Raw genomic sequence first — 72,089 nt, forward strand, 5'->3', positions numbered from 1 at the left:
GTCCGAAAAAAAAAATTTGAGTCTGACACGTGTCGAACACGCGCCAGGCACGTGTCTCGGTCGGTCGACGATGCTGGATCGGGGCTAGACCGGGATCCGAGCCCAGCCCAGACCCGGCTTCTCGAATTTTTGAGAAATCGGTGCACCCCCCTTTTTAAAGGGTTCGGGTGTCTCGGGCGAGGGCATTTTCCCTCGCTTGATTCTCTCTCTCTCTCTCTCTCTCTCTCTCTCTCTCTCTCTCTCTCTCTCTCTCTCTCTCTCTCTCTCTCTCTCTCTCTCTCTCTCTCTGCCCTTCTCCGGCGTCGTCGCTTCTACCAGCCGACCGGCGACCGTACGAACGGCCTTCCGGCGACCACCTTGGTAGCAGTCGACTCCCCTCCTCCGTTCTTGCATCGGAGCCGCACCGTCTCCACCTCCTTCTCCGGCGTCCCGCCACTGGTTACCGCAGGTAGGTGCCCTCCCCTCTCCTCCCGGAGCTCGGTTTGTCAGCAGGAGGCCTGGCCCCCTGTCGCCGTCAGTGTGTCGACAGGGGGGTTTAGCCCCCTGTCACCTGCGGTTCGTCAGCAGGGGGCCTGGCCCCCTGTCGCCGTCGGTGTGTCGGCAGGGGGCTTGGCCCCTTGTCATCGACGGAGTTGTCGACAGGGGGTTTAGCTCACTGTCGTCGGCAGTTCGTCGGCAGGGGGCTTGGCACCCTATCGTCGTCGGTGTGTCGGCAGGGGGCTTGGCCCCCTGTCACCGATGGAGTGTCGGTAGGGGGTTTGGCCCCCCTGTCGCCGATGGTTCGTCGGCAGGGGGTTTGGCCCCCTGTCGCCATCGGTTTGTCGGCAGGGGGCTTGGCCCCCTGTCACCGATGGAGTGTCGGCAGGGGGTTTGGCCCCCTATCGCCGACAGTTCATCGACAGGGGGTTTGGCCCCCTGTCGTAGTCGGTCTTTCGGCAGGGGGCTTGGCCCCCTGTTGCCGTTGTGTCTTTCAGCAGGGGGCTTAGCCCCCTGTTGTCGTTGTGTTTGTCGGCAGGGGGCCTGGCCCCCTGTTGCCGTCCTGTTTGCCGACAGAGGGCGGGGGCTCCTGTCGTCATTCTGTCTACCGGCAGGGGGCGGAGCCCCCTGTCGTTGTTCGGCTTGCCGGCAGGAGGCTTCGCCCCTATCGGTGTTTTGTTTGTCGGCAGGGGCTCCGCCCCCTGTCATTCTGTTTGTCGGCAGGGGGCTCCGCCCCCCTATCATTTTTGTTTGCCGGCAGGGGGCTCCGCTCCCTATCATTTTCTGTTTGCCGGCAGGGGGCTCCGCTCCCTGTTGTCGTTGTGTGTGCCGGCAGGGGGGCTCCATCCCCCTACCGCTTCTATCGGCCGACATAGGGCTTCGCCTCCTGTCGCCTATGTTTGCGGGCAGGGGGCTCTGCACCCTGTCGCCGTTGGTTGCCACCTGCCGCCTGGGTTGTTCGCCAGGGGCCCTGTTTGCCCGTTTTTCCTTGGCGGTTAGATCTGTGTTCCACCTTTGTCTTATGCTAACCTCTTTTGGTTTGCAGGTTGCACGACGGAGCATACTCGTGTCTCGTGGCATGAGACTCTTCGCACTTACGCCCGCAGGCGCGCAGGAACTCGAAACTCCCCAAGGTAGGGGAAAGTTGCGCGAAAGGACTTTGAATGAACTAAACTGAACTAAAGAAAAGATAATTAAACAATGTATATATATATATATATGTGTGTGTGTGTGTGTGTGTGTGTATACATATAAGCTATATGTACGTTTTTTAACTCAAGGACGCGGTTTCGCGATCCTTGTCCTGATTACTTTTCAGCACTTTATTTTCTGTGGCCGTCGTGCTATATGTGCCCAGGCTTTCTTTTCTGTTCTTTAACTCTAGGACGCGGTTTCGCGATCCTTGTCCTATTTACTTTCCAGCACTTTACTTTTTGCTGTCGTCGCGCTATATGTGCCTAGGCTTTACTTTCTGTCTTTTAAACTCAAGGACGCGGTTTCGCGATCCTTGTCCTGTTTACTTTACAGCACTTTACTTTTTGTTGCCCCGCGCTTTATGCGCCTTGGCTATTTATGTTTCAGCACTTTATTTTTTGTTGCCCCGCGCTTTATGTGTCTTGGCTATTTACGTTTCAGCACTTTACTTTCTGTTGCCCCGCGCTTTATGCGCCTTGGCTATTTATGTTTCAGCACCTTACTTCTTGTTGTCCTGCTTGCTTATGCTGACTCACTTCTTGCCTGCGCTATGTAGATTATGATTATGTTATTGTTCTACCTTGCAGGTACCTCTAGAACTTGTTGTCAGCATTTGAGCTCGTTTTTGTGTTTTTTGGTGGCTTGTGGCTATAAACCTCGCCGCATTTCTTGGCAGTGCTATGCGATGCTATGATGCGTAGCACGAAGTGAATAGGCATCATGTTCTACAAAATATCATAATTTGGATTTCTCACTAAATGTTTATCATGCGCCTTCACAGGTAAGATGCTCAAGTGGGTCAAATAGACCAGGGCATATAGAGCAAGGCGATGATGATGAATAACCCTTTATCGTGCTTGTTCGGGCTGGTTCATCAAGAGAGAGGATGGATGGTACAAAACCTCCGGTGGACAGGCCATTTATGGCTATTTCGGGCAAAGATCTGGCTTCCCCAGTCATCGGAGGTAGGGGAAATGGTGTTACCATAAGTATCCTAGGTGGTAGTCGCCCGGCACTTCTGCAGAAGTTGGATGCATCCTTGGGCCCTTTTTAGCCTTTGGGGACTTACTCTCTCGACCATTGGTCGTTGCCTTAGGAGCGGACTCAGTCAGTCCTTCGGGGTATAAATAAAATACATAGCATAATGAACCCCCGAACGGATCTCGGTTGTTTATACGTTTTATACATTGTGTGTACCCACAATGTCCATATAATAATCAGATCACAGTATGGGATGCTCACAGTTGTTGTTTGTTCTTTTTTCGGAATGCATGATTCTACCTTGCTATCAGTTTGTTAATTGCAATAGTTAGAATGTATGCATGATAAGTCTGGTTGCGATTGCTTACAGTTAGATTGTTATCACTGTAATACTAGCTTGCTTGAGCTCATGATATCTTGGTTAGCTTGTTGTTCATCTGCATAAGTTGTATTGGTTTTTATTTGCTTATATTTGAGCATGCTTTAGATTAGTTCATCTTATTCCTTCTGCGTACCTACCAGTTTTCAGAACTGACCCCATTTTTTATGGGTGTAGGTGACAGGTAGCTCTTCTTACTGGCGGCAGTGCAGATGCTACGTGGTCAAAGTTTGGCCTCTCTCGTCGACACACTGGCTATTCGGTTTTGTACTTTTTGTTGTTTTGGGTGGATACCCTTCTACTTTGAACAAACTAAACCCTCTTTATGAATAAACTTTTTTCTATCTTTTGCTCACTATTTTGGCTTAGGAAATGGGTTTGTGTTTGCGCTGAGTCTTTTGCTAACGTACTAAGAAGAATCGACTTGTGCTTTTATTTAAAACAAACTTTGGCATCTTTAAAAATCTTTGCTGCAAACTCTAATTTTTGAAGGTAATTTTATTCAAATCCTTTTCTCTCAAGTTGAACTTTGGGGGTGTTACATTTATGGCCTTCACGAGCGCTTCACTCTTTTTGAGTGGACAACCAACTTCGGTACAACGGCCCTTACGAGTCTTATTGTATAGCAGTGTTTCACATGGACATGCATTGACTACGATCACCTTGTATTGACTGCTCGGCGTATGTAGCTGCAACGGGCACTGGCCTAGTCAAAGCGCATCAGCCCTTACGAGTATGGTGCCCTTGCAGGCGGTGAAACAAGCCATTTTGGCAGGGTTCCAACAATAGGGATATCATCGTGCCATTCAAACTAGTTTAGGCAAGTATTTTGCTAGAAATTTTGGCAACACTTCCTTTGTTTAACGGAGGAAGTGTGATGATCATTTTTACTTATAGAAAGTAACTTGTTAGAATTTTAGTAGCACCTGCTCTATTTGATGAAGAAAGTGCTACGCTCTTTCTAAGCTCGGCGAGCATCTTTCAAAAAATTTGGCAATACATTCTCTCTTTGACAGAGAAACTCTTTTAAGCTCGATGAGCATCTTTCAAAAAATTTGGCAACACTTTCGCTCTTTGATGAAGAAAATGCTATGCTTAATCGAGGATAGATGTGCACCGTTGTACGTACTTTATATCTACCATGGCTCGTTGGAAACCTAGGCCTTATTTAAGCCATACACAAGTAACTTATATTTACGTAAAAGTAGTTTTGCGTAAAGAGCGAAACATTTTTAATAAGAGTTTCTTTCATCAAACAAAGTCTTGATCGAGGATGGGTATATGGAATCACATTTGGCAATAGGAGTAGATCTCCATTTTTACGCATACTTATGCGCAACTATATGTAATAAAAGTAAGAGCCTGTGCACGATATAACGCGACGGTATAAGTAAAGTATATGTAAGGTCCGGCTAGTAAAACCAGAGTAAATAACTTGCTGAAAGCAAATATATATATATATATATATATATATATATATATATATATATATATATATATATATATATATATATATATATATTGCGAAAAGCTGACAACAATCTCAAAAGCATAAGCAAATACATATATATTACAGAAAGCATGAGCCTTGACACCATTCGACGTAACAAAAATCTCAAAATTTTAAGCAAATACATTATATTACGAAAAGTAGGAGCATTGGCACCATTCGACGCAACGACAATCTCAAATGCATAAACAAATATGCATATATTGAGAAAAGTAAAACTTTGGCACTGTTTGATGCGCAAACCTACCCAAGCTAGGCGGCGATGCTCCAACGAGGTAGTTGAGGAACTCCTAGGTCGTGGCCGTCACATCCTTTACGTCTAGTATGGTCACAACCAACAGTGTCGCTTGCAACTTTCAACGAAGCGGCGATATGATGAAGTCTACACCAAAAATCAAATTGGACCTAGCCTAGGTTCGAACCTATCTCAAAAGTGCTAGGCTAGGTCAAATGAGTTGGACCTAATCAAGGGAATGGTAGAGGTTAAGCAGTCTTGGCTAAGGAGTTTTGTCCCAAATGGGTTTGGTCTAGGTCAAGTGGGTCTAAGCGTACCTCAAGTAAGCTAATTCTAGGTCAAGTGGGTTTAACCTAGGCTAAGGCCAAGACAAAAAAGGAGATAGAAAAGCTAACCTAATGGGTCAAATGATTTTGACCAACTGGGCTTAGCCTAGGCTAAACAGGTCCAAGCTCACTGCAAGTGGGTTTGGTCTACGCTAGAACCAAGAGAGAGGAGATAAGGGAGAGTGGCTAGAGAGAAAAAAATGAGAGAGAAGGTTAAATGATCTTCTAAGAGGGGGTCACCTATTATTTATAGGCAAAAGTTTGCATCCTAGACCCCATGGAGTCTGGATCTGATCTAAATATTATTTGGTTTAAAGATCAAAACTTAGTGGTGAAGTAATAAAAAGACTTCTATGTCTCTATGGTGCCCACCTCATGATTTCATGAGATATTTATGTGGGGCTCACAGGATAATTTTGGTAAAATATTTTTGTGGGGTCCTCCAGATATTTTTGTGGGGCCCACATATTTTTTGGGTTTCGTCAATATTTTTCATGAAAAAATATGAATACATCAAATTTTTTTGTATTGATGAGACTAAGCGAGTTGGCTCATTGAAATCTCTTAATTTTGTCCAAAGAGAGAGTTATAGCTCATTGACTGTTTAAACCTATATATTCAAGGATATATACGTCCTAAGTATAATTGGCTCGTTGAAATTTGTTTGTTTCATATTTTGGGTTAATATGATAATTTTTCATAAAATACCTCTTAGTTTTATTCAGAATTTATACTAAAAAGTTGTGGGTTATACAGACTGAGTCATTGGATGAGCTGAATATGTCAAACAGGCTAAACAATGTGTTTGGTTGGGTCGACATGGTACCATTTTGTGTTTCAGGATTCCAGAAAGCTATAGGGCTTGGTTAGGGTTGTAGCTAGGATCAGGGATATAGTTAATGATCAAAGAATTGATAAAATACTTGGAATAAGTCTTGAGAGGTTAATCAGCAGAACCATGGCTGACAGGGCTCCTGTAAATTTTTTTGGGGTATGGGTGGCTTCAATACGATAAGAGGGGTTCGCGAAGGGCATGGGCTCTCTAATAATTCTAGACCACTAGCCAAGGATGTGCAAGATGTGCACATGAGGGAGATAAAGGCATTGGGGGTAAGGACGTATGAAGAAAAGAGAAGAGAGGCGTCAAGGGTAGGGCGTCTAAGAGAGAGCAAAGAGAGAGATGAATAAATCTAAGAAGGAAGCAATATTATTCATAATTTCTCAGTATTTTCTATCCATCTTTTATAGGGTGGAGCTCTGGATTAATCAATAACCAACCATAACTACTTAAGAAAGCAACTAGGAACAAAAAAACAAGAAAATTGGAGAGACCTGTACTAATCATAACTGCCTAACTACCTAAAAAACAAAATTAAAGAAGTCTTGAAAAAAATAACAACTAATTAATTTAATTAGATAAGGCTTGTTGGAAGAGGAACGTCCCTTGGGACTTCACAATTCATGCCCCCTCATGGGGCCCACCTGGTGACTCAACGTGCATCTTTATAGTGACACATGTGAGGCTTCTAGCCTCCATGAGAAAGAGACACCTCAATGGACACATCAGATTTTTGGGTCCCACATGGGGCCCGAGCACTCTTTGCCTGCTAAGGGCGTGTGAATTTTGGAGCCTGTATCTCGATCCTCTATTGAAAGTATGCTGGTAACAACATCCTACTTGCTAAGTAACACATAGGATGCTGTTTCCTGTTTAACCTAGGCTAAACATAGGATCAGAGATCTGGTCCTGACGGTGGTTTCCGTGTCCTTCATGAAAAAAAAAGTAACATAGGATCAGAGATCTAGTCTTCGTGTGTTATAACACCAATCTTTATTTTTATAATTTGAGTTTTTTCGTTGATCAAACACTAAAAATATGATCTACATGCATTTCTTACTAGAAAACAAGTTTTAGATTATATAATTGTGGCATACATGTAGTTTATTAATCTTGAAAGATCAACATCCATAACGTACCAACATTTCATGACTTATAAATTAGTATTTTCCATCAAAAAAACATGAACAGGGCACTAAAAATCAACAGCCCACAATACTTTGTATCAGAAAGTTTTAAATGCATTGTGAGTTATCAATTTTTTATGTTTCAAAAAACATGCTTATATGTCATAAAGTCTTCGTGGAAAGTGTAATTTTTACTAAATAAATTATAAATAACAAATATATGAGATCCGGTCGATGAGATGCTCAAGCATTGAAGGATGGTATATATATATATATATAGATAGATATAGAGAGAGAGAGAGAGATGCTTTTTGACATCTCTCACAAGAACATTAATAGATTTTTTACCCATTTTTAGTTGTAGATGTTCAGAGGCCAAATCTGGGGCCAATTATAAGATTGGAATGAGATTTGGATCCTTTGTCACACCAACTTTTCAAAGGATGGATCCAGTGTCTGGTCAAACATGACTCAAACTACATCCAACCCATTTTCACCACTAAGGCTTTGTTTGAGAGCCGGTGTTGGAGATGAGATAAGAGGGGTGATGCGAGTGGAGATAAAAATGGAGATGAGGTTGGAGTTGTCTAAGGATGAAGTTGAAAATAACTCATCTCCACTCCCTTCCTAAGGGTAGGGAGTATTAATTACAACCTCATTAAATACCATCTTCACTCCCATATCCTCCCATCGCAGGCTGCCAGACAGAGCCTACAGAGCCTAACTGAGACAAGCATCAGCTTATTAGTGCAAGGAAGATGAGTGATCACTAGCTCAGCGTTGTCAGGTTAGGCCCATGTCTTATAGAGCTGATATCCAACTTACAAGCCACCTCTTGTACAAAATTGAAGGATACCTTTAAAATTAATTTTCAATGGACAAAATATAGAATTAGGGGTGGGCAACTGGCCAAGCCGAGCCTTTCCACCATGGACCGGGTTTGAGCCATGATTTTAGGCATCGGCCTCTTAGGTACCAGGCCGAAACCCAGCCCATTACATACGTGGACCGGACCAACCCATGGGCTATCGGGCCGGTTCAATGGGCCTGAGTTATTTATTAATTTTTTAATGATATAAAAAAAATTAAATTAACTATTACAGTAACTTAGATAACTATTACTAGTTACCTATCAGTTGCATGGGAACTTGCTATTTATTAATTATTACTATTTACTTAATTAGTGGAACTAATTAAGAATTAGGCTTTCGTATTGTATCATGTAAATAAAGGGAAATAAATGGGTTTGAGCCGGGCCAAGCTGGACTCAGCCTGCTTCACATTGGCCCGTTGGGCCAATAGCCTGGGCCATGGGCTTCTCTTCAAACCCAAGCCCGTTAAGAACTGGGCCAAAACCTGGCCCATTAGTAAACGGGCTGGGCCTTTGACTGGGACAGGCTGGCCCGATGCACACCGCTACATGGAAGTAATTTAAGGTGGTTTTAGGAAGAAATTTCTTAAAAGAGTAGGTGTTCATCTTAAATACTTGAAAACTAAGGCGGCCAAACTCAAATTAGACATACATAAGGGATTATATAAAAAATTACCCAAAATTTAATAAAGAAAAAGTTGGAGGCTTTTTGAAGGACAAACTTCACTACCCTGCAGGTAGCAAGCATTTTAGTTGTCAAGACTATATTTTCCAATACAAGAAGCGGTGGAAAAAAAGTTGCAACCATTTGAAGCAATGTTATTAGAATAAAATCGAATCGGTTGATTCAGGCCAATGTTGTTAAAACCAGTTCACTAGGTGAACCAGTTTATTTTAAACAAAATTGAAAAAATTCAAATCGATCTTGAATCAGCCCTTTTTACCATCAGATGACTCGTGCCATTAAAAAAAATTGTTAAAGAAGTTTTTAACCCCCTTAAAACTTATTAAAAAATGAATTGAATAAGCCCCTTTTGAATCATCTTTGGGCCGTTTCCATCTGAATGGGCAGAATATCAGACTCATTTCTACAACATTGATTCAGGATGAATCGGCCCCAAATCGATTCACTTGAGAGCCAAATCCAGCCCCTTACTGAAAAATCAGCCGATTCAATCACGATTGAGCAGAATTGGCCTGACTCAAGCTGAATCAGGTTGAATCAGCCTCGTTTTTGTTTTTTTCTGGTATTCTTTATTTTTTTTCAAAAATTTTATGATTTTTAAATTCAAACAATTAAATTAACCGATTCAGACAGATTCAATTCAAGACTGAATCAGCCGAGTCACTGATTTTTTGTTTTTGAGAATCGATTCAGTTCAAAAACTGATTCTAACAAGTTTCATTTGAAATTTGAAGTGATTTTCATAACCAAATACTTTATCATAGAAAACTAGAATAATTTTTAGACTAACTTTTTTTTTAGAAATCATCTGAAATTCACGAAAATTAATTCTCCATTTCAAGAATTACGGTTCTAATTCCATGAACCAAACATGTTATTCACCTTTCAAAATATGACCGTTCTCTCGCAATTTCTCGGTTTAAGATTTAGGAACCATTCGGTTGCCAACTTAATTTGCAAACGAACAAACCATTGATTTTTTTTTTTATACGGCAGCTTTTAAGCAGAAAATGACACCTTGACCTATGGGTGCAAATGTGCTAGGCACGTGCTAAATCATGATATATCTGAATCTGATCCAAACTAGATCCAATGTATTAGAGTTGAATCAGGATCCCAATTTTGTGTAGTGGTAAATTTGAGTAGAGAAAAGTGGTTCAGAAGAAAGTTTTTACATGTAAAAGTGCAAACAGAATGGTTTTGATTCACATCTGAATACAGATCCAACAGAAAACGTTGATCCAAGTCCAGTTCACTATCAGATAGATTCGCGCAGCCCCTGTGGGATTGACCAGTTGGTTAGGGAGAGCATCAAGATGTCCGGAGGCCCCGTACATCACAAGTTCGATTCTCTTTGGGATCAAACCTGTGACAGGCATGGAGAAGCACTGTGGAGCCAGTCTAGTTTCTTGAGGTTTACCATTATAGGATGGGGCCAATTAGGGCTTGGTCCTGCTGTGTTCCTTGTAATTAAAAAAGAAGAAGGGGGTTTTCGGAAATTCCATCCTTTCTATGTTGGTTTAAGATATGGAAGCAGTAAAAGGTTCCCCTCCTTTGAATCAACTCGTTTTGCTTCTTGTTTCACATGGACACGTATATGAACTGCGGAGAAAGATACACAGACATGCACAAATATACAAGGCATGGTTCAATGTTCAGGCCGAACATTCTCCAAGTCTCCCGCACTGGGTCCCCTTATTTAATAGAGGGGCTCCCCAATTTTTCTATAAGGGGCATCCACTACGTGGCTCCCCCTAGTTGGGCAGAACACGTTTAAGGTGTTCTGCTCCGAACACTGCTTCTGCTCCTCAAACATACACAGGCAATGTCAAATATGGAGAGAGAGAGAGAGAGTAGCATATATCACAAAATTCTAGTGCAACTTGATATAGCAACACACTGAAGTCAAAAAGAGAAACAGCACCAAGAAAAAGAGCATGAAAAAAAAAAAGCCAAAAGGGGTGACTCACCTCCACTTCTCCATGAGCTCCTTTTTCTCAGATAAGATCCAAGTGACCAAGATGGCAACAACCAAAACAACAATCGTGATGAGCAAAAGTGCGTAACTGAAATCCTCTGTAAGTGAGTCGTATGTCCGTGAAGGCGCGATCCTGGTGAAGAAGAGGTCCACACCATACACAAAAACCAAAGCCGTTGACTCTAGCCTTGATGGGACTGTTATTATACCACGCAGGCCTTCCACTTGAAGTGAATGTGTTATGTATGACTGGAGAAAACACAAGTTTGTCAGGCATGTTTCACATACCAGAAATTTGCATGATATAACGATCATATAACAGACTTTACAAAGAATTTTAAGAGCTTGATGATAATAAATTTGAATAAAAGGAACTCTTTCCACTGCCCAGGCTACTGTAATCTTCGCATGTCCAAAGCTTTAGATATGAAGAAACAAGCAGCGTGCCATACACACACACATTTGGATAATCCAAGGGAAAATCCCTGCACATTGGCTGGCCTCTGGTTGGTAAAACCTGCCCATCGGGGAGTACAACAAGCTTGGGCCTTGCGGCAAGGGATGCCACCTGTCAGTTTCGAACTTGTGACATCCCGTCAACTTGGTGACATTCAGAAGTCAACCCCTACCAGAAGAGCGGAGCCCTTGTGGGCTATATATATATATATATATATATATATATATATATATATAGAGAGAGAGAGAGAGAGACTCCACATCCTTGAGCATTAATTTGTTTTCAACCACTGAGTTCTCACATCAATTATATGGAATCCATCATTTAAAGTTGCATACTTCAGTATAGTTAAACAGTATGAAGCAGATTTGGTGATGATAAACCCTTGAAGAGGACAAAAGAAAGGATCCAGAAATGCAGAGGAAGCTGCTAACAGGAGATGTGAACAGGAAACCCATCATGCTAATAAAGTAGGCTGTAGCATATTTATAACGATAATTACAGAAAAATATTATGTAAACCTTCTCCCATCTATATGAATTTGACTGGAAGGTTCATATTTCATTATCCATTTTATTTAAGGCTAAATCCAGAGTCAGCCTGAATTTCTTCACGCCACAACCCACTCCATTAAGAAAATCACACCAAAAATCATACCATGCTATTGAAGCCATGAAAGCAGAGAACAAGGTTGAATATGCTAATGATGCATGTAATATTCACAAAGGCCAAGCAACAATTGACAGGTGCAAGTAGGCTCATAGTGTAAAGTACAAGTCAATTATTTCATGTGGTGTGTGGTGGCATTAGGGGATGGATTGATACAGAAATAATGGGAAAAATCAGATTCCATTGTCAACTGTTCCTATCGGAAGACTATGGATTTGAGCCATAGCATATGGCTTCATAAAATCCATACAATTTTCCTGCTCTAAATCAAACAGGTTTTACACGAAGAAAATCTTGTTCAGCATGTTATATTTGATACTAGTTGGAGAAGAATCCAACTCGATATTGTTAAAATAGAAAAGACAATACAAAAAAGAGAGGAAGCAGAACCGTGTCAAGGTGATATAGATCAACCCGTTCTTTTTGGACCAAATATCTTTCCACTTCTGAAGGTAATGGAGCTTGCTGGAAAAGGAGCCCTTACACCAAGGTCATTTGCCATTTAAGCTTGGTTGGTAAAAGACAGCCTAGTTTGCGAAATGTCAATTCAAAGAGTTTCCTTCTAGCTTTTGCATCAAGCCCTCAAAAATATGATGTGAAGAGTGCTCTCCTCAACAAAGAATTAAAAGAAGCATATTATTAGACAGTGTAGTATACGTGTTTTGTATTTACAGTTTGGATCCGGATCCGGATCCAAACTACTTGTATGTACCATGTCCACAACATAATGGCATACTTGTAAATAACCCCAGCTTATCAGGGTTATTGTGAAGGCTATGTATTAGGGCTTTTGCTTATATATTAATGAAATAGGTCACGGTTTCTAATGTTGAGAAATCGTGACTCATTGCAGCCTCTCTCTCTTCTCTTAATTTCTCGTTCGCAAGCTCTGGAGAAAACTTACATGGTATCAGAGCACTTCTGATCCAAGGGCTGAAATTCTTCTACACAGGTACGTCCATACAAGATCTTCCTTCCTCTCTTTCCTTATTCGGTGTGGCTGCTGCAATACGATCACGAGCCCAGATCTTCCTTCAATTTGTTCCTCTACTGGAATACGAGCCCCAGGTACTTCTTCCATCTTCAGATCTTCCTTCAATCTATTCCTCTGCTGGAATACGAGCCCCAGGTACTTCTTCCTTCAAACTGTTCCTCCATCTTCACATCTCTTTACATCAAATTTGATTGCTGAAATTGATTTGGGTTTGGGCCAAATCAATTTTCACGATATATTTTTTTTTTAGCCCCAGGTACTTCTTCCTTCAATCTGTTCCAACATCTTCACATCTCTTTACATCAAGTTTGATTGCGGAAACTGATTTGGGTTTGGGCCAAATCAATTTTCACGATATTTTTGTCCATCGAATCAGTAGATCTCTCGAACTGATTTGGATTTGCTTATTTGGATTTGTACCAAATCAGCTCTTTCGATTTCTTTGCTTTCACGATATCTTTTGGGGTTTTATCGGTTGCTCCAGATCTGTACATCAGATTTGTCTCTCCCCTTTCCATTCAATTTCACATATTTGGGTTTTATCGGCTGCTGACAGATCTGTACATCAGCAATATTCCTTTTATTTCTGCTTTATTATTGCTGTGTGCAATTTTTATATATTTTTCAAAAAAAAAAGGAAGGAAAAGTCTTAGCTTCTTTTATCAAATCAGATTAGACCTGATAATCCGAGTATCAATTCTGATAATCCGGGTATCAGTTCTGATAATCAGATTCATGTTGAATTCTCAGCTCTCTACTGTTTAAAAAAATTAATTTGCTGCATTTATATACTGATTGCACACGCCAATAATATTCTTTTTCTTGTTCTAAGTCATGGATTCTTCTTCTTCTCAAACTTTTCTCTCAATTCCAATTTCTTGATCTGGAAGAGACAAATTCTTTCATTCATTAAAAGTCAAGGTCTTTCTGGACATTTAAATGGATCAATTTCAGCCCCTCCAGAATTTATCATATAAGAAACTAAGGATGGAAACGAGGCTGATTCTATACAATGAATACCAAATCCCCAATATGAAAATTGGATGAAGCATGATCAAGCTGCAGTTGCTTTCTTTATCTCCACTATCTCTCAAGAAGTATTGGTGGGAATTCCAGATGAGTGCTCAGCAAAAGAATTATGGGACCGGCTAGTGAAGACATATTCTCAGATTTCAGAGGCTAGAATTTCCTTTCTTTAGCGTGAATTTCAACTCCTCACTAAGGGTTCCATGTCTATCATGAAATACTTGAACAAGGTCAATAACATAAGCGATCAACTAGCTGTTGTCGGGTATGAAGTGACAGACAAAGATAAAGTCAGGCAAGCCTTGAATGGATTAGGATCGGAATTCCATGTTCTTTCGACCTCATTGTTATGTCTACCTAGCTTACCATCGTTTGAAGACTTACAAGCGAAACTCCTTCAATATGAGATGACCTTAAAGGGGATGTCACATGACACTGGTGGACAGGTTCTTGCTACTAGTGTTTCCTTTGGCCAGGGACGCGGTAATAGTCATTTTGGTGCAGGCAGAGGACGAGGACGAGGTACTCCAGAGGGGCGTGGGTTACTACCCACCCCGAATGCCTTTCCTTATAATCTGAAAAACGTGCCCACTTGTTATCTCTGTAACAAGCGAGGTCACGTCAAAGCCAACTGTTGGCACAATCCACAGAACAAAGGAAAGTTCCAAAAGGGTAAGAGCTCGTCAGGACGAAAGGAGAACCCTTCAAAGTTTGGTGGCGATGTGAAAGAGCTTTTTTTGGCTGCATTGTCTAAACTTGATCTGAAACGCGATGATAAAGGAGTCTGGTACATTGATTCAGGGGCAGCTACTCATGTCACAGGTAATGCGGGTAAATTCTCTACTTTAACTCCTTATTTTGAAAAAAGTAATATCATCCCTGGAGACGGGTCACACCACCCCATCACCCACATTGGAAATGTTTCTATCCCCTTGCCTAAATCCCCACTTCATCTTTTCAATGTTCTTCATGCCCCAAATATTACAAAAAATATTGTTTATGTTTCTAAGCTTGTTGATCATACCAATTCTTCTGTTGAATTTACTCCGTCTTTTGTTTATATCAAGGATCTACAAACGAAGAAGGCGTTCGCTAGAGGGGAACGCCGGGGAAATATGTATGTCTTCCAGGAGGACCCTTCTACTTGTGTTTGACCTACCTTGAAGTCATCTCATCAGTCTATGTCGTCAAAGCATATTCATGTGTTCAATTTACAATCTTCAAATAAATGTAATAAGCCTGATTTTTGGCATTTGCGTCTTGGTCATTGTGGTCGAGTCTTCGTTGAGCGACTCGTATCTGATGGTCTTATTCCTGAGTCTGGCCTGATTCCTAGACCAGATAATAAAATGTGTTCAAGTTGTCAAATGTGTAAGAGTCATGTTCTTCCTTTTCATTCAATAAATGAGAAAGCTTCAAGGCCTTTCGAAATCGTCTGTTCCGATGTATGGAGACCGGCTCCTAATCCTTCTAATTCTGGCAGCAAATATTATGTTATTTTTATTGATAATTTCTCTCGCTTCACTTGGATATATTTCATGAAGAATAAATCGGAAGTTTTCTCTACTTTTCGTTGTTTTCATACATTTGTCAAAACTCAATTTTCTTGTAATATTCTACATTTCCAATATGATGGTGGGGGGAATACTCCTCCAGGGATTTTATCAATTATCTCCAAGATAATGGGATAAATCGTAAAGTATCTTGCCCGCATACACCCCAACAGAATGGAGTTGCAGAACGGAAACACCGTCACATTGTGAAAAGCGCTATGAGCATGATGCACGGAAGTCATACTCACATAGGACTCTGGACATAAGCCTTTCACTCTGTTGTTTACATTATTAATCGTCTGCCCATGAAGCTTTTAGAAGATAAATCACCTTTTTTCGTCCTATTTGGGAAGCATCATGATTACGATGAACTAAAAATTTTTGGCTGCACGTGTTATGTTCGTATTGACTCTTCTCTGCGAAACAAGTTTCAGGTTAAGGCATCCAAGTGTAGATTTGTCGGATATGCGGATCACCACAAAGGGTACAGGTGTTATGCTCCTGACAACAGACGAATTAAGATATCTAGGAATGTAGTTTTTGATGAGAATGATTTTGGAGATGGAGAATATGTTTCTGCCCAAACCAATATGAATACTCTATTTTATGATCCATGGCTCAGTGCAGAGCTCTTTCCTACAACCAATGATGAGTGTTCTTCCTCCTGTGGTCAAGGAACATACTGTCAAGATGGATACAGTGGCATACAAGAACTTGAAATAGAACATCCTCCAGAGATTAACAAGTTTGTTGGGCAAGTTTATAGGAGAAGAGAAAGGGACTCACTCTTGACTTCGGATGATATTGAACAAGAAGATCCTATGTTTGATCCATCCAACGACATTACTTCTTCAATTTCTAATACAGTAGCTATTCCGATCAGACGATCTGAAAGAGCTCGGCATCCTATTGAAAGGTGGGTCAGTTATGAGAATTTCACCATGGATTTTCAGTTATTTTTGTCACAGATTGAGAAAGAGACTGAGCCTAGACATTTTCATCAAGTCATTAATTCCAAAAAATGGATTCAAGCCATGAATGAAGAGATGAAAGCTTTATACCAGTGTCAAACATGGACAGTTGTCCCTCGACCTCCAGATAGAAATGTTGTTGGCTCACGATGGGTCTACAAGATCAAATACAAACCGAATGGAAGTGTTGAACGATACAAAGCTCGTCTCGTAGCCAAGGGATTCACTCAAGAGTTTGGACAGGACTATGATGAAACCTTTAATCCAGTTGTGAAAATTGGCACAATTCGCATTGTTCTTTCATTAGCTGTCGATTATGGTTGGAGAATAAGTCGGCTAGATGTGAAGAATGCCTTTCTTCATGGGGATTTAAAGGAAGAAGTATACATGGAACAACCGCCAGGATATACAGAAGTAGATTCAAAGGAATATGTATGCAAATTAAATCGGGCTCTCTATGGACTGAAACAAGCATCTTGATCTTGGTTTGAGAGTTTCTCTCTAGAAATTCAAAGACATGGTTTATATCGATCGCAATTGGATCACTCCCTCTTTATTCTTCGAGGTAAGGAGTTTACTACCTTCTTGTTAATATATGTTGATATAATTATTACAGGAAGTAGTGAGAATCATGTTCAAGAAACTAAAGATCTTCTGAGTCAAAGGTTCAAAATGAAGGGCCTTGGAAACCTTCAGTACTTTCTTGGAGTAGAAGTGGATAGTCAAGGAAATAAACTTACTTTGACCCAACATAAATACACCCTGGATCTGTTAGAAAAGGGTGGAATGAAAGATTGCAAGCCTCTTGCTACTCCTAGTGTGCTTAACCAGAAACTAAGTGTGCAAGACGGAGACTTGTATCATGATCCCACTAAATATCGGAGTCTAGTGGGAATGCTTCAATATCTTACTTTTACCAGGCCCGATATTACATATTCAATCAATCAAGTTTCTCAATTCATGCATGAGCCAAGGACGGGACACATGAATGCAATAAAGAGGATACTGAGGTCTTGAAGAGTACTGTTGGAGATGGACTTTTGTACACCAAAAGCAGATCCATGAATACTGCTCATGACATAATTGCTTATTCAGATGCAGACTGGGCTGGAGATCCTGATGATCGAAAGTCAGTTTCAGGGTATGGCATTTTCATTGGTGCCAATCTTGTTTCCTGGAGTAGTAGAAAACAGAAGACAGTGGCTAGATCTAGCATAGAAGCAGAATACAGGGCGATGGCTGCTGCTACGGCAGAAGTAACATGGACTAAACATTTGTTAACAGAGCTCAAAGAGTCGATTGCTAGTTGTTCTCTCTTTTGTGATAACCAAAGTGCTATTCAAATATCTCTTAATCCCATTCATCACAACAAGACCAAGCACATTGAGATTGATCAGCATTTTATCAGGCAGAAGATTGAAGAAAAAGATATTGAGCCCCATTATATTAGAACAGAAGACCAAGTGGCTGATTTGTTCACTAAAGGACTCACAAAGTGCCATTTTTGGTTTCTAAAGAGCAAGTTGTCCATGATCCAAAATCATGCACAACTTGAGGGAGACTATTAGACAGTGTAGTATACGTGCTTTGTATTTACAGTTTAGATCCGGATCCGGATCCAAACTACTTGTATGTACCATGTCCACAACATAATGGCATACTTGTAAATAACCCCAACTTATCAGGGTTATTGTGAAGGCTATTAGGGCTTTTACCTATATATTAATAAAATAGGTCACGGTTTCTAATGTTGAGAAATCGTGACTCATTGCAGCCTCTCTCTCTTCCTTCTCTTAATTTCTCGTTCGCGGGCTCTGGAGAAAACTTACACATATATGAAGCAGTTTACTGTTTTTTGTGAAGCAAACCAGAGAAACTTTAAAAGTTGATTATTTTAATGTGGATTGAAAAAGGCCTCAAGAAGCTTTTGCAAAGCTCTTCCAATGTTTCAAAAGAAAATGGTTCATGAAGGCCATCAGTGATCGCCTTCTGTGTCTGCTCCAAACATTACCTTCCAAATGAGAGATATAGGAGAACATGATAGTTCCTTAGGATTGAAGAAGGTGGATAAAAACAAACAGACTGGTCATAAATATGATTTCATATTTCATTGTCAGTTGAACCCAGAGTTACTGGAAGCTTCTTAGATAGGTGGGAAGCTCGCTTCGGAAGAGTGATACTCCTCGCTTCCGAAACTTGATGAGAACCTCGATTCTCCCACGCTTTTCCTATGCTTTCCACAACTTTTCATGCTTACTTCCATGTGCTTTCTCTAAATTGGTAATCATCATTTTTAGATTTTATTAAAAATTTAATTCTTACACTAAAAAATAATGAAATTTAATATTAGTCACTTTTATTTTAGTTTTTATTTGTGTTTCATTATGATTCACATTCAATTATTATATAAATTTTTTTCTTCCTCGCTTCCCGCTTCCTATACATTTTAAAATGCATCGCTTCTCGCTTCCCGTATAGTTTTCCGCTTCCACTTCCTAGTCTGGCAACCTTGGTTGAACCTCCAAATTTCACAGAAAAAAAGAAATATTTTTCTTTTCAGGTCTCTGAAGAGGTTACATGAAAACATATTTTGAGTAACAATGTAGCATTTGAAATAGTGATGATGATAACCTTGGATTTGCATAGGACACATTTTCAAATTATAGAATTTTCTTTTGAGAAGTACAAATTATGGAATTCAATTTCCCCAAAGAACCTCATGAATCTAAGGTGTGAAAAACTATATTTCTAAAGCAACCTTCAGGGTAGTGACGTACCAAAGATGACACAAAATTTCATGAAATGTACTTAGCAAGCCTTTTCTTTTTCAATGAACAGTTTTTCAACTATTAGAAAATTGCCATCTGTTTTGCTCATCTTTGTTTCATGGGCATGTGTTGGCCTAAATCACTGACTTGACCTATTGTTTAGCAAACAAATGACTAATATGCCAGTAACTTTCTTTTTTTCACAGAATAACATTTATTTTTATCAACAAAGAACAGAAGAAAAACTTTATGCCCAGACAGGTATTTTGAAATACATTAAAAAAAGCAGGTGGTCCAATGTGATATCTGTAAGTAGCCAGTAAGTTTGGCAGCTTGTTAACTAGTTTATTTTAATCAGTAGTTCTGGTGTTTCTGAAGTAACATTTCCGTAAGATCATGCCAAAGTAATTACAAGAAATTATTGAAAAGAGAGAAAATGCATCGAACCTGTGGAATAATTGGCAGTGCATCTGTTAATGGTATGATCCCCTCTTCCCTTTCTGATGGTGTAGGATCCGCTGTCCGCCGTGGATCGAGAAAACGTTTATCAAGAGCCAATACCTAAAAGCAGCATAAAGATTAAAATGATATTCAACTGTTCAAAAGTCATGATAGCCATTTCTTATGCCTGAAATCTTGCTACCTGATCAGAAATAGTGCCAAGAAGTATCTGCTCAGAAGTGATACCCTTGGCTGTTGCAGTCACTGCCATTGTCTTCACTGAATGTGTGAAGAAGTAACTCTGTGACTTTACTGTCACCTCCGGTCGGGAATATGAAGACACAGGTGCTGTGAGATTGTGCTTTCCAAACATAAGCTTAACAACATCTTTGTTATCCTGTAAATAACATTGGTTTGGTAAAAAATATGGACTACAGACAAATAAATGAAAAGACCATAAAAAAGAAAAGAAAGAAAAAAAATAATTGAAAGATGATAAAAAAATAAAAGACAAAGTTTACCGTTCGAGATTCATCATATATCTCCATAACAGAAATCTCATATCTGTGTGCTCTAAGATTGAAATAGTGGTAGACAACCCAGTTCTCACTGAAAACCTTCAGACAGAATAATCAAGAATGAGAACATGAAATCTACACTGATCCTGCTTTTAGTTGCTCATCCTCAGAACTCATAATATTGTAACATGTGACAAAGACGTGGACATGAGAAAGCGTGACGCGGGTTCGACTCGCAAGTTCAAAATTTTCTTGGAAAATAAGACAGAGTTTTTTAATTGTTTAATCAACAAAAACTATTTTTTTTAAAAAATTATATTTTTATCAAAATAATACTTTAAAACATAAAAAAATATTACAATAATATTAAAATATTATCCATATGTGTCGTGTCCATGTTCATGTTTCATAGTGTGTCTGATCATGTCACCAAAGACATGCCACCAAAAAGGCATGTCCCTATGACATAATATAAAAGCCAAGAAATAAGTTGGATAAACTTACAGCATTAATGGGACCCTGAGACCCAAGATGTGTCACACGATGCAATATGCGCCCTGTCACTGTATCAATAAGATATGCAACCAACCAAGCTTCATCTGGGGTAGATGATCCAATTCTACCACTAGTCTTGGGCGCAACAGTAGCAACAAACAGCAAATTCTTTGATATATACTTATACATCACATCTTGGTCACCCAATATCTTTGCTTGTGTGTGAACAGCCTGCAAGGTAGGTTATTCATCAGCAACACAATAATGTCATTGGCATAGATAAATAAGCAGAAGCATCATAAGACATACGAGTAAAATGGAGTCCACAAACTACTACATAAAAGGTCATGTTCCTGGCTGTGGAAGTATATATTTGCTGAGCAGCATGATTTTTTGTTGTTTCATGAAAAGAAAGAAAGGACTACTCTATGGTATCCATTTCAGCTTATGGTTATATTAACACCAAATCGCCCAAATGCGCAATTCTTTCATATGTAAATTTGTCATTTTACCACTGTTCATCTCTCAAATCCATAGGAGCTCACAAGCTTTCATTGTGATTATTCCAAGGATCATGCCAAAATCTCATTGGTCTCATGGGAAGTGGCTGGCTTATGAATTGACCTAGACAGTGTGTCATGTTCTGACATTCACTCATCCAAATGTATTTTCAAACAAGCTGATTAAGGGTACTATATGAAGTATTTCCAGAATAATCTCAACCATTCTCTCAGAAATTGGATATTGGAATATCAGATAGAGCTCATAGGGTTGAAAAGGGGGATATTTGCTCGAGTCTTTCCAGTGTATGAACCAGTGTTATTAAAAACACGCCTCAAGGTGCAAAAAGCGTGCCTCGCCTTAAGGCGAGTGGCGTTATGCCTTGAGGCGCATGTGTAAAGCACAAAACCCTCGAGGTGTGCGCCTCATAGGCCTTGAGGCGCACACCTCGAGGCGAGGCACGCCTCAGAATGAGGCGTACACGCCTCGCTTTATTTGGTAAAATGAGGGTAAAAACCCTCATTCGTCCAAACATTAGGGTTTAAATGAAGCGCCCCCGACCCTAATTAGGGTCGGGGGCCCTTTATTTTTTATGCTCGTTTTTTTCTTTCTGGTTTTTTTGCTCACAGTTCTCTCTCTCTCTCAACTCTCACAGCAGTCGCTCTCGTGGTGGAGCCCCGAAATAGGTATGCTCTCTCTCGTCTCTAGGTTTTTTCTCACTTAGTCTCTTTCTCCCTCATTTTTTCTCACGCAGTAAATTTGTGGGGACATTATGGATGTTTGGAAGTAAATAATAAATGACATGAACATATTTATTCTATGGTATAGCAAATTGCTTTAATGTTTTCAGCACCATAGGTCTTCATGAGTAATCTTGGTTGATTCCATGAGCTGGAGTGCAAGCATTGCACTTTGTCACCCCTATGAACCTTTATCACCCATTTGGCAGATGGTGTAACATGAGTTTGTGTGCATGCATGCATGTGCGTATCGTGAAAGTACTTATATATTGGATAAGTTTTTATTTTATAGCTTTTGAGTTCTGATATTTTCTCGTGTGTAGGTCTTCTTTTCTAATTTGCACTCTAAAATGAACTTTGGCATGTTGCGCCATATCTAGCATCTAAAGAAAATTGTCTAGTTTACTAAATACCATTTGCTTAGTTTGTTACGAAAACCGCGAGCAAGAAACAACCGAAAGCAACAATAAACAAGAACGATCAAACCAACCATGCATAAGAAACAGGGTCTCAAATATAAGCTCAATAAAAAAATTCTTCTGAGGGGCGCTGCCCCCTTAAGACCCCCGCCAAGGGCGGCCCCCCTAACCCCCGCCCGCTGAACGCGCAGCGGGACCTGCGCCGGGAGGAGCCCCAGGAAATCCCCCCCCCTCTTCCAGTAAGAGCAAAAACTCTGAATCAAGCTCCACAACTCATCATCGTTGACTCTATGTTTATGAGCTTTATTTTGCATAAAAGTGTTAGGCACACAAAAGAGATGATCTAAAATTAAGACAGCTTATAGATTCACTTGGACTTTTATATGGAACTTCATGCAAAAGAGAATCTTTGACATCACATTCATATTATTCTGTGCAGTATCTCTTTCATGATCAGGAATCATTAAATTTGCCAAGGAAAGAAGCTCTTTCTTCTCTTGTTGCAAACTCAGGGAAGCTTCAGCCCTTGAGAAAGGTTCACCCACCCCCATTCCTCTGCCTGAGCTTCAGCTGTAATATGGTTTTCAAATGAAACATCCTTCTCTTTTTCCTGCTTTCATCTCTTTAGAATGAACACATGATTGTCTCTGTTATTGTGCATATCAGGGGGTTGGCTCAATAACTTTTTTCATGAATTAGAAAGCAAGTTATGCATTTTCAACCATAATGACACCATATTTTTTGACAGTTACTCCCTAAGTTATACATTCTCACCGCCTATCTCATTTTTTTCTCACACCCTCTCTCTCTCTCTCTCTCTCTCTCTCTCTCTCTCTCTCTCTCGTCTCTCACAGCAGTCTCTCTCTCTCTCTCGTGGTAGAGCCCAAAAACAGGTACTCTCTCTCTCATTTCAGCAAAATGTTGTTTGGGTTTATAAGTTTGCAGAGGTGCTAAGCATAGTTTAGGCAGCATAATCTGAATCAAATTCATATGCAGATTTCATATATATGGTGCATGAAAGTAAAACTAGTGGTCATGCATGCTTGAGCCTACATATTACGTGCTTCTTGAGCAGATCAAGATTTTTACCTGCTTATTAATGCATAGATAAACTTGAATATTAAGCACTGGGTTAATATAGTGGTCAATGGTACATACTTGCATTAAGGTACAGTTTGTTTTATTTCAGAATTTGGTTATTAGTTCACTTTCGATTCATCCATTTTTGTTTTAATATGAATCTAAATTTTTGTGTTAATATATGTTTTCTTATATGCATTTTTGCAGTTGAACAATGGGAAAAGATGTAGGATGAGATCACGGAGTTAAAGTTTCAAATCCCACTAAAGATCCCAAACTCGTAGGACATGTACTTTGCAATGGATGGGATCATAGATTTTTTCATAATCATTTAAGGGATCAGAAGCAAAAGAAACAAAAGGAAGAACAAAACAAGTTGAAAATCGAGAGGAATATTTATTTTGGATCATCAACAGGCGATAATGTGAACAAAAAAACCAACGGATCTAGTAATGCAAACAAAAGCACAGGTGGTCTCATGGACCTATCTGTGAACAAAGAAGCACGACAAGCCACAATAAACACTGTTTTTAAAAGGGATGAAAGAAAAAACGTATGTCGTGTCATTGGTAGATTTTTTTATTCAAATGTCCTATCATTTAATTTTTATAACAGTCCATATTTTGATGCAATGGTAGAAGTTATTGCAAATTATGAGCGAGGGTTCAAACCGCCTTCTTATCACGAGATCAGAACGTGGATTTTGAAGGATGGGATAGATTGTACTCATGAAATTTTAAAAGAATTAAAAAGGGAATGGCCAAAGGTTAGTTGCAGCATTATGGCATATGGTTGAACAGATGGAAAAGAAAGAAACTTAATTAATTTTCTTGTAAACAACTTATCTGGAATAGTATTTTTGAAGTCTGTTGACATCAACGACATGGAAAAAATGGTGTAAATTTGTGTAAGTTGTTTAAAGAAGTTGATGAAAGTAATGTGGTGCAATTCATTACAAATAATGCACCAAATTATGTGGCAGCTTAGAATATGTTAACAGTAGAAAAAACATATTTTTGGACACCATGTGTGGCGCATTGCTTGGATCTTATGTTAGAAGATATTGGAAAGATATCAATTTTTAAAAATATAGTGGAAAAGGCAAAAAAAATTACAAGATATATTTATAGTCATACATGGGTATTAAATTTGATGACAAAGTTCACAAAGAAGAAAAAACTTCTACATCCAGCCGTCACTCGTTTTGCTACAACATATCTCACGCTTCATAGCATTGAATGTTATAAGAAAGAGTTGAAGTCGATGTTCTTGTCTTTAAATTTTAGATCATCTAATTACTATAAGAAATTTGATGCTAAGAACATTTCTTATATTGTTCTTAATGATCATAAGTTTTGGGCTGTCATATCATATGCAATTAAAGTTACACTGTCGTTCGTGAAAGTGTTGCGATTAGTGGATGCAGATGAGCCTGCTGTGGGATTTTTGTACGAGGCAATGGACAGAGCAAAGGAGGAAATTGCTTCAAACCTTGACAAGGTTGAAAAAAATATAAACATATTTGAGATATCATTGATAGACGATGGGATTTGCAACTTCATAAACCTTTGTATGCAGCTGCCTATTATTTAAATCCTCATTTTCATTATGCTAACAACTTCAACCCGGATGGAGAAATTATAAGTGGCTTTTATGATTGTGTTGGAAAATTGGTTTCTGACGCAAATGTTTGGTTGAAAATTAAAACACAAATCGATGCATTTAAAAAGGCAAAGGGGTTGTTTGGTAGAGAGACAGCTGTTACAACAAGAAATTTAAAAAGTCTTGGTAAGTTTGCAATTATATTGTTATTTGTTAATATTTTTTATGATTTTGTTAATTATGACATTCTTAATGTTTTTATCCAATTTTTATTGTTTTATTTGAATGCAGCTGACTGGTGAAGTTCATTTGGGCACGGAAATCCTGAGTTGATGAATTTCGCAATTCGAATTGTAAGTTTGACGTGCAGTGCATCAGGCTATGAGAGGAATTAGAGTACTTTCTCATTGGTTTGTGACTTTGTATTTTGTTTTTGAAATATATTTTTATAAGTATAATTATCTTATAGCTGATTATCAATGATTTGAAATTATAGGTGCATACAAAACGGAGGAATAGACTTGAACAAGAGAAGATGAATGTATTGGTTTTTGTAATGTACAATATGTAATTATGAGAGAGAAATATGATGAGGAGGTCTACCAAAGACTTTATATGTCTAGATCATATAGACTTAGATGATGAGTGGATTGTGGAGAAGGAAGATCCAGTGTTGCCTAATGATCCCAATTGATTGGAGGATTCATGGTTGGATCTGAACTTTGACATAAATGTCATTGGGCATGTACCTATTGAAAAAGTCACTTCACCTCATGATTCACAAAGTGGTTCTAGGCAAGACAGGTCTTTAAGAGATCGAGGTAAAACTATATTCCTTTTACCTTTCTATGAATATAAATGTATTTTTTTAATTACATAAAATAAGTATTTAATACATGATTTTTCATTGAAGGAAAAAGAAAAGCAAAAGAAGTGATCGAGGATGTGGAGGAAGCAAGTGTAGACGAAGTAGAGTCAGAAAATGAAGATGAAGGAGAACCTATTTATATGGATTTCTCAGATGATGACATTGAAGACTTAAATATTGATGATGACGAGACACAAGAAGAGCCTAGGCCCTAATTCATATCATAGGGATATGACCATTTATATGCTTTTTTGGGGTCTTTCATTTGTAATTGTGAATGTTAACACTCTCATTTTAAAGAGTTTTGGACAAATATATTAACATTTGGTTGTTAATGCTAACATTCATTTTCTAATTATGACATAATGTTGTTAATGCTAATATGCATTTCGTTGTTAATGTTAATTTTTTATTGAATGAATGTTCATATTTTATTTCTTAGATACTTACATAGATCAAGTTGTTGCATTAATGTTACTTTTACATGTTAATCTCATATTTTTTTAGTATTTATTTGAGATTTTTTATTTCTTGTTGGTTGTTGCTTCATCAATAAAGCGTTTTTTATTTATTTATAATTTTAAAAATTTTTTATAGTTTTTTTAAGTTTAAAAAAAATAAAATTTTGAGGCTTACGCTTTACGCCCCGCCTCAGATTTTGGTGGAGCGCCTCGCTACGCCTCAACGCTTTTCACAACACTGGTACGAACCAATTTTGACAACGTATCACTTCATATGAGTTTGATCTAGGTCATGTTTGATCTCTGCTGGATCTAGATTGTGATCATAAATATATCGTTCAGATCAAGAGTCTTTTCCAGGGTGCCTCCTAGTCACCATTTTAGTCAAAATTTATTTCCATAGTAGGATCTACATTTAATGTCTAACATATACTGGTCAGATCTGGACTCAGGTGTAATCAGGTAAACTTAAATCAGATTGAGCCTAACCATATCTGGCCTGAACGCGACCATATGCACAAAGTTATCAGGAATGAAAAATTAATATACAATTGTGTAACTTTCTGTATGGAATTTATCAGCAGGGAATATTTAAAATGTTGTCAAGAAAATGTTTTTTCCTCTCAAACATATCAGCAATTATCAAGGCAAATAATAACTAAAATTTGAGAATAAAATTCATACCATATTTACATTCAGGATGGATGAAAATATATTTGTACTTTGAAAATACTAGGATATTTTATAGAGATCTTTTATTCTGGAAAACCTCAGCAAAAGTATCACAAGATATGCAAAATGCCAGACATGTTTGAGATACATGTGTGTGTGTGTGTGCACATGCATGTATACATGAATGCATTTTCACAAAATTGGCATAACCAATCATAACATAGCAAATGCAGCATTGCAACAAGTGGATACATCCCAATATATAATTCAGTCCAGAATATCCCAAAAAGGGGAGAAAAAAGCCTTCTTTTCTTCTAAACACAAAATATGAAAGCAAAAATAGAAGAGAAAACCTAAAAGATACAAACAATGAAACCAATAGAAGCAAACCTCATTTGGCTTTCTGGTAGCAGTTTTGGCAATTTTTTCAGATTCTGAAGGAAATATAACAGACCACAGTTGCTTAGTGTTAAAGCAATATTCATCTGGAAGGCCAGAGATGCAGCTGTCAACCAATGTGTAGCCCGTAATAATTTGTCTTTCTGTGTCAACATAATAGAAATATGTATTCTGCAGTTCTCCTGTGAATTTATTAAGAGAATCAGTTGATCTTGGAAATAAGTGTGCCTGTTTGTTGGCATCGATCAGCAGATGAAGTCGCTGCTCTGTAGAATCTGTTAATAGCAGTGGTATAACTTGGACAATAGAATAAGGTAGTTTGAGGGATTTAATCTCCTTTCCATTATAAGAATCAACAAATGAGAGAATGCTTGATGTGTATGTCGACATCCCACATCTACCAACTACAAGAATGGATGGATTTTCATCCATTGCATGATGATGAGGAACTTGCCAATTATATATTTTAAATGCAGAAGGATTTTGACAGGTATCTGTTTTACGTAGCGATGGCAGCAGAAGAGACCACACTACATGTCCATTACCACTATGAAGTGCCAATACCTTTCCAGCTCTAGTAAGTACTATGATCAACTTCCGGAAACCATTATGATCACGTGTCATCTTACTTTTCTCAGAGCTTTTCAGCCTCATTCCCTGTATCACTGCAATATCTTCAGGATTTGCAAGCATCAGAGTACTTTTGAGCTTCAGCATATGTCCCTTTTCATAGAAAGCAGATGAACAAGTCAACATCTAATCACAGGTTAAACAAAGAGACAAGAACAAAGAAATACAGGAGATTTTCTTCCCAAAAATGGCATTAAGCAAAACAGGAATACATTCAATTGCAAGGGGAGAATTATTCCTTGAACAAATCTCCACCAAAACAAGTGGCCAAAACTTCTTGAAGTGGCCGCAAGCACGGGTAGATTTTGGCCAAGAGAAATTGTCAGAAAAATAGCCATTTCCTGGGTAAAATAGTTGCACCCCGAGGGTGTCATTTTTTGAAAAGAAAATGAAAACAAGCAGCATCCCTGAAGAAAATAGTCAACGAAAGCTCGTTACTTTTTAGCAAGCAATACACATTGTGGCTTCACTAAAAGACCTGCCAGCAATAATAGCCATGGTTTTCAAGGCAACACAGGCCAGATTGGAAGTCCATGAGAAAATCATAAATTTCATGTAACTGCTGCAACCAGATCTAAATAAAACTTGAACAAGTAATTGCATGAATTTACAAGTAACCAATATGCTTTAGTAGAACTATCAAACACTTTGCTAATACATGATAGTTTGATAATTATCTACAAGGAAAAATTCTAAAGGTAACCATAGTTTTCATAAAAAGAAACACTATAGTGAGACATAACTGATCATCACCCAGAAGGTATAGATTTAGCATTGATAGAGGATCTGAGACATATCTAACCTAACCCTGAGGATGCATACCATCAGTCACATTTTTCAAGTCACTGCATTTTCCTAGATAATGTTGGGATTCGGGAATGTGGCCATTCTGGTAAACAAGGAAACAGGAAAATAATATAATTTTTTATAGTTCCTCCTATGAAGAGATTTTGCCAAAAAAACTTCACCCAATTTTCAAGTCACTGCATTTTTTTGTCAGAGGAAGGCAAGTAGCACAATACCTTGAGCCATTCAAACAGGTTCTGCTCCACCTTGGCAACAGAAACACCTTCCTTTTCTACAGGTAGTTCAGATGTTGTAGCATCCACAATTGAGGCAAGTCCATCCTCTCTACTCCATACAATCTTCCCTTGCTGTAATAACAGCAATGAATGGTCTTCCATGGTAATCAGGACCCTAAATCCATGAAACCTGTCTGTCCTAATATAGTTGTTGATGAAAACCTTCTGTACAAGCCCCCACTGACGGTCAATCTCAATAACGTCCTCAATCAGCTCAGTTGATTCTCTACTGTCAAGTTTTACTCTGAGAGAGACTTTGTTATCTTCATGTTGAATTACTGCAAAAGCTTGTTGACCATCAGAAAGAAAGAGAGAATCACTAACACGAGCTGGATTTTTTATTTTCTCAATCAACACAAACTTCTCATCTACCACTTTTATTAACAAAATAAAGGATTCACTCCTTAAAGCAAACATGCCAACAAGTTTTAAAGGTAAGATAGTCAAATCCCCAGAATAGTCTGCAACAAGATCAGAAATGGGAGTCTGATGAAAGATGATTTTCCCATCAGCGAAGCCTGCAGAGACTATGGTTGATCCAGATGCATCCAACCCAACTAACTTTTCATTAGAAATAAATGACGCTTCTCCAAAAAGACCACCAGGAAAAGATCCAGTGCTCTGCTTTATTATATCTCCATCTGTAGCACTAATCTGATACACCACCAACTTAGAGGAACCAACAAAACCCACAGCTGAGATAGTTTCACCATTGGGAGATTGGAAAATTCGCTGAATTTCTAGGCTGTTAAGAGGAATCAAAAGAACAAATGAGGTCCTAATTGTGTGTGTGTGTGTGTGTGTGTGTGTGTGAGAGAGAGAGAGAGAGACCCCTCCATGAGAAGTTCTGTTCTCCAAAGAATTTCACCATCTATGCTTGAAACAGCATGAAGCCAACCTCCACCAAACACCAGAATAGCACTGTCCTTTCCAATCTTAAAAGACACCTGCAGTGTCATGTTTGGAGTACATTACTTAACAATACAGCCTTGCCTGCTTAGAACTTTTGCTCCCAACTCCAGCGTCTAGATCAAACTAGGTTATGGAGAATTTTATTTATTAAACTTTTCAGCAAACTTGGAAGTATTTATTACTAACCGGTATGGATAACAAAGATTTTGTGGGAACTGATCCTTTAAGAAGAGACTCCCAGACCATTTGTCCATCAGGAAGATTCCATGCCCTCAATATACTACCCTTGGATGAAAGAGTGATAACATCTGTAAAATACGAAAGAACTTACTCATACCACACAGAGAAAACTTTATTCAACAAAAAAAGTCCCAGAGAAAGTGACAGTACATGAGGAACTAAAACACTCAAAATAATCTTTAAGTAGTTTCACAGAAATTGACACTATAACTGAGGAATAATCAAGTCACACTATAATTGAGAAACAATTATGCACTGTCTTAGTTAAAAGTCCAAGCAATATAAATCCATTGACAAACTCATCTAATACAAAAAAAGGATAGAAACTCATTAGCATTCTCGATGAAGTTCCTTCACAGCTTTCAGCAGCTAAAGAGGATCGCATTATGGCTTTTGACAGCTCAGACAGAACGATATACAATTGGGGTGATGAAAAGCTTACATTCCAAGAAACAACCGCAGAACTCATGAAACTTTCCTAGTCATATCAACAAGTAAATTCAAAGTTTGGATTTGTATGACTGTGATCATAAAAGGCGTTTGCGTGTGAAAGTTCAATCCTTGTTAATTAATAAGCCCTTTGCTTTAGATCAAGGAAAGAACACCAAGCTGCTTGATCCTACTTTACCTAAGACTAAAAAGGAAAAGCAGGGAAGGAGGCTGGGTTGGTGGGAAGTGCACCAGAAAGTAGAAGAAAGATAAATGGCCCAACATTTGCCCAATGACCAATCATGGAAATTTGGCCAAAGCACATATTATTATCACATTACCCGGAATGCAGATATAGATGCCCTTTGCTGGGCCTCATCAAAGAGGCCAACCATACCAGTACATGGCAAGTGGCACCAACTCATAACTTGCTATGTCTAATCATAAAAAAACTAACACTTTCAAGGTTTGACAAGAATTAGAAACAGAGCACATTAACCAACACCAACCCCACTGGTACTTGCTTTTCACTATTAGAACAAAGAACGTTCAAAGTTCTAACACTTTCTCTAAAACACACAAGTTGCCAGATGTAGTCAGCTAGTTTTTCTGCTGCATCACTGGCCTTTTTATCTACTGAAAGCATAGGTCTCTGGAGATCTGTGGAGGCCAACATTAAAAAGGGGAATAGTGGAGGGCAATGGCAACCAAGGTGTAATGACGAGTATGAGGGGAAAAAAAAGGAGCCAGCACATTCAAAGTCAAAAAGAATTTCTCACTCTCTGTTCTTGAAACTGCAAGGAATGAGATAGAAGGGGGAAGAGAGAAGATCTAGTCACTAGTCCTGTAACAGTACCAGTCAACTAATAGACTTTTATTACTTGGAGAGCTTCATGAGTTTCTACAGAACAGCTGCAGCAGATGTAGGTTACAACCCAGGCAAATTAGGCAAACCAGACTCAAGACATGCTAGAGAAATTCAGTAGGTATAATGAGGCAACAAGGATAGGAATGACTAAATGAAAACTGCAGCTTACATGCCAACAAAAATGTGGCATCCTAATTAATCATGACACTTTGTAGACTGACTTTAGACTCATTAACTTTTCAATTGTTTTCAGTCAAGCTCCAAGCTCACGTGAGTGTGCTAAACCATCAACAAGAAGACGTAACCTTTGAATCATAAAAACAAGCCTACAAGTGTTACGAATCTTGCAAGATTTCATATTTAACTATCAAAGTCTAAGAACAGATGCAGCATAACAGATTACAACCCACGTAAATTAGGTAAACCAGCCCAAGATAAATTTCAGAATTTAGTGTGCATAATGAAGCAGTACATCTTGTTCATTAACATCACAGAAAACAGGTCTAAACCTGTTCAATAAAAACCATATTTGAATGAACACTGAACTAATTTAAGTGCCAACAAGTAACAAAGTGGTGTCTTAGTTAACCACTGTGCCAGGCGGACTTAATTTCACACTCATACTATCCTATCTTCCATCTTTTGCAATTAAGCTTGAAGCTCACTTGAATGTGATATATCAGTCATAGATATCAGTAGCCCTTGAAACAACAAGGACAAGCTTCCTAAAATCGAAACTTATTGTTTAGGATTACATATTCAAATTTGCAAGCACAAGAAGTTATTATAAGGACTGGGACGATTACATTTCCCAAGAGCAATATCAATTCCATCAACTGCATCAGTTTCTGCCAGGACATGCCTCCAAACTGCACTTCAACAAAAAACAGTTAATTTAAGTAGCCACAATAAATGCAGAAAGAAAAAATAATCACTTTGTATGCATGATTAAGTCCTGATTGCCCCAAAGGGGTTTGGCGTAGTGGGATGGGGCCTAGGCCGCTAGGCAGGCAGTCTAGGTTCAAATCCCATGGGCGGTCACCACTTGCCCAAGCCGAAGGGCGGCGACTCCCTGGAGCAAAAGGTAAGCCCACGGAGTTTTACGCTGCCAGGACAGTTATGATAAGCACGGCAGGCAGAGCCGGCGCGGCTAGATCTCTTATCCTGGGGGGCGGTTTCTCGTGTAAATATAAAAAAAAAAATCCACGATTATTATTATTACGTGCAAACTGCAAAGTCCAATAGAAACGGAAAACTTACAGATATCACCCATACGAAGATCAAGAGATGCAATAACATTCGATTCAGTAGCAACTACAACACGCTTCCTTCCTGCCTTTTGAGTATGAAAAACTGCGTCCTTTACATTACCAACATACTGTTTGTGCCTGAAAGAAATGATTGAGCAATTATATGAAATAAAATAAGTAATAAGTAAAATAAGCATATACGTATGATGGTTAAAAAAAACTGAAAACAAGGAAAAGAATGCAAAGTAGAAAAAAACAGTCATAGTCATTGCTGCAATTTCTTGATTAATGGATATCTAAGGCAAAGCCCTAAATCACTTCCCAATCCATGCTATTTCTCACTACCTACTAGGTTTTCCGTTTTCCCCTTGTCCTCATCTCTAATAATCCTACCCTTATTGGCAATACAAATTTGACAAAACAACTTCAAAATATGAAAGCATCCACGCAGAACAAATCGGTGAGCTCGAAGAAAAACTTAAAAGCAAGCAAAGAAATTGAAGTTGTGAAGAAACTGCTTACCAGTCCATGATCCCAACTTGGTCTTCATACAAGCCTAGACACGAATTGCTGGATAAGAGGAAGATGGAGACCAGGGTGAAGAAGAAAACCCAGATTGAGTTTGCCATTCTTTATTGGTGCTTTTGCTCTCTGCAACAAGTAGACCACAAGTGGTGATGGATCTAAAATTTCTGCAAAAACAGCAACAAAAAACAAGATTTGTGGAGGGGCCAAAACCATCTAGTACCCTACCAACAACGTCTCGGAGGGTACAGAGCGAACCCTTCGTCCTCCCAACGAGCATAGGAACCCTCGACGTCCCTAAGATGGGTGCTCCTTGAAGGCAAACTATATACCAAAGGCGCCTCTTTGACTTGGGAATCGGGTGTATTCCGGGTCGTTAAAGTAGGGCAATCAGTATTTGGATCTCGTCTTTCAGACTCGTTCCGCTAACGAGTCGGACACGTCTGATAGTAGTAGTAGATTCGTTTTCTGAATCTGAGTTCGAATATTGGGCAGCAAATTTGAATTGAAAACCGGATCCGAATTAAATCCAACGTGATAGAGTTGGAGGCTGGAGCCGATGCAAATTTTAAATGATAATACTAGGTTAGATAAAAATTGTTCAAAACAAGGGTTTTACATGTGAAATATGAAAATGGATTGGATTTGATCCGTAGCTGAATATAGGTATGACATAAACTACCAATTCTAATCTGAATCTAAAAGTGTTTGTTCATCCAAGTATAAATACCATTAAATTATACATTCAATTATTATCTTAAGATCCATATCCTAGAATAATGTATCAATTTGGATCCAAGGTTAGACCAAATTTGATCCATTTGGACAATTGAACGAGATTGGATAAAGTAGGCTCCCTTCATGTACTCTTTAGGCAAGCGTTTTGTAACACACTAGCTCTTCCACATGGCGGGTCTCTGATAAGTGAGGCTTATTCTGTTAATTTTTATCACAACAAAAAATAGCATTACTAAAGATAAAAAATAAGTATACAACTAAAATAAAATAAATTTTTTGTTAAAAACATGTATATGAAAAAAATATTAACACAGACGAGTACCTTTTTATACCACTTGCAGTTGAGAAAGGAACCTCTAAAAAGGATTAACCAAGCATCTTGCTTACCCATCCATCTGGTGAGAAAAAGAAAAAAAGAGAGTTAATTTTAGGGCATTTTTATGGCAAAAGTTGCAGTCATGATCTACACTCATGCACCGCAAGTTTGTTATATTCCTAAGGTCAATCTTTGGATCAGTGTTACTATATGGTATACAAAAAGCTAACTTGGATTTGAGGGACTTGAACCACAAGAGAGGGTACTTCACACTTGATTTACTGCAAGGGGGTCTAGGAAGGTGGATTTCATTCCATACCCACTGTTTATAAACTTTCCTCCTTTTTGTAGCCAACTATCTCAAATTGAACTGCAACCAAATTGATTAAGAAAAACGGACAATGACATAGATTGCACTAATTTTTATCACAAATACTATAACTGACTGCCAACTAGAAAATATAACAAACATGGTAAGTTTACTATGACAAGTTAAACAAGTGGTTGCCCAAGGCATCTAATTTTTAAAGGCAACAAAAAGGTAAAACCATTAAAAAAAAATTCAAGTGCCCAGATTTATTATTCAGATCATACTGTCACCTCAAAATGGTGTGCTTTCCCAAATACCTAGCAATTTGGCATATCCAAAATGTCTTATTCTTTGCTTTTTAAGGATATTTTTACCTTTCACACATGCAAATCTATTGAGATTCGCACGTCGTAGTAGGAGTGCGCATCCTCTTTGCCGAAGTTGTTTATGTGAGCAAAGCTCACTCCGCGTAGGCTGCACTCGTAATGAAGCTATATATAAGTACATTGTAGGAAGTTCGCAACCTTCAATTAAAAGGAGATCGCGTGCATAGCTTTGCAAATATAGTACTACCTTTGCAAATATAGTATGATCTTCACAAAAATACCGTGCAAACTTTCTTGAAGTAAATATTCCTCAGGGAGCTCCACAAATGTGTGCTGACATTGGTAGTCACCTATTGTGAATGTCCCCAATGATAGCACTCTGATTTGTCATCTACAAATATTGTACGACCTTCACGTAGAAAACCCGCAAACCTCTTTAAACTAAATATTCCTTAAGTATGTTCGCAAATGCGTGCTAACATTTGCAAATACCTATTGTGAATGTCGTACCTTCACATACTTGGTGATTCATATGTAAAGTCATTATGATCCTTTTTAATTTTTTTGTTTGTTTCTTGTTAGAACCTTAACCATTTTTTCTCTCTCCTTTACAGCAATTCTTGTAAAATCATCTTGCAGCATTTTGTCGAGGTTGTAACATCATTTTGGTCAACTTTCTTATCTTTCGGATAGCTTAAAAAGTGAGTTATATATATATATATATATATATATATATATATATATATATAGATATATATATATATATATATATATATACAGCCTTGTAGGATTTGTGTTTGGTTGTTCACATTGATGGTTTTTGTATGTTGGCATGTGTTTTATTTAATATTTGACACCAAAAGCTTTGTTTAGAGTTTACTATGTTTAAGGTTTTTTAAATATATATATATATATATATAATGTTGATGTTGTAGATGATTTATATTTGTTTTTCTATCATTTATTTAATATTTAGTGGTTTTGTCTTTGGGTAATGGAGTTAGGGTTAACTATGCACAAAAATTCAATTAGTGTGATGGGGTTGGGGTTGACTTTGCACAAGCATCGAATAAGGGTTAAGGTTTTTATAGGTAGTTGATTTTCAAAGTGATTGTTGTAGGTAGTTTTGTTAATTAAATATATGAAGGATATAAGATGACATTTTTGTCACATGCTATTTTTATTAGATGAATGATATATTGTGTGGCTGGGGTAGCAAGTTAATGATGATGTCTGAGAGAATTAAAGTACACTACCATATCACTGATCACCCTAATTGGAGATCTACAATGATCCTAAAAAATAATAGCTTTAAGAAATTTATGGCTTTGATGTCTCGTAAAATCGGATATGCAAAAGAGTTATTGAGCCTTCAATATAGTTATTCTTTAAACATAAATAACTAACAAATATGGATAGATGTTTTGGATGATAATGGCATAGAAACAATATTATTTGGTGGTGATGTTTACTTGGATGCTCTCAAAGTTAAACAAGGATCAATTATTTTGACACCATGTATTGAGCTCAGTCCTTTAGTAAACATTCAATTGTTCAAACCAATTAGGGATATAAATGTTTGGCATTCATGTAATGGAAAACTTTAACAAACAATTAATGTTATACATGATCAAATGATCATTATAAAATCCATGAATTTTTGATAATTTTATGGGGGAATAAAGGTGAATTTAATGTAAAATATTGTTTGAATTTCAAGTTGGGAATTTATTTTGAATCGGGTTTTGATTTTTAAATTGTATTTAATCAAGATTTAAGTTTGACTTAATTTGGATTTAATTTTGGAGTTTATTACAAATTGAATTTGAGTTTCAATTTAATTTGGATTGGTGTTGAGTGTGCATTTGAATTTGGAGTTTTATCAAAATTATATTTCGATTTGGGAATTTGAATTCAAATTTAATTTGTATTTAGTAAATAGATCTCAGATATTATAATTGAATTAGAATTTGATTCAAATTTTTATCTAAGTTAGAGGTAAGTTGGAATGTCAATTTGAATTTGAATTACTTGTTAATTTGAGTCTTAATTGAATTTGAAATTTGAATTTGAAGTGAATTTACATTTAGAATTTAATTTAATTTGAATTCAATTTAATATGAATTTGAAGAAAGTAGAAGAGTCCAGATCCAGCTCCAGGTATACTCTAGTTCACTGCATTTGTTGCCGCCAAGCCCATATACCCATGGATACCTAAAAAAGAAGAAAGAAAGCAGGGGTGAGTCAAACAACATGTCTTAGCAGGTAACATGATCACCCATCTCACAATAGCAAACATGGATAGCTCGACAAGCCAAACTGGACTCCAACCAAGTTCAAAGCTCAACACGAGTACAAATCTTGACTCCCTGCAGGATTTTATTTGACACAACCTCTAACGCAAGAGGTAACACTACGTATAATGCACAACCAAGATGCATGCATATGTTTTATTTCTTTCTCCATTTAAGTTCATCTTTTGCTTTCTACAAAATGCACACAATAAATATTTAAGTTTTAATAGCATTATTATTTCTACAAAAGCACCACTACTCGGGCCGCTTTAGGCTTGGCGGTCTACATGAGGGTGTATTTTCAACAAAGGATATTTTATATATTTTATTATTAACACCATAAGAACTCAGTTACAACAACACCAAAGTCCAAAACCCTTCATTAAGGCATTCCTCTCCTTTAAAAAAGTCATAATGCGCTACCGCTAACGTATGTAGCTAGACCTCCAACAAAAAAGATTTTGTGTCCCTTAAGCCATTGTGATTGGGGACTGAAACACCAATGGGAGTGCTTACTGGCTTCAGTGAAACATGTCGGTTCTTGGTCTTGAGCATATTCAATTAAGAAGGACAGGAGAATAGGATAGCGGGTACATGAAAAGTTTTTGGTTTAAGAATTTTATTTTGGAATTGAGTAATCATATGATGGGTACAAACAAGAAGGGATGGAGGGACACGTACGACCACCGCACTGGGAGGGAAACTTGTAGAGGGTGATGATGGTGTCAGGGAATGGGCAGCAAAGGAACCAATTATATCAATGAGAAGAGATACATTATTAGGATTAGGGTTAAGAGGAGAAACCACATGGATATCAATACCATGAGTTTGAATAGGAAGGTGAACAGAACGAGGGAGTATAACTGGGGCAACAGATGTGGGTGCAAACAGGGATACCATATAGATGGGAGCAGGGGTAGAGTGAAGCCCAGATGATATATTAGAGGCCGTGAGAGGGGAATGAGAGTTAACATAAACAAACTTGTTTTCATAAAAAATAACATTACAAGATATATAGGTTTGAGGCTGAATGGGGTTAAGACAAAGATATCCCTTATTCTTGGGGCTATAACAAAAAAATACAAGCTTTAATCTTGGGTTGGAGTTGATTTGAGTTATAAGGAATAAGGTGAGGGTAACATACATCTCTCTCTCTTCTTGTCAAAAAAGTAAAGTCAAAAGAAAGTCAGCTTAGAGTTGCAAACCTCAAAGCAAAAGCAACAAAAATAAAAGATAATAAGAACAATATCTCAAACTCTCGAGAAGGTTGTCTGGATCATCCCTCCTCTGGTGCCTACTCTAGATGCAATACTGGCATCTCAACCCCTAACTCCTCATAGGAAAATAAGTCAGTACCACCCTCTATTCCCTGATCTTGATTCACTAGAAGCACCCAATCCCGCTTGCTCTAGGACCGATACTCATGGTGTTACATGAGCTCCCTCTAGAACCAATCAGATGCAAAGTGAACCTAGCTGCATCTCAAATACACCAAGTCATCTTCAAGTCACTCCCATGATACCCTTTAAAGTATCTGCTCACTTTGAGCCTTCCAAGCAAGCCCTGCGGACCACATATTCTTAGTCCTTGTCTTGAACCAAAGAGCAGTGAACAGTATCTACAACCTTGGTGCAGGAGCAACCGCCGAAGTCCAAACTGCCTCATCACCCCATTGTTTGATTTTTTATACTAATATGTTGTGCATGTTATTAAGAATATTTGATATAGAGGTTTGGGTAAACAAACATTTGCCCACCGCTCAATGCAAACTGACTATCATTTTAGGCTTGGGCCCCGTGGGGTTGGTAAGGATGAGTAGTTCACTTGGTATGTTTGTATTAAGGTAATTTAGTGAAATTGGAATCCAATTCACTAAATCAGTTGGGTAATTTTCTGCCACAAAGAAAAATATCAATGGAATAGGATTCCAATTCTATGGAATTTCATGTATCCATCCATACCATGAATAGAAAGTGCATTAATCTAACCCAACACAAACCTGAATAATATGTGGTTAAATATCCATAGTCACAAATATTGACGATATTTTCAAAATATCATGATATTATCATTGTATTTTCAACAAACAATATTATAGGTAGAATATCACAATATTTTGAAAATACCATCAATTTGATAATATTGTGATGTGATCAATTATTGTTACTACTTTTATTTATTTTCTATATCTTAAATGTGTTTTTCTTTTTTATTTTGCATTTTTATTATATATGTATTTTAGTATCTAAACATGATATTTTCTTACTTGTTTTTGTTATTTTTATATAATTTTCATTTCTTTTAAGCCCCATGATTTTTTTTTAGATTTATCATCAAGCCTATAATATAACCAAAAATAGTCTTACCAAGATATAGCCGATACCGATATTTGTTAGTATGGTTACTGCAAAAGTACAAGACTTGCCAAACCACACGACAAAGCAAACACACTCACAAGAATTTTAACGTGGTTTGATCTTAAAGATCTACGTTCATGATTTTGGATCCTCTCTCTATCTCTCTCAATAACAAAAGGAGAGAGGACCTCTATCATTTATATATTCAACTACATACACCTTTTAGGAGGTTTCTCCTCTTTTGGGAACATAGCAAAGTCCAACCTCCTTTAGGAAGTTTACATTTTCATCAAACTTGAAAACTCCTTGCTTGTGAGAGATTTCATTTTTGTTAGGAAACTTAGTTTCCTTATTTCCTTGAATATTCCTTAAATTGACTCCAAGGCCAAGGACCTCTCTTTTGATCTTTCCTTCTTGCTTTATGATCTTCAAGACTTGCTTTTGTGATGAACTTTTTTTCTTTGCCAAATTTTTCTCTTTTGGATAGGAGAGAACTTGCCAACTTCACCAAGGCTGGATGTGTTCTTGTCTCTAATAGTTATATCTCAAATATGAAGGCAAGGATCTGCATTGCCTCCTACCCAAACTTCACAGCCCAACTCTAAACAAGCTTGTTAACAGTCGGGTGGCTATGCCTACATTAAGTTATAAAAAAATAGCCATGAAATCATGTAATCTCATCCCAATATAATTTCCAATTACATAAATAAAGAAAGATATAGATTACCATGCTTAATCATAAAGATTTGAAGTGCCTTTCAGTTTAAGCAAAAAATAAATGTATTGTTTAGTGTAATTTTAGACTTGCATTACATCAACCAATCGAGCACCATATATGAGAGGATAAAATTTCACTAAGATTTGGAATCCCGGTGCTCTTGAATTTATATCAAGTATCACAAAATTTTACTCGTATAGGCGGAGATGTCTGGTCAATCGAGGTTGGTCTGCATACTAAACTAGTACCTTATTTTACACAAGGACTTTTCCTTTAACTCAGTGTTGTGAGCGGAAAAGTTTTGTTAAACGAGTTCAGACGAAGATGAAATAAGTGTCTTGTCGCTTGAAATTGCACGAAAAATGGTTGACGAATTTGACAAATACTTCTTTTGATAAGACAAACACATATACAAGCATTTTGAGGTAAAAACAACGAAAAGACCGAAACATTTTTTACTTTTGACAAGGTGGAATGAAAATGATGCATTTTTTTAGAAATGTGTTCTTGGAACTATGATTGGGTTTAAGGCTGTTTATGCACTCGTTAAATGGGTTAATGAATTGCTATATCAATCCGCGGGCCTTCCTGTGAACTTAATATCCATCTATCTACACGATGAGATTAAGTAGACTTCTCCTAATAAAACATGGGACAATTGGGTTTTTAAGAGCTTTATATGATTCAGAGTATCATTTCCTATTGGATTTCTTTGAATTCCTTATTAAGTTGCAATTGGATCTATTCATCAAAGAGAATCTATTTAACAGGTTTGTTTGTACCCATAAGTGCTACATCAGATTTGAATAAGATTTCAGATCAATACACCTTTTCTTTTTTCAGTTTTGGATCTTCTAAACCCTTACCGCAGGAGATGTGAAACCTTTTTTTATCCATTGATAAAAAGATTCTTGTACTTTGCACTTTGTTCTGTTCTATTTTCTTCTTCAAGAAATCCTACCTATAATTAAAAAGATACACCAAATTACTGTCCTTTAGGAAGTGAATGCGTGTTCAATGGTTTCATTTGACAACAGTTGAACAAATTTAATTGCAGCTGCTGCAGCATTTTGAGATGCAAGAGGAACAAAGACAGAGGCACCATTTGACAGAGAAGAGACACCACCGGAGAGGGACCTCAGAGCAATAAAGGGAGTCCTCTATTGGAGACAGACGAGTGCAACTCCTGCACTTTCCATGTCAATTGGGGTTACATTGAATTTTGTGTGGAGGAAGGCTCTGTTGGCAGCATTGCTCACAAATATGTTGGTGCTAGCGCCCCTGCTCACCCTTACAACCACTGGTTCCCTTGGCAAGCAAGTTGTAGAAGTTGCACATCTTTCCAGTTTTATATCCTGCAATTAGAAGCATATAACCAATTCTAGAATTACATATATTTGTAGCTAATAGCAATCATATCCTAAAAATTAAAGCTTTCATGGGGGAGTAAACTGTTTCCAGATTTATCACTGTTGAGATATCTGTTGTGAAATAGTGCTGAGATGTAGGATTTGGACTGCATTCGTCATTTCTTTGCTTCGGATCCCGTATTAGGCATTGAAATGCTGGATATCACAAAATCACGATTGGGGAACCTCAGGATTTGCCAACACAAACCGCTGTTTGGGAGTTGGTATTTGGCATTGAATGGAATTGACATCTCTTAGCCAACTGCCAGCTCCCAACCAATGTAAACTAAAAGGGAGTTGAGAAGGGAGATGACAAGGGTGTCCAACATTGGAGTTGCCAACTGCAACCAATAGAGGTTGTAGCAGGATTTGAGAGATGAGAGTGGTTTGAGAGCCAAATTCCATCCCATCTCCTTGAATTTGTCATATCCGAGCTCCCAAACAGTTGTGCAGTTTACCAAGTTGATATGGACGTTGCTCATGTGAGCACTTAAAACAAGTCAATTTCTATATGTGCCTTCCAAGGAGGGGATGAAGAGGAGATCAGCTCAGTGACCTATTCTATTACATCACAGTGATGTGGATTGTGGAGTAAATGAAGAAGTGGAGTTTACTTGCCTTGAGCTTCTTGGATGCATCAAAATAGCGTTTGTTAACAGGAGTCCAAATTGCATGCTGCCTGACTTCAGGGGTTCCATCAATGGGGAAGACCTCCTCAGGTTGGTACCAAACATTGTTGAGTAGGTTGTCCGAGGTCCCGCCATCATTCCATGTAATGTTGTTGAAGTCTGCAAAATCCAGGTACCCAATCTTCCTACTGTAGTCCCCATTTGATTCAAGAGACAACTAGTCATCAGGCTCATCTCCATCTCTGTCCACCCATTAAGAAGATCAAGGAGCTAATATTGGCAATTAACAATTGTGGATGAGATGATAAAGACTTGTTTGCCAAGGACTAAAAGATGAATCTAGGGGGTTAGGCAACCATGTTGAGATGCCAAACCGATAAACAATTAGCTTAATGATAACCTTTTTTCAGACAAATTTATGGTGTTCAGAATATTTATGTTCTTTTAGTGAAAAACGCATACCTGCCAATTCCAGAGACCAGTATGAGCCCAAAACTGGGGAATGGTTAGATCTCCAATCTGATGACTAGGATTTACATTGCCTGCTGTCCCAAAATGCACAACCCCTTCCACCCTAAACAAGCTCAGTAACAATTGGGTGGTTATGCCTGCATTAAGCTAGAAAGCAAACCCAAGAAAATTACATAATCACAGTCACATAGCAATAGAATTTCCAATCAAATAGAATAAAGTGCAGAAATGCAGTACCATGCTTAATCCTGTCATGGCCATAATGGCTTTCCTCTCTCCAATTGAGCCAAAATCTAAACCTTCAAACTACAAACAACCAAATATATCATGAAAGGATCATATGCATACAAAATCTACAATTTTTTTTGTGTGCTTTGTACTTTAAACCAAAAGCAAGTGCACTTTTAGTTCACGAATTTTGGAAAACAAATTTCATAATGCAAAAAGCATCATCTTAATCAAATTATGTTACTAAACTCGACAAGTATAATGTCTTAAAATTACTCATAAAATATCAAAAAGAAAAAAGGTCTGCAAGCCCCAAATTAAAGAAAGGTGAATTAAGAAGAATCACAATTATTAGTGCAAACACAAGTCTTACAATTAGATATGACACAAGAAACAACAACAACATGAAATAAAGAAAATGGTAATTATTACCTGAAAAATCCAAGTATTGCAGAGTTTGATTTGGATTGAAGCGTGGTGATTGAATAAGAGGGTTCAGGTCATAAGAATTGGGTACAACCAAACCGATGTAATAACCATTCGTGTTGATCTTACTGATGGTTTCAAGAAGAGTTACCGAAAGCTTTTTAGATAGGTGGGAAGCTCGCTTCCCAGGAACTCACTTCGAAAGCGTGATATTCCTTGCTTTCGAAACTTGATGAGAACCTCAAATCCTCAATGCTTCTCCTATGCTTTTCACACGCTTCTCTATTCTTATATGTTCTCTTACTCAACTTTTCATGTTTTTTATGTGTTTTCTCTCGCTCTTCTCACTAACTTCCATGTACTTTCTCTAAATTGGTAGTCATTATTTTTAGATTTTGTTAAAAATGTAATTCTTACACTAAAAAATTATGAAATTTAATATTACTCACTTTTATTATAGTTTTTATTTGTGTTTCATTTTGATTTTCATTCAATATATATATATATATATATATATATATATATATATATATATATATATATATATATATATATATATATATATTATTCCTTGCTTTCCGCTTCCTATACATTTTAAAATGCAGCACTTCTCACTTCGGCTGCTTGTATCATTTTTCGCTTAGGCTTCCTAGTCTGGCAACATTGGTTTCAAGTGTTCTTGAAGCAAACCCTTGTAAGCCATTGATATGACCCAACAAAGCAAGAAGCTGCATGAAAATGGTGTTCAAGAGAGCCATTGAAGCTACATCCCCTTCTCCGCTTTTGTTTCAACGATTGGTTAAAATAAGGGAGCCCAACCAGTAGGACAAAACTCTGCTGTAGAATAATTGTTAACTAATGGCATAATTATTGGAAGAAGAATGACAGGTGAGCCTCCCAACCAAACATCAGCCACCAGTATCCCTTGTTATGAAAATGTCTGTACCAAAAGGCTCGGTCAGTTCCATATTCCATGCTACCGTCGACGGTAAGCTACAGCCAATCTTAACTCTCAACCTTATGCATAACAGGTGGATAAGGACACTGACACTGACACTGACACTGACACGTACGCATAGTATTTTAAGATGATTTTATTATTTTAATGTTTTGTTTTAATAAAAAGAATTTTGTAACATTAAAATATCAAAAATCTTGTTTTTTTAATTAAAATATTTAAAAAAATTGGGTCCTCGTATTTTAATTTTTGTTTGATTCAAACCTGACATCCTCGTGTTCCACATATTGCTTGGGTTGGGTTTGGGTCGACCCAAATATTATTTGGGTCGGCACTTTTTATGCTCGTACCCATAAATTCAGGATGTAGTTTGAGTACATGATACAAAACCAACCCATTGACAGCCCAATGTTTAGGGTTGGCAGTGGACAGGGGCGGAAGCGAGGGACAAAGTATCCATCTCTGCCTCATCTCAAAATTCTTTCCTCCATCTCTGCCTTCATCCCTGCACTAGTTTTAATTTTAACTTCCATCCTCGCCTTCATCCTCGCACGAGTTTTGATTTTAACTTTCATCCCTGCCTCCATTATTGTTTTTTGTCCTCCATCCCTAGTCCAAACAGGACGAGACAAGGCGTAACCCGTTTGTTCCTGGTCCACTGTCATTCTTAAAGGTATTTTAGTTATTTTATTATCAGACATAGAGAATGGGGCGGGGAAAAGGGTAAGTCCATTTCTACCTTCACCCTTACATGGGTTTTGATTTTAACCGTTATCCCCGCCTCCATCCCTGGTCCAAATGAGATGAGGTGGGGGTAGAGCCCGGTTTTTTCCTGATCCACTACCATCCCTACCTATGCTAATGTTTTGTATGGGCAAATATGTAAAAAAAATATTGGGCATCAAGTACTGCATATGCTCTCGTTGAACTGACATATAACATATTTGCTTCTTGGCTGATCATAACCATTTTAAGAAAATAGTTTAAAATGGTTCGAGTTAGGTCTAGACTCAAAGTTTCCAGACTGCTTGGTGGTTTGTTCCGTTTGGCTATGTTTTTTTTATGTATTTGCACGTAATTTGAAAAAGTAAAATCTTGGTTAAGAAGGAACAGGGGTGTCAACGTGTCAGATTTACCCGGACCAAACCCTATAGGATCCAGGTACGGTGACAAATAAGACCTTATTAAGACTCGGGTCTGGATCTGAAAGTCGAATTAATGCATGGCCCCAAGTATAGTTAAAAATATTATTTTACTGAGTATGGTATGAGTCTGGTTCATGTGGTTTTTATCGGGTTCGGGTATGGTTTCTCTTATAGTAGATCGATTAGACGTGGGTCTGGACCCGATAACATACCAAGTCGGCACCCACAATGAAAATGGCAAGACACTACTATGGATTTCATAATAGGGTTGCCCAAAAAACAGAGAAAGCACGATGCTATCTGAGTCATCGTTGATCGACTTACCAAGTCAGCACACTTTTTACCAATTTGTATTAATTAATCTCTGAAAAGTCTGACAGAATTGTACACCAGAGAGATAATATGATTGCATAGGATACCAGTCTCGATCATCTTTGATCGTGATCCTTAGTTCACTTCTCAATTTTTGGGACAACTGCAGCAAGCCTTGGGTACAAAATTAAAGTTTAATACGACATTTCATTTCCAGATAGATGAGCACTCTGAACGGACCATAAAGACTTTCGAAGATATGCTTCAAGCTTATATGATGGATTGAAAGGGCGAATGACATGTACATGTAACACTCGATGCGTTCTCCTACAATAACAGTTACATTGTCAACATTATGATAGCTTCATACGAAGCCTTGTATATGAGACCCTGTCGATCACTACTATATTTGAATGAAGTTGGTGAGCGAACTGTCGATTTACGGATAATACTTCAACATTACACTCAATAAGTATAGATGATTAGAGAAAGGTTGAGTCAACAAAAAAGTTAGGTGGATCAACGACACAAGAAACTCATATTCTCCATGTGAGACATTGTTTTTGTCAAAATATTACCAGTTAAGAGTGTATTTCGGTTAAGAAGGAAAGGGAAGCTGAGTTCAAGATTCATTGGGCCTTTTGAAATTCTAGACAAGGTTGAAAAAACGGCCTACCGTGTGGCGCTACCTCCTTAGTACTCAAATATATATAATGTCTTTCACATCTCCATGTTATGGAGATACATCTATGATCTATCGCAAGCCATTCGCTATAAAGACGTGAACATCCATGAAGACTTGACTATCAAGGAGAGACTGATAGAAATCATTGATCGCAAGGATTAGGTATTGAGAACAAAGATCATTCATCTTGTCAAAGTGCGATGAAAATATCACGACTTTGAGGAATGCACTTGAGAACCTGAATCTAGCATGAAAGCAATAATACCCTTAGTTATTTGCATGGCCTTGAAAATAAATTTTGAGGACCAAATTCCTTGAAGAGGGGTAGGACGCAATATCCTATTTTTTTTTACATTTTATGAGTTATTTAAATTAAAATCTATGGGATGTTTCATTCAAAATCCTATCTATATAACTAGCGAACATCATATTAATATATATACATCAGGGAATTCTCAAGAAAATTACCTAGTTGACAAGGGGTACTATAAATATTATTATTTTAATATTAGTTGGGGTTCAAGCTGTGTCAAAAACCAGTCCAGAATAGACCGAAAATAGAGTTAGGACCCAATATCTAGACCGAATTTGGACCAGGTTTAAATAAAACTGATCCATTTAGCTTCATGAAGTTGGATAAGTGTGTGTGTATATATATATATATATATATATATATATATATATATATATATATATATATATATATATATATATATATATATATATACACTTTAGATTTAGCAATTAGATACGATTTGAGTAAATTGGATTTAGATCCAAGTCCAACGAAACCCATATAAATATTATATAATTAATGTAATGGATTGAGTTGGATCCAAATGGATCCAACCCAATCCAACTAAACCATACTATATGGGTTTTAAGGTAGTCGATTGAGTTGGATCCAAGTGAACCCTACCCTATCTAACCAAAAACCCAACTCACGTGATTAACACATTTGGATAATGTGGATTAGGTTTCGGTCGCTAGGGATCTAACCTGAAATCCAAAATAGGGTTATCACCGCCAAACAAGAGGTGAGTGACAATACTTATTACAAGCATTAAATACCCAGGTCAAAAGACCTATTTACTCTAAAGCAAAAGAGAAAAAGTTTCCTTGCTTGTTTGACCCTTTTTAAATCCCTGTAAACTCTTGGGTTTTGCATGTTGGACATTTTGGGTTTAAGGGTCCAACCCACAGTGTGACCCGGTTTGACACAGCCAGTAGTGGGTCACATTAGTGGCCAAATAGTGGGGTTAGTGGGTGGGAGTTACGTGAATGTGGAGAGACCACATTCACGTAACTGCCTTATTCGTCCATTATATAAAGGGTTAGGAGGCTGCGAAGATGATGAGTGTTCATAGCATTTCCTTGCCAAAATACTGTTCCGCATTCGGACGCTGTGGAAAGGGTCCTGCTCACCGTCGACTTAAGGCCTGGGCTCATTGTGGGCGTCGACCGACTGAGGAGAACGCCGAACTTCCTACACGAACTATGGCGAATTCAGGTACGCTCCCTGTCATGTTGTTTTTTACAGGGTTTCACCAACATTGGGTTATGGGCCCACTATTGCCACGCATTTCCGCTGTGTGTGGCCGTGTAGGCCGTTTTGACGATTTGGGAGTCGGTGGAGTCGCCGTGGGGCGACAACCACCGATAAGCAGCATATGTAAATCCTCGAATCACCTGTGGCTATTGGGCTGCAGAGGGGTTTACCCTCTGTTGGTGAGCCATCGCATGAAAAACCCCCTTTTCTTCTCTGTTTTCCATTTCAGCCGTTGGGCAAGGGGCTTTTGCCGGAAAGCTGCAGAGGAGACAGCGACGGTCTTGCCGGCGTCCAGGTTACCCCACCTCATCGCCGGAGTAACCTGTACACCGGCGACAATAAATTTTTTTTTTTAACCCTTACCTGTCGCTGGAGGGGTGGGTTCGCCGGGGTTTGCCGTGGGGCGTTTTGCCGGCAAGGGCAGTCATTGGTCGGCGGCAGCCTTGCTGATGTCACCAGGGCTGCCGCCGGACTGGCAGGCAGTGCCGGTCTTCTGCCATTGGACGGCAAAGCTGCGAAGCGTCGCTGTGGGGCGACGTCTTCTGACGGGGGGCTGTCGTCAGATCGGAGTCACCGTGGGGTGACGCAGGTCGCCGGCCACCGGGCTCAGTCGCCGTGACGGTGACGTGGGTCGCCGTGGAACCGAAAAGGGCGGAAACCCCTTTTCGGTTTCCCTAAAAATTAAACAGAAACCCATCGGGTTTCTGTTTCATTTTTTATAAAGGGACCGGATCGGGTCCGGCGAGAAGACCCGATCCAAACTCTTTTGGGTGGATCGGGTGGTATCACTTTTTGGATCTGACTCGGACCCATAATGGTACCGGGTTTGGGTCTGATTCGGAAAGGATCGGGTTTGACCCGGGTCCATTTAGGACCGGGTCTAACCCAATTCTGCTTTTGAATCGGGTCCGATCCAGACCTATTAAGAGTCGGGTTGAACCCGGGTCCATTTAGGACCGGGTCTAACCCGGTTCTGTTATGAACCGGGTCGTACCCGGGGTCCGGTTTGGACCGGGTCGAACCCGGGTCCATTTAGGATCGGGTCTAACCCGGTTCTGTTATGGACCGGGTCGTATCCGGGGTCCGGTTTGGACCAGGTCGAACCTGGGGTCCATTTAGGACCGGGTCTAACCCGGTTCTGTTATGGACCAGGTCCGACCCGGGTCTGTTTTGGACCGGGTCTAACCCGGGTTTTTAGTTCAGGCAGGGTCCGACCCGTATTAAGTTTGGGTTGGGTCAGACCCGGATCCATTTGAACCGGATCGGATCCATGTAATGCAGGATCCAAACACTATTGAGACTGAATCGGATCAGGAACTTGATCTGACCCTTTTTGAAACCGGTTCAGAGCCGTTTTGACCGGTTCTTTCCAGTTTTTCACCGGTTCTGAGATGCTGAGACCTTGTTTTCATAAATATAAAGAGATACAGGGATTTTGGCATACAGTTATAGGGTTTTATGAACTTTTGTTCATATTAAGTATCGATTTATAAGGTTTAGAACCGGTTCAGACCCTTAGATGACCTGTTTGGGGCAGTTTCAGACCGGTTCAGAGTGTTTTTAGACCGGTTCCTACTTGAGGACCATGGGTTTTACCCATATGAGTATGCTTTTGTTATTTTTCATGATTTATAAAGTGTTTGTTTTAAATAATGCATGACTTATGCATGTTAATTCATGTATTTTGCGTTGGTTAAGTTGTGCATGATGATTTTAAGCATAAATTGTAACTAAATTTATGACAATTAGTTTATGTATTTTTGTTGAAGTATGAACTTATATTATGTCATGAATATACATGCATTAAAATGTGTGCATGAGCGTGCTCCATAATACGAATAGGATTTTCGATAAAAGATCTTGATTGATCGATTCTTGTAATCACCAAAGTGATCTGAATCGTGTTAATTAAGGATAAAGACTGGATTTTCTCTATCATTATTCCTTCGAGTAATGTAAGAGAAAGTCCAGTCAATGAACATCAATCCCAAATAGATCCAGTTGTTGATGAGGATATACAACAACAACAATATACATAGGCTCATTTTGAACCACCTGTAGCACCTGTATGGAGGTCAACCAGAATTAGGAAATCTGTTATTCATCCAGACTATGTGGTGTATTTACAAAAGTCAAATGATTTCATAGACATTGATGAAGATCCCTTTACATTTGCAGAAGCCATTGAAAGTGAAAGATCAACACATTGGATCAATGCCATGAAAGAAGAGCTTGACTCTATGGCAAAGAACCAAGTGTGGGATCTTGTACCTAGACCTGATGGAGTTAGACCTGTTGGTTGTAAATGGGTTTATAAAACCAAAACAGATTCTAAAGGTCATGTGGAGAGGTACAAAGCTAGGCTTGTTGCAAAAGGTTTCACACAGATAGAGGGCATTGATTATAATGAGACTTTTTCTTCTGTCTCAACTAAGAAATCATTGAGGATAATCATGGCCCTCGTAGCTCATTTTGATTTAGAGCTGCATCAGATGGATGTGAAAACTGCCTTCCTGAATGGGGATTTGGATGAGGAGGTATACATGCAACAACCTCCTGGTTTCAGTATAGATGACTCAAATAACTTAGTTTGCAAATTGAATAAGTCAATTTATGGACTTAAACAAGCCTCCCGCCAGTGGTATAAGAAGTTCAATAAGGTAATAATGAACTTTGGATTCACTGAAAACATTGTTGATCAGTGTATTTACATTAAGACTAGTGGAAGTAAGTTCATAATTTTGGTTTTATATGTTGACGATATTCTTCTTGCAACTAATGATTTGAGTTTTTTACATGAAACAAAAGACTTTCTTTCCTCTTATTTTGATATGAAAGACATGGGTGAGGCCACTTATGTCCTTGGAATCGAGATCCGTCGTAACAGAACTAAGGGTGTCCTTGGCCTATCTCAGAAATCCTATATCCTTAAGGTTCTTAAAAGATATGGGATGAAGAATTGTTCTCCTAGTTCGGCACCTATAGTGAAAGGGGATAAATTGAGCTTAAATGACTGTCCTCAAGATGATAATGCGAAGGCTCAGATGGATGTTGTCCCATATGCTTTAGCAGTTAGGAGTTTACAGTACGCGCAGACTTGCACTCGACCTAATATAGCATTTGCTGTGGGAATGCTTGGTAGATATCAGTCAAATCCAGGCATTGCGCACTAAAAGGCAACAAAGAAGGTCATGCGCTATTTACAAGGAACGAAAGACTATATGTTGACCTACAGGAAAACTGACCACCTAGAGGTCGTTGGATACTCCGATGCAGACTTAGGAGGGTGTATTGACAGTAAAAAATCCACTACTGGATACATTTTCCTTCTAGCGGGTGGTGCTGTCTCATGGAGAAGTGGAAAGCAGTCTACCACTGCTGCTCATACCATGGAGGCAGAATTCATTGCTCTATACGAGACTTTGTCACAGGCCATTTGGATAAGAAACTTCATTATGGGTCTTGGTATAGTGGACTCTATTGAGAGACCACTAAAGATCTTTTATGACAATGAAGCAGCCGTGTCCTTTTCAAATAACAACAAGAGCTCAACATCGTGTCGACACATGGAGTTAAAATATTTTGTTGTAAAAGAAAGGACTGAGAATCATCTGGTATGTATTAATACAATTGGGACGAAGGAAATGACTGCGGATCCCCTTACTAAAGGGCTAGCACCGGGATTGCATTCTCAACATGTAAAGGGGATGGGTTTTTTTGATTCCTTCTGATGTATGACAATACATTATGTGACCGCATTTGTGTTTATGTTTTGATTCTCTAAGGTTTTGTGTTATTGTTGATTTTGCATAAAGAATCTCTCATATGGGTTAGAGAGAATAACAGAATAACAATATTAAAGGACCAATAAAATATGTGAGAGACCAACCTATTTATAAAGGTAATTTCTTTACATGCCTAAGCACTGAAGGTGAATTGTAGAGTAGTACAAGGAAATATGACATTTCATAAAGGAGTGTTCATATCCTTGACTCATACGATTCATCCTTGTGATAAAGGGTGGCATGTGAACCCACATAAAGAATTAAATCGAGATAACGATATACACCTTGATTTAGTACACTTTTGGTGTCAATGGGTCAAGTGGGAGAATGTTGGACATTTTGGGTTTAAGGGTCCAACCCACAGTGTGACCCGGTTTGGCACAGCCAGTAGTGGGTCACATTAGTGGCCAAATAGTGGGGTTAGTGGGTGGGAGTTACGTGAATGTGGAGAGACCACATTCACGTAACTGCCTTATTCCTCCATTATATAAAGGGTTAGGAGGCTGCGAAGATGATGAGTGTTCGTAGCATTTCCCTGCCAAAATACTGTTCCGCATTCAAACGCTGCGGAAAGGGTCCTGCTCACCGACGACTTAAAGCCTGGGCTCATTGTGGGCGTCGACCGGCTGAGGAGAACACCGAACTTCCTACATGAACTATGGCGAATTCAGGTACGCTCCCTGTCATGTTGTTTTTTACAGGGTTTCGCCAACATTGCATGCATTCTCAGAACCCTCCCTCTACACTCTTGCTTCTCTGCATTTTTTTTTCAGTTACGGGAGCCCCAACAAAGCTCACCTTCGATCCTATGGTATTTCTTCTTCATCGCGTGGTGCTTCACATCAAAGCCATCCCCACCGTCCCTCTCTCTGAAATCTTTTGCAAAACCTCCATTAGATGAGATATGTTTTTCTTCCTCCATTCTCCCCTTAAATTTCTGATCATCAATCCCCATCCCCTTCTCTACGTATAGCATCATCGTGGGGTGAATCCAATTATGTAGTCCAAAGGACCATGGTACTCTGCTAAAAAAAATGTTACTGTGTTTCTTGATTTCCTCCTCCCATACATGAGTACACCAGTTCTGTGGTGGAAGTTACCTTCACTTCCTATTGTATTTTTGATGTATTTATGCTTAAGAATATGATTGTGTTCTAGGAAGAAAATACATAGTGACAGTTTAAGGGAAAGGCAAATGACTTTTTGTGATTGTCAACCTTGCATGTTCTCCTTACCACACTACTGAAATGATGTATGGTTTATGTCTGTTAAAAGAAAACCAATCTATACATATGACTGGGGGCGAGGGTTTTCTTAACTACCTATAATTGTGCAGAGGGAAAATCAGGTTGTAGTTTTGTTACCTCCTGATTAGTTGGGTGGGGTATGGATATCACATTGATAGGAGGATATCTCAGTTGTTTTTTGGCAGATGTTGGTAGTGATAGAGCCACAACAGGCAGTTGGGTGATCCTTGTCAGAACAGTCGCCACCACTATTAGCCCTTCCTCTTTCCTGCCATCATTTGCATGACATTCCCCTTAGCTAAATACAGAAAAAAATAGTGGTGCCTCTGTCAAGGCTGCTCCTTTTTCTTCTGCTGTTTTTAGTTCACTAATAACAATAGCCAACTACCACTCTTTATGCTTTGTTCGTCGTTGCGCAACCTCCCAAGTGATGACTACTGTTGCGTTGCATTCATTTCCTCTGCAGGATCCTTCTACATTATGGATAAGTGAATGTAGAGTTTCACTACGATCACCTATGCATTATGCAGAATCAACTCATATACATATATAGATTGTTATCTATACATAGACTGCCATCTGTGGATTTATTCACATGAATTTAAATTATCATACATGGATTTTATTCACCTGCAAATAGATTGTCATAAATGAGTTTTTATCACCTGTAAATAGACTGTCATAGATGGGCTTTATTCTCCTGCAATTAGACTGTCATAGATGAGTTTATTCACTGGAAAATGGAATGTCAACTATCGGTTTTATTCACTTAAACAAAATGGCAACTGTTTCACATATTTTGCAGATGGATATAAACTGTCAAACAGTAGCTGTTTCACATGTATATAAACTGCCAAATGGAAGTTGTTTTGCATGTCAAATGCCACTAATTTGCATATTTATAAGTTGTCAAATGACAACTATTTCATATGCATATGAATTGTCAAAAGTAGATTGCTTCTCTTGTATATGGACTGTCAAATATCTTTGTTTTGCATATGTACATAAACTGTCACATGGCAATAATTTCACATGTATATGAACTGTCAAATATCATTGTTTTGCATTTGTGTATAAACTCTCAAATGACAATTGTTTATTATGTAGATGAACTGTCAAATATCAACTGTTCCGCATATGTATACAAACTGTCAAATGTCGACATTTCACATGTTTTGTGCATATAAATAGATATTTGGACCACTATTTATAACTGTTTTTATATATGGACTTAAGCATGAAATCATATGCTGTCAGTCATACTTCTAAGAGCCTTCAAGCATTTTCTAATAATTGTTTATAATTGACAGCTTGTGCTTGTATCCCTATAGCTATTTGCAAAACTGCCTACAAGTTCAATAAATGGGTACTTAATCATGTGATGTTATATGCAATCATGAATTCTCGTTGTATTTGTCAGACTTGTGTAAGGGTCATATATGGGTGCAGATCTTTATGCTTGCCTCCAAGCCATGAAAGGAATTCAAACAAAACATTACCTGTTATAATTTGCATATTTTATGAAGTGTTGACATGCATTAGTGACATATATGTCATATTTCAATGAATGCCCTGATGAGGGGCAAGTGTGGTATGTGAAGCAATAATGTGTTATGAGGCATCCGAGAGATGCATTGGTGATCTAAAGGAAAATGGGGTTGTAATGACCCAGATGAAATGGTACACTGGATGACATACACATATACACACTCAAACTTGCTTTCATAGGTGAGATGCCCTTATGGGTTTGAGGCACTTGGGCAAAGTTTGAATGGGTGGGTGCATACAAATCACTACCCTAAAAAGGGTATTTGAGCTGTCAAGCTTTATTTGGCCGATAAGGCACACAAAACTCTGTAATAAAATGGCCCGATAACCCATTCAATTTGAAGTGCTACCTTGGAGAGGGTACTAGGTATAAGCCTCAATGACATAATAGTTTGGGAGCGACGAGTCCCCTTGGTTCTCAGTCACTGGTCGGTTAGAGGTTCGGCCTACCGATGAGTCCTAGGCGGTACGACCACATGTACTTCTGCAGAAGGTCAAATTGGAACTTTACTTACCCCAATTTGTGGGGGGGACTTTGGAGAGTCTCCTGGTTGATTAGCCATCCCCTTAGGAGCATAGTCAGATAGCCACTCGGAGTATTGAAAACACATAAAATAATGAATCCCTGTTGATGGTCTAAGCTGCCTCTATGATTATCCTATGCATACCCACATGTAGCATAATATCGAAACAAAGACCTCTTAGAAAAAATACTATAAATCGAAATGAAAGCATGCCCTAACGTTCGAAACAATGAATAAATCTGCAGGTTGTGTTGATGTATGGCTTTGCTTGTGAATCTCTTTGTATGTCATTGCTTATCCCCTTGATGGCATATCTAAAAATGATAATCGTATAGTTGGATTGATATTATTGACTGTTCTGTGCTTAGTAATGCATGCTTCGTTAGCATGAATTATAAATTGCATATTTGTTGCTTACATGACTGGTAAATCTTTATTTTCTGCAATTATGTATAGTGGTTGTTATACCTACCAGGCTTTCACGAGTCTAACCCAATTTCATGGGAAGCAGGTGATGTTTAGCCGTAACCAGTGATGGTGGGATGACACGATGACATATGGAGATTTCCCTTCCTTGTTGTTTCGCTTTTTGGTACTATTTTGATGTTGACATAGACATTACATTTTGAATGTGGGTTTGATATATAACCTTTTTAAAAGCATTTATCAGTTAAATGAATGTTGTCATGAATATATGGAGATTGAGACCCAAATCTAAATCCATTTAGGGACTCAATCATCTTAGCAAGATACTTTGCCTGTGACCACTCAAGATTTTCTAGCATTAGGCCTTCTGAAGCCAACCTTACCGCTGAAATTTTAATTTGACTCTGAAGAAAATAACTGGTTTAGAAAAGTTTTAAATTTTTCAAAAATTTTATAAGTTAGAAAATTTGGGGGCATCATAAGTGGAGTGCTTGTGGGGGCTTTTTGAATGGTAGTTAGCTAGCAAAAAGGCAACATGCATCCCCCTACCTGCTCGTGTCTTGAGTTTTGCACAAACAAGATGTTTCCCAAAAATCATTGAGCATATCAAAAAATTTTGAGAAGTAGCTAAATAAAAAAGCTATATTTAAAAGTGCAAACATAATACCAAGGGCATATTCGGTTGGATCATTCTGATTTACTTTCTCATTTGAATGAGAAAGTGAATCTGATTTGTACAAGCAACCGAACATTAAAAAAGTTAAGTTGTGAGAAATGAATCTCATTTGCCTTTACAAATGAGAGTCACTTTCTAATTTGCTTGAGTTTCAAAATGACATGAAACCCCATGTGCTTCTGAATCTCAATCAAATTAGAAAGTGATTCTGAATCATGTTTTTCAATCAAGTTTCTTCTAAAATCACTGAATTGCAAAGTGATTTTTGCAAAAAAGTCACTGACCGAAAAGATGAAATAAAAAAATTGCTAGTACATTGAGTGTTTTTTGTAAAAGAAATCATTCAAAACAAAACCTGTGGCACTAGTTGGCAGCAAAGGGATACACATTATGTTTTGAATGGCTAAAATTACTTGATCTCGTTTCAAAAATAGGTGGTGTCACAAGAGGAAAACGAAATAAGGTGCACATGATTGCAAAAGGTGGGTGATAAGGTGCAACAGTACATTGAAAGTGCTCAATCACATTGGACCTCATCCTCCCTCCAAGAGGGCCCTGCCCACACCTTTTGTCTATTATAAAGTGATTGCACAAAAAAAATGTGCTGCCTATTTCTTTAAATGATACTTCTCTGGTTTCGTCAAAGAATCAAATCAATCTTTGTAGGCCCCTAGACTGGACTGGGCAGATGCCATCAAAGGGGATGGAGCAACACATTTTTAAGTTCATGATCTCTAAGTGTTGTTTTGTTTGGGTGTCTTAAATTCCGAACCTGCTTCGATCTGAAATATTTTGATGATCATACCAGAAACTTGTTATGGGTGCTTTGCCCCAAGAGTATGTGTTGGGTTAGGTAATATCAATCATGCATCTTTTCTCTATTGAGGTTAGTAAGTCTATTTTCTCATATTTGGGGGTATCTTGATCATTTTGGTCTTATTAACAATAGGAAGAAAATGTGGGGTGTCCTTATACTTAGAGTTAAATTTTTCTCATTGTAGAAGTTGAGAATAGAGGAGGTCTTGATTTCAAAAGCTTCTCGCATCCATACCCTAGGACCCAAAGGTATTTTTAGTGTTTGCTATCACGAATCTCATCAGATCTCGTATATGGTGCTGGGAGCATGTTGTGGCGGTCTTTTTTTGTGGGTTACAATTTGTGGGGTGTTTAATGTTCATCAGATTTGGGAGGTAAGGTTGTTGATCCTTAATCTTGTATTTTCCTTGTGATCTTTATATTGATATTCAAATCTTGTTTGCCAGTTTTGCTCGTAGATGTAGCTTCTTGTGGGTGAACTATGTAAATCTTGGTGATGTGGTTTAAACTCTTGTTTCTTTATTTTCTAGTCTCTTTTGTGTGCATGCATTTTTTGACGCTTTCGTTGGTTGTTTAAATTGATTCAATATTATTAGAGTTGATTTGAGTAATTAAAATATTGTTAATTTAATCACAAGGACATCTAAGTTTTCTTACACACAGTGTTTGTTGATCCGATTGTGAGAGAGAAATCTAAAATATGGCAACCCACAAGTTTGATAATGAGAAGTTTAATGGTCTCAATGTTTTTGACATATCCAAGATGCAAATGGAGACTTTGATAATCCAATATACAACAACAACTACGCCTTCATCCCAAAACAATTGGAGTCGGCGATATGAACCAAAAAAGAAAATCATTCTGGGTCTTCCACATGAAACCTTCTCCTCCAATCATTTCTATCCAATGCCATGTCCTCAGTGAGGTTCAAAGCATTCATATCCTTTCCTATCATCTCCATCCATGTCTTCCTAGGTCTATCCCGACCTCTTTTGACTAATATATTTTTCCATTTCTCCATCCTTCTAACTGGAGCATCATTAGGCTTTCGCCGAATATGTCCAAACCATCGTAAATGATTCTCTTGTGAAGAATCCTTGCAAACAATCAAGTTTTCAAATAACTTGATACTTCAAATACTCAATACACAAAATAAATGCACAGTGTTTATAAGCTTTACACCACAAAAGAAGTGCAATAAATGCACAATGTTTATAAGCTTTACACCATAAAAGAAGTACAATAAATGCATAGTATTTATAAGCTCAAGGAGACAACTCCTTACTCTAGTACATCCATACAATGGGCTCACATAGCCCTTATTTATAAGCAAACTTAAGAGACGTTGGGCTATTCCCAACAACTCTTATTAGAGACGTTGGGAATCAACCCAACGTCTATATTTTTAAAACTGTGTACACAGTCAATGGCTGACTGTTGTACACTGTACACAGTCAGCCACTGACTGTGTACAAAAACATTACATAAAAAAAACAAAAATAAGAAATGAAAAAAATTACAAAAATAAAAAAACAAAAAGAAGGAATTACAATCATATTCAAAAACATGAATGTGCGTAAAATGTAGAAATGACTAAAATACCCCTACAACCAATACAATAAAGAAATATATATTTTATATATACAAGTAGATGAATACATATACATATATGAAATATATATATATATATGTATATGTATCTTCTTATATATATATAAAATATATATAGAAAATACATTGTCTTATAAATTACAATTTAACACCCCCCTAAACTTAGGGCAAGATGACCGAAAGTTTGCCAAGGAGAAAATTGAACCGCGGAGCACACAAAGCTTTGGTGAAGAAATCTGCCAACTGATATTCTGAAGTTATATATGGAAGATCTATGACTCCTTTCAGATACGCTTCCCGAACATAGTGCAGTCCATCTTAATGTGTTTAGTCCGCTCATGAAAAGTATGATTTTTGGCAATGTATATTGCACTCTTGTTATCACAGCATAGCTTGGTGGGCCCTTCTATTGAGATTCCCATGTCTTCTAATAGCTGATGAATCCATACAATTTCCATGGTAGTAGTCACCATGGCACGATATTCAGCTTCTGTTGAGGATAGAGACACTTTTTGCTGCTTCTTACATCTCCATGAAATCAGCGAGTCTCCTAAAAACACACAAAAACCAGTGGTGGAGTGACGGTTATTTAGGTCACCTCCCCAGTCAGAATCAGTATAAGCAATTAATTTTAATTCAGAAGAAGAGGATAAGAATACTCCCTTGTTTAGTGTGCCTTTTATGTATCTCACAATCCGCAAGATGACACTCACGTGAACTGATGTTGGTGCATGTTGGAACTGACTTGCAGTATGAACTGCATGAGAGATATCTGGTCTAGTAATACTCAGATACATCAAAGATCCCATAAGCTGTCTGTAGGGGGTGGGATCGAAGAGAGGAATACCATCATCAATCTTCATTTTGGCTCCTACTATAGCAAAAGTTTCACAAACCTTATAATCTGTAATACCTGACCGGTCAATAATCTCAGAGGCAAGCTCAGTTTGAGATAAAAAATACCTTCTATGAGAGTAAGCTACTTCAATACCCAAAAAATAAGTTAGAAATCTCAAATCAGACATTTCAAACCTATCCTTCAAAATTGATTTTATGCTTTTAACCCCTTTAGAATCACTTTCGATTATAAGCATATCATTCACATATAAGAGCAGAATGACAATTCCTGCATTGGTTTTTCTAACAAATAAGGCAGTGTCAGTGAAACAGGAAGAAAAACCATTTTCTAACATTACGAAGTTAAATCTATCATACCAAGCCTTAGGGGTTTGTTTTAAACCATAAAGTGCTTTTCGAAGACAAAACACTTTATCTTTGAGAGTCTCCATTCCTGGTGGAGGATCCATATATACCTCTTCATTTAGATCACCATTTAAGAAGGTGTTTTTAACATCCATTTGATAGATGTTCCATTTGTTGACTGAGGCAACAATAATGAGACATCGGACAATGACCATTCGGGCCACAGGGGCAAAAGTTTCTTCATAGTCAATCCCGTATTCTTGACTATATCCCTTTGCAACTAATCGAACCTTGTATCTCTCAAGAGATCCATTGCTCTTAGTCTTTACCTTAAATACCCATCTACACCCTATTGCTTTCTTACCCTTAGGAAGATCTTGGAACTCCCAAGTCTTTGCCCTGTTAAGAGCTGAAAGCTCACATTCCATTGCTTTCAACCATTCATCATTCTTTTTGGCTTCTTCAAAGTTTTTGGGTTCTATATAGGAATGAATGGCACTAAGGCAGGCTCTATGTTTAGGAATAAATGAATCATATGAAATAAACCTAGAAGGCATCTTTCTACTTCTCTTAGTTCTTCGTAGGTTTTCATCATTTGTTGAATTGGACCCACTAGGTTCACTGAATTTTTCAATTGCACTCCTAAAACTGTTTTTATCTCTATGGGTATATGTTATAGGATCTCTCAATGCTCCTTCACTTCTATGTTGGGAGATAGGTGTATGGGAAGCGCCATCTTCTTTATCATTGATGACATTATGAATGGAATTGTCATCATGTGCTAACATTTTAAATAAAAGGAGTAACCCATGTTTTCTTCAAAGGGTTCACTCCTTTCAAAACCATTAACATTTTCCAGAAAACTCACATTTCTGGAAACATATAGATTGTCATTCTCAATATAATAACAACGAAACCCTTTTTGGGTTTCAGAATATCCAAGAAAAGCACATGCAATAGCTTTTGGCGAAAGCTTGTCATTCTTGTCAGTAAGAACGAAACATTTGCAACAAAAAATTCTCAACCAACTATAGTCGGGTTCTTTGGTATACAATTTTTCAAAAGGCGAGATATTGTTCAAGTTTTTAGAAGGTAGCCGATTTATCAGATAGACAGATGCTAAAGCCGCTTCAGCCCAAAAACCTTTTGGGATGTTTTGAGAAACAAGTAATGTTCGAGTTGTCTCTATTATATGTCTATGCTTCCTTTCGGCTAATCCATTTTGTTGAGGGGTTTTGGGACAAGATCTTTGGTAAATAATACCATGACTTTCAAGATAATTTTTGAATTCACTTGAAAGGTATTCTCCACCAGAGTCAGTTCTAAAAATTTTTAGATTCTCATTAAATTGATTTTTAATCATCATATGATAGGTTTTAAAAATTGAGAAAACTTCATATTTGTGTTTAAGAAAATAAATCCAACAATATCTCGTGTAGTTGTCAACAAAAATGACATAATATGCAAAGCCTCCTTTTGATAGGACGGGTGACGGTCCCCATACATCCGAATGGATAATTTCAAAAGGTCTTGTTGTAAACATAGATCTTTCACAAAAGGCATTTTTTTCATTTTCTCAAGAATACAGTCATTACAAGTTAAATAACTTTTACATAGACTTTTAACAAAAGGTAAATGAGAAATTTTTGCAATATTTGGATGTCCAAGTCTCTTGTGCCACACATTAATATCTTTTTGTTGGACAACATTACAAAACAGGTTCTTTGGAATTTGAAGGGAATCGACATAGTATAGATCACCCTTCCTAGAGCCTTCCTCAATCAATCTCTCGGACCGGCGATTCTGTATCCAACATTTGTTAGATGAAAACTTTATATCACACCCATGATCCAAGAGTTGAGAAACAGAAAGCAAATTTAAGTTTAATTTGGGTATAAATCTAATTTTTGGAATAAAGAACCCTTGTTTTTCAAAATTTCCTATTCCTTTTACTTCAAGAGATGTTCCATCTGCAATTGAAACAAAAGATGGAGAGAGATTTTTTGAGTATTCAGAAAAAGAACTAAAACTTGGGGTCATGTGAAAAGAAGCACCCGAATCTAAAAGCCAAGAGGTCTTACCAGGAGGAGAAGATGTTGACATGGCGACTCCGGAAATAACCCCTTTTAAAAGAGGTTGAAGTGCATCCACGATTTGTTGAAATGAAAGAGCTCCATTTGAAGATGACGAGCACTCTTCCTTTTGAGGTTGGGATGTAGTAGCCATGGCAAGTAACTTTTTTCACTTTGGGCAAATAGTCTTGATATGCCCTGGTTCCTTACAAAAATGACATAAAAGCTCACTATAATCCTTCTTCCCTTCTTGACCACTTGAGTTTTGATTCTTGAAGTGAGGAGGCTTGTAGGTCCTTAAGTTGCTCCCCGGTCTTGAGACGACATTAACTCCTTCATTTTCTTCATTATAAGAAGGTGTAGCTAGAACACTTGGGTTGTTCTTGCTTATACCCATACGAGTCTCTTCCCCACTTAGTTTAGTAATTACATCTTCAAGAGAGGGGGAAGTGAAGGCGGATAAAAGAGAAGATCAGATTTGTTCGAATTCAGACTTAAGCCCATTCAAAAAATTAAAAAATCTATCTTCTTCCAATTGTTTATAACGAAGCTCTATGGCTTCTCCACTCCACTTGGGTTCGAGCATAGCAAGCTCATCCCAAATAGAAGAGAGTTCGGCAAAATACTCCCTTAAGTCATCTCTTCTTGACGGAGAGTTAGAGATCTCTTTTGAAGGTAATATTTATGAGACAGGTCCCTAGAGGTGTACATCTTCTCAAGGTACTCCCACGCTTGCGAAGCCTTCTTAAACTTGATAATATTGGCGTTAATTCTTGTTTCTACGGATGAGAAAATCCATGAGATGATTTTAAAATTCCTCATCTCCCATTCTTCATGCTTTTTGGTGTAGTCTTTAAGAGCCTTGGCTCTTTCTTCGCCTTCAAGGATTTTTATTTCTCCTTTCTCCATCAAGGTTATCTTTGGCTCCGGTTCAGGAATCGAGCCTTGAACATAACCCCAAAGCTATTTTCCTTTAATATGAGCTTCCATGTTTCCGATCCAGACATGATAGTTGGACCCATTGAGTTTGAAGCCGAGAGAAAACTGAGAGTCTTTTTCACCCATTAGAGAGGAGAGATGATGAAAAAGAATACGTACCACAAAAGGATTTTTAGACCTTTCTTGATAGAAGAGTCTTCTAAAATATTGGATGAACAAGTGAATCCACTTCAATCACCAAAAAAATCGAGGGCACGCTTTTTGAGGCACCCAAAAAAGTGAGAACCCACTCGATCCTTTTTTTTTCTCCAACCTTGCTCTGATACCATGTGAAGAATCCTTGCAAACAATCAAGTTTTCAAATAACTTGATACTTCAAATACTCAATACACAAAATAAATGCACAGTGTTTATAAGCTTTACACCACAAAAGAAGTGCAATAAATGCATAGTGTTTATAAGCTTTACACCACAAAAGAAGTGCAATAAATGCACAATATTTATAAGCTTACGGAGACAACTCCTTACTCTAATACATCCATACAATGGGCTCACATAGCCCTTATTTATAAGCAAACTTAAGAGACGTTGGGCTATTCCCAACAGCTCTTATTAGAGACGTTGGGAATCAACCCAACGTCTATATTTTTAAAACTGTGTACACAGTCAATGGCTGACTGTTGTACACTGTACACAGTCATCCACTGACTGTGTACAAAAACATTATATAAAAAAAAAGAAATAAGAAATGAAAAAAATTACAAAAATAAAAAAATGAAAAGAAGGAATTACAATCATATTAAAAAACATGAATATGCATAAAATATAGAAATAACTAAAATACTCCTACAACCAATACAATAAAGAAATATATATTTTATATATACAAGTAGATGAATACATATATATATATATGAAATATATATATGTATATGTATCTTCTTTTATATATATAAAATATATATAGAAAATACATTGTCTTATAAATTACAATTTAACATCTCTCTCATCTTATTTTCAATGGGTGCAATGCCTACCTTCTTACGTATCTCCTTGTTCCAAATCTTATCTTTTATTGTATTTCCACACATCCATCTAAGCATACGCATCTCAGCTACACTCATATGCTTATGCTTAGATGAGTATGAAAAAGTGTTGCTTGGAAAAGATAATAAAGATGTCACCACTACAGATCTACAAAGAAAAGAGTTAGATAAAAAGGCCAGATCAACAATTTTGTTGGGATTGTCTAAGGGTGTTTTTCAATATTGCCAAGGAAACTATAACCAATCATTATATCAAACCAATTTCTCACTAATCAGTTTTTCTTAAAAGGAAAGTTATACACTTTCTTAATGAAGCCAAGTGCAAAGGTGACCAAATACTTGAATGAGCTAAACGCCATCTTCTATCAACTTTAAAGCATTTGAGTAAAGATGAATGAGGAAGTCAAAGCAGTGACACTACCTTGTTCATGTGCAGAATCATATGATATGTTGGTTACTACTTTATATTGTAGCAATGTGACTTCTTTTAATTTGAACATTGTAAGTAGTGTTCTTCTTTTAGATGAACTTGGCAGGAAGGCTACTGCGCTTGGTTGATTATAAGGAAGAATCTCTTGTAACAAGAGGCCAACCAAGTGAGCAAGATAATTCAAAAGGCGGTGCAAGAAATAAATCTAAGTTTCCATCAAAGTCAAGGGGTCAATATGATAAAGATGCATGTTGGGTTTGTGGTAAAAAGAGTCATATAAAGAAGGAATGTTGATTTAGAAAGAGTTCAAAAAAAGATTCAAGCTCTAGCAATAACTCAAATAAAGACAAAGGACCAAAAAAAAGAATGAAGCTAATCAAGTAAAAGAAACTACATCCGAAGTTATTGAAGATGAAATGTTTATAGCTAGAAAGAATCATTCATTCCACCAAAAAATGAATTTTGGAAACTGGTACTACACATCATATGTATCCCCATCGGTCATGGTTTAGCACATATTGATTTTGATGATCAACAACTCAACAAGTAAGATGATTGGAGTTAACACAATTCGTATAATGATATATGATGACATGATTAGAACACTTGAAAATGTGAGACATGTACAAAATTTAAAGAAAAGTTTAATATCCCTTACCGAATTGGAATCCAAAGTCTACAAATTTATCGAGCAAGTAGGTGTTCTCAAAATCACTATTGATGCATTGATGATTATAAAAGGAATTTGGGTTAGGAACTTATGCAAGTTACTTGGAAGCACCATAATTGATGAAATTCATATGATTGCAGAAGATGACACTGTGGTTCTACTATGACATCTAAGGTTCTGTCACATGAGTGAAAAACATATAAAACTCTTAATTAAAAAGAATCATACTCCTAAATTGAGTTTTGGTGAAAAAGAAATTTGTGAGCATTGTGACTATGGAAAACAATATAGGCAAAGTTTCAAAGAAAATCACACAAGGGTATTCTTGATTATATTCACTCGAAAGTGTAGGGGCCATCATCAGTTAAATCATATCATGGTGCACTTTATTTCGTGTCATTTATTAATAAATTTTCAAGAAAGGTGTGGTTTATTTTTTGAAGTCCAAAGATGAAGTATTTGAAACATTCAAGCATTTCAAAGACGAAGTAAAAAAGCAAACAGGTAGGTTGGTGCATTAAAGTCATTAGGACTCATAATGACATAGAATACAAAAACAAGGAGTTTAATAAATTTTGTAAGGATGAAGGTATTTACACCTCAACAAAAATGTGTGCTCGAATGCATGAACTGGAGATTAATAGAGCATGTGAGATGCATGATGAGAAATAAAGATGTAGAGCAACAACTATGGGTGAAAGCTATGTCCACAACATGTTATCTCATGAACAGGTCTCTTTCAGCCGCATTCAATGAAAATACTCTATAAGAGGTGTAGTTTCAAACTCTGTGATTATTCAAATTTGAAGATATTTAGTTGTGATGCTTATGCTTTAATTCCCAGTTGCCAAATGAATAAGCTTAAACCCAAGTTCAATAAGTGTATATTTGTTGTCTATGGCAAATGTATGAAAGATTACATGTTATGGGATTCCATTGCACACTAGTTGAATATAAGCCGAGCATTTTGATGAATCTCGAGTACTTTTCAAGATTACGAAAAAGGGTAGTAATGATGCAAATCAATATGAGGTGGAGCATTTTGAGTTTACTTTAGAGTTTTCAAGTTCAGAAGTTGTAGATCTCATTGAAGATGTAGCCAATGAGAACGATCATGAGGCCGAAGAACATAATGAAGATAATGTTCAAGAACCACCACTATCTTTTGGATAAACCAAGATGTGAGAGGCAGTTGCCGAGAAGATTAAATGATTATGTGAATCCTATCACCATGAGAGCTTTACTAATAGAAGATGGAGAACCATGCATGTTCTCATCAAGAAGCAATAAAACATGTCAATTTGATGAGTTGGAAGAAAGATGTGGATGACAAAGTGCATGCTCTTCATAAGAACCACATATGGGATTTTGTCGAGCTACCTAAGGGTCAAACGGTGGTTGGGTGAAAATATGTTTATAAGCTCAACAGAAGTGTAGATGGGAAGATTGAAATGTATGTACGATTGGTTGCTAAAGGCTTCACACAAAAGGAAGGTATTGGTTTCTTTTAGATTTTTGCATCATTGTTAAATTGGTTTCTATTCGATTTGTGTTAGCACTTGTAGCAAAATATGATTTAGAGCATAAGTAAATGGATGTAAAGATGACATTTTTTCATGGAGGCCTTGAAGTTTTATTGGAGGCCTTGTAGCAAAATATGATTTAGATCATAGCAAAACATGCAACAACCTTAAAGTTTTATTGAGGTCAAAAAGAGTCTTGTGTATAGGAAGCTTCAAGATAATGATACAAGAAATTTGATCTATTTAAGGAAAAGTTTGGTTTTCATAGAAGTAATTATTAACATTGTGTTTATTTGAAGTTTTTTAAAGATAATACATTCTTGTTGTTGGTTTTATATGTTTATGACATGCTATTAGTCGGCAAAGATAAAAGCAAGATTGATGAGCTCATGGGACAATTGAGCATAACATTTGAGACGAAAGATCTCAGTTCAGCAAAACGAATATTTGGCATGAATATAACAAGGGTACGACAAAATGGAATAATATCATTATCACTAAAGGGTTTTGTGAAAAAGGTGTTTGTCGCTATAAGCAAAGCAAAACCGGTCAAAGGAAGAAATGAATAAGATATATGATGTTTCATATGCTAGTTGGTGGGTAGTTTCATGTTTGTTATGATTTGCACTCGGCCAGACATAGCTTATGCGGTTGGCATTCTAAGGGGATATGTGGAAAATCCTAAGAAGAATTATTGGGAAGCAGCTAAATGGGTACTTTGATATATGAGAAGTACAAGTGATTTTATTATCACATATCACAAAGCTTCTAATATATTTCATGGTTATGTTGATGCAAACTATGCAGGAGATCTTAACAAGATGAGGTCTACAACAAGTTATGTGTTTCAATATAGGAATGGTTGAATAAGTTGTATGCCAAAGCTTCAATCAACGGTAGTGTTATCTACTACCAAGGCCAAGTACATGGCATTGACAGAAGCTTGCAAGAAAACAATTTGGCTCCAAGATTTGATGGGTAAAGTTGAGGTGCATCTTAGAGCCATGATTTTATTTTGTGACAATATGAGTGCAATATGTTTAGCTAAACACCTGATTTATGACAGGAGGACAAAGCATATTGCAGTTCAATATCACTACATCCATAAGTGGTAGAAAATGACAAAGTAAAGGTTTTAAAGGTTAGAACCAATGAGAATTTAGTGGATATGCTAACTAAGGTGGTTGAGGTGGAAAACTAAGTATAAACGCATGATGAACTTGAGTAATTTTCTATCAAGTTAAAGATTGCTGGGTTAGGTGATATCAATCACCTATCTTTTCTCTATTGAGGTTAGTAAAATATTTTCCTCTTATTTGGGGGGTATTTTGATCATTGGGTCTTATTAACAATATAAATCTCATACTATTGGGGCATCCTTATGCATAAGGCTATCTTTTTCAAATAGTAGAAGTTGAGAATAGAGGGGGATTTGCCTTCAAAAGCTTTCCACATCCATACCCTATGGTGCAAAGGTGTTTTTGGAGGTGTTTGCCATAATATGCTCTGTCAGTCTCTTTTGTTAGGTTATAAATTATGCGGTGTTGAGTGTTCATTAGATTGGGGAGGTAAAGTTATTGATCTCTAATCTTGTATTCTCGTTGTGATCTTTTTATTGATAGTGGAATCTTGCTTGTTGGCTTTGCCCATGGATGTAGCTTCTTGTGGGTGAACTATGTAAATCTTTGTGTTGTGGTTTGTACTATCTTTTTTCTTTATCTTCTGTGCACTTTTTTGTGCATGGGTTTTTAGATCCTATTGTGGGTTGTTTAAATTGATTTGGTATTATTAGGATGGATTTGAGCAATCGGGTTAATGGCGGTTTAGCCACAATAGTATGGATCAGTCTAATTTTATAATTTTTTCTTTTATACTAGTTAGGGTTTTGTACCTTTTGTCATATATATTGCTGCATCTTTTTGGAGTTAGGTATGAGTTTTAGGTGTATTAGGGATTTGGATTTTGAGAGCTCCGTATCTCGCCATTATATTTTTTCACATATTGCTAGTGGATTTTGCTCCTTCGCCTGTTAACATAGGCTTGATTGCCGAACCACGTAAATCCCATGCATTCTCTTGTTTTCTTCTTCTCTTTATCTTGTGATTTGCATGGTGTTTATTCATGGTATTCATAACATGTTTTAAGTTCACCAACTTGCTCGTTAAATATATAGTTGTCATGCTCCTTTGCTTCATTATCCTTGTTTTTTTATTCTCAAATTTATGTAATTCTGGCTTGTAATTGAAAACTAAACAAAATAATTGTTCTTTTGAAAGCAAATAAACATCCGATAAATCAATCGGATAACAATTGGATGAATTTGATTACAGCTAATACAACATTTTGAGCTGCAAGAGAAGCATAGATGGAAGCTTCATTTGACTGAGAGGAACCACCACCGGCTAGATCAGAAAGGGACCTCAAAGCAATAAAGGGAGTCTTCTGTTGGAGACAGACCAGTGCAACTCCGGCACTTTCCATGTCATATGGTGTTGCATTGAACTTGGTGTAGAGAAATTCCCTGTAAGCAGCATTGTCAAGGAACGCATTGGCACTAATCCCCCTACTCACTGTTACTGCCACTGACTCCCTTGGCAAGCAGGTTGTAGAGTTCACACATCTTTCCAGCTTCAGATCCTGCAATTAAACCATAGCAGCCAATTTCAGGTTTATACATTCTTTGAAAATGGTAGTAATCCTCTCAGCATATATAAGAGGCAACCATGCAGCTTAAACATCTACACACCAAACATGATAGTATGGTAGTATGACATGTCCACGTGTATGTAATCTAGTTGAAAAATCATAGTTGCCAGTTGTATCCACTCAATTTAGCTTCTTAGATATGTCAAGCATAGTTTTTTTCTGATAGAGATCACACTTTGAATAATCTTTTCTAATGTACTAGAAATTATGGTACAATTTTTTTAATGTATAGAATCATCTTTTTTAATGTTCTATATATCCGGGATCTATAGATGAATAAGTTTATATTAAAATTTTTTATTATGACAAAATATGATTAATAAACAATATGTATACATCTAAAATAAAATATTATTTGTAGGGTGTGACTTTTGGTAGGTCATGCAAGGTTGGCAATTGAGAATATTAAGAGAGAGAGAGAGAGAGAGAGAGAGAGAGAGAGAGAGAGAGAGAGAGAGAGAGAGAGAGAGAGAGAGAGAGAGAGAGAGTATTCCTACATTTTCTTTATGGAAAGGTAACACCTATTTTTGTGTAAAAAAATTCATAAGTGTAAAGTAATACATTTCGTTTTTTGAAAACAGTTATAAATGCCGAAAGAAATCTATAATTTCATTCAAGAAAAATGTGTCATTTGAGAAAAGTGTCATTTGAGAAAAAAGTTATAATGGTTAAACATTTGGCCTGCACTACCCAAGCTTATATATGCTTTTATAGTATTTAAGATTTAAGATTTAAGATTTAAGATTTAAGATTTAAGATTTAAGATTTAAGATTTAAGATTTAAGATTTAAGATTTAAGATTTAAGATTTAAGATTTAAGATTTAAGATTTAAGATTTAAGATTTAAGATTTAAGATGGGATTAGGAAAAATACAATTTTTTTGAGTCATGAAATTTTAGCAATTTTGAACTGCTTTCCAAATGAACTTACATGTTGCAAAAACATGATCCTCCATGTTTATTTTACTTTAGAAACATGATCACATTTATAAGTTTAGATCTATAAAAAGAAGGTTGTAAAAAAATGCGAAAATAGTGTTTCCTAGTAGATTGCATGTATAAATGATTGTGGCTTATATGCATGTGTGTGTGTATATATATATATATATATATATATATATATATATATATATATATATATATATATATATATATATATAGGAGAATGTTGCAGTGCACAACCAACAACAACAACTACGCCTTCATCCCAAAACAATTGGGGTCGGCAATATGAACCAAAAAAGAAAATCATTCTGAGTCTTCCACATGAAACCTTCTCCTCCAATCATTTCTATCCAATGCCATGTTCTCGGTGAGGTTCAAAGCATTCATATCCTTTCCTACCATCTCCATCCAAGTCTTCCTAGGCCTACCTCGACCTCTTTTAACTAATATATTTTTCCATTTCTCCATCCTTCTAACTGGAGCATCATTAGGCCTTCGCCAAATATGTCCAAACCACCGTAAATGATTTTCTTTCATCTTATTTTCAATGGGTGCAACACTTACCTTCTTACATATTTTCTCGTTCTGAATCTTATCTTTTATTATATTTTTACACATCCATCTAAGCATACGCATCTCAGCTACACTCATTTTTTGAATATGATGTCTCTTGGCAACCCAACATTTCGTACCATATAGTAAAGCGGGCTTAATAGTCTTCCTATAAAACTTTTCCTTCAACCGCAATGACATTCTACGATCGCACAACACTCTAGTTGCACTTTTCCATTTCATCCACCCAACCGTTATCCTATGATTTATATCTCCATCAATTTCTTCATACTTTTGAATGATAGATCCCAAATATTTGAAACAATCATCCACCGGTATTTCTTGCTCACCAAGCTTCACTACACTCTCATCATTACTTCGTTGCTTACTAAACCGACATTCCATATATTCTGTCTTACTCTTACTCAACTTAAAACCTCTTGCTTTCAATGTCTGTCTCCATAATTCTAACTTAGCATTAACCCCAACTCTAGACTCATCAATCAAAACAATATCATCAACAAACAACATACACCATGGCACATTTTCTTGAATTGATCTCGTAAGCTTATCCATCACTATAGCAAATAGGAAAGGGCTTAAAGCAGATCCTTGATGTAACCCAACCGTTATAGGAAAATTGGTTGTCACCCCTCCATAAGTGCGAACATTGGTTACTACTCTTTCATACATATCTTTGATTATACTAATGTACTTGAGAAAAACACCTTTCTTCGTCATTGTCCACCAGAGAACGTCCTTAGGTACTCTATCGTATGCCTTCTCCAAATCAATAAAAACCATATGCAAATCTTTGTTCTTCTCTTTATATCTCTCAATAAGTTGTCTAAAAAGATGTATAGCTTTCATAGTTGATCTTCTAGGCATAAAACCAAATTGATTCTCCGATATCATGACAACCTTTCTCAAACTAGACTCAACACCCTCTCCCAAAGTTTCATAGTATGACTCATGAGTTTTATACCACGATAGTTTGTGCAATCTTGTATATCACCCTTATTCTTATATAGAGGTACCAAAGTACTCTTCCTCCACTCATCAGGCATCTTATTTGTCCGCCAAATTTTGTTAAAAAGATTTGTCAATCATTCTAAACCTTTTTCTTCAAAGCATTTTCAAGCATCAATAGGTATACCATATGGGCCAACTGCCCTTCTTGATTTCATTTTCTTCAAAGCCTCTGCAATTTCTTTCTTTTGAATCTTACGCATGAAGTCACGATTCATCTCATAAAAAGGAATGAAGAAGTATCCAAGATCCTGAGCATGACTTCCATTAAATAGCTTATCAAAATAATCTTTTCATC

General features: G+C 37.5%; 2 protein-coding genes and 1 pseudogene across 4 annotated transcripts in view; all 3 read right to left on the reverse strand.

Annotated features, from left to right (window-relative positions):
- Positions 1-10,460: 10,460 nt before the first annotated feature.
- LOC149830185 (uncharacterized) lies at positions 10,461-33,523 on the reverse strand. Of its 2 annotated transcripts, none has more exons than XM_090016368.1 (13): positions 33,395-33,523; positions 33,169-33,297; positions 32,657-32,784; positions 32,203-32,265; positions 30,046-30,167; positions 29,779-29,894; positions 28,888-29,692; positions 27,227-27,958; positions 20,503-20,724; positions 20,002-20,097; positions 19,683-19,877; positions 19,487-19,600; positions 10,461-10,850 (listed from the first exon to the last, which is right to left on the reverse strand). In XM_090016368.1, exons 2-13 carry the CDS (start codon positions 33,273-33,275, stop codon positions 10,590-10,592), a joined length of 2,961 nt encoding a protein of 986 aa, XP_089872494.1. In that variant the 5' UTR covers positions 33,276-33,297; positions 33,395-33,523; the 3' UTR covers positions 10,461-10,589. The 2 variants fall into 2 exon arrangements, with proteins under 2 accessions (XP_089872494.1, XP_089872493.1); XM_090016367.1 differs by having other exon boundaries at positions 33,400-33,475.
- A 7,683-nt stretch (positions 33,524-41,206) lies between these two features.
- LOC149830186 (bark storage protein A-like) lies at positions 41,207-52,782 on the reverse strand (annotated as a pseudogene). The gene is made up of 7 exons (XR_016433543.1): positions 52,626-52,782; positions 46,038-46,135; positions 43,400-43,550; positions 42,977-43,038; positions 42,727-42,886; positions 42,258-42,508; positions 41,207-41,585 (listed from the first exon to the last, which is right to left on the reverse strand). The product of XR_016433543.1 is annotated as a bark storage protein A-like (transcript).
- Positions 52,783-68,800: 16,018 nt separating this feature from the next.
- The window catches only part of LOC149830187 (bark storage protein A-like), a 9,108-nt gene continuing 5,819 nt past the window's right edge, over positions 68,801-72,089 (reverse strand). The window contains exon 5 of the mRNA XM_090016369.1: positions 68,801-69,196. Coding sequence (XP_089872495.1) covers positions 68,855-69,196 — 342 coding nt within the window. The 3' untranslated portion in view covers positions 68,801-68,854. The remainder of the gene's footprint in view (positions 69,197-72,089) is intronic.

The sequence above is a fragment of the Nuphar pumila genome, chromosome 8 (assembly GCF_984573655.1).
Source record: "Nuphar pumila chromosome 8, dmNupPumi1.hap1.1, whole genome shotgun sequence".
Classification (NCBI taxonomy): Eukaryota; Viridiplantae; Streptophyta; class Magnoliopsida; order Nymphaeales; family Nymphaeaceae; genus Nuphar; species Nuphar pumila.

Bases quoted from the DNA above. Each gene is read 5' to 3' on its own strand.
- LOC149830185 (XM_090016368.1), bottom strand. From the start codon at position 33,275: ATGGCAAACTCAATCTGGGTTTTCTTCTTCACCCTGGTCTCCATCTTC. The intron at 32,266-32,656 runs GTAAGTTTTCCG...GTTGAAGTGCAG, and splicing joins TCTTCGTATGGGTGATATCT to TTTGGAGGCATGTCCTGGCA. The intron at 29,693-29,778 runs GTCTCTCTCTCT...TCCTCTTAACAG, and splicing joins ACAGAACTTCTCATGGAGGG to CCTAGAAATTCAGCGAATTT.